This window comes from Onychomys torridus, chromosome 6, assembly GCF_903995425.1.
Source record: "Onychomys torridus chromosome 6, mOncTor1.1, whole genome shotgun sequence".
NCBI lineage: Eukaryota > Metazoa > Chordata > Mammalia > Rodentia > Cricetidae > Onychomys > Onychomys torridus.
The window spans coordinates 42,601,221-42,663,999 of NC_050448.1; the positions used below are offsets into that span (position 1 = coordinate 42,601,221).

A 62,779-nucleotide genomic window follows, 5' to 3' on the forward strand; every position below is an offset into this window, starting at 1 on the left:
CAATAGAAAGTAACCAAGACAGACTTCTATAAGCATTCTAACTGGAGCCAATTCTCTGGGCCTGCTAAGTCTGACTTTTCTTGGTATCACAACTCATTCTTTTTTTAATCCTTCTTAGATGTGCATGATCTCACTTAGGAGGCAGAGGCAAGTGGATCTCTATGAGTGCAAAGCTAGCTTGGAGCCAGGTGGTGGTGGCGCACACCTTTAATCCCAGCACTTGGGAGGCAGAAGCAAGCAGATCTCTGAGTGTTCGAGGCCAGCCTGGGCTACCAAGCAAGTTCCAGGAAAGGCGCAAAGCTACACAGAGAAACCCTGTCTCAAAAAACCAAAAAGAAAAAAAGAAAAAAAAAAAAGAAAGAAAAAGAAAAAAAGAAACTGAGGTCACAGACTCTTGTCCTGTTTTCTTGGAGTTTTCTCACGAGCACTCAGAATTCCTCTTGCGCAACTCCATTCCTGGACCACGTTCCCACAGTTAGCACAACAATTGTTGGCTTCGTGAAAGAGGATTACATTGTAAGGGAGATTTTAGTGTGTACATTAAAGTGGTTTGGGGGCTTTTTTTTGCTTTTGTTGTTTTGTTTTTTATTTTTAGATAAAGTATCATATTAACCCAACTGGTCTTGAATTCCTTATCTTCCAGTCTCTACTTACTGAGAGCTGGGATTACAGGTATGTGCCTCCATGCCCAACTCCAAACTGGCTTTCTACCAGGGCAGCTTACTCTCTAGCTCAGGGTTCTGCCCCAAAGATCTTTTCTTCCTGTGCTCTGTGCTGCTATCCTCATCCTTTGTCTTAAGGGCAACCCTCTCATCTAACAACAGGGAAGCGTCAGCTGTCTTTATTACCAAGAATGGGGTCCACACCTCCTGTGGCACTGGCCCAATCTTACTAGCAGATAGAAAGATGCTGGGAAGAAAAATGTGGCTTCAGAAAGAAAACATTTGAAAAATTCCTTTATTATAAAGCTGATGAAATTGAAAAATAAATATTAAATCTGGCTGCCCAAAATAACTAATTTGACAGTCAACACTTAAATTTTCTCTTGAGATATTAACAATACAGGGCTATCAGTGTAGCTCAGTAGTGGTGTGCTAGGTAGTTCAGAGGGCATGAGGCCCTGAGTTCAATCCCTAGCACTAGGGGGCAGGGAGAGAGAAGGAAAAAGCAAAACATTAGTTATATATATCTTCCTACCAGGTAACTTTCTATAGTGTGTCATTTTTCCTGAAAGTATAGTACATTGATCATAATTCTTTCAAATTGATTTTGATATTAACAGTGTCTTTAATATTTAAGGACAACTAGACTAGAATTTTGGTCACCTGAAGGAATTTCCATTCTGACTTAACAAAAAGTGGTCATATAGTGATGCATATCACTCTTCAGAGATCACCTCTAGACCTGAAGGATGTTTCATCCTTTTCTCCAAAAGTGTAAGCGGCTCACAAGTTCTCTGAGTTTCAGAACTAAAGAGAAGTTGCCAACGTTGTCCTTCCAGCTTCCATAAGCCCTCCGAAACCTGTCAGAATAACTTTCTTTGGTCAAGCTGAAATCTGGTCCGGTTGTTTTTAAACAATTGTCCTTTTTCCATCTTTCTCTCCAGGAATCTTTGAGCTTTTCAAAATAACTTTCTTTTTCAGATTCTTCCTTCCATATCCCTTCTCCTTTCTTTAAGGCTGTCAATTCAGCTGTAAGTAAGTTTCTGTGGACTTCCCAGTGGGTTTTTGAGTCATAATTTAGCCCTTCAACTAGAACAGTTTTGCCCAAGCCTCTTCTCAAAATTTCCTCATTCAGATTCACATTAAAATATCCACCCTGAATAAAAGGAAAGAAACCAATTATTTAATAAATTGTTACTATACCCAAAATACCTTATTTACCTTAAAATTCAGCAATTTTATCATTTTAGAGAACAGCAAAAAAAAAAAAAAAAGTATAACAGAAAGGCCTTCAGGTTGAGTTTAGTGGCACATGCTTGGAATTCAAGCATTTATGAGGCTGAGGCAGGAGGATTACTTTCTTACTCAAGGCCAGACTAAATTACAAAATGGGACACTGTCTCAAACAAAACAGTAACAATAAGAAAGCAGGGGCTTGGAGATCTGCAGCATCCAAACAAAGGCTCATACTCCCAGTGCTGGGGAGGCAGAGACAGGGGAACTCCTGGAGCTCACCGGCCAGCCAGCCTAGCTGAGTAGGTGATCTCTAGGTTCAGAAAGAGAAGATACGATGCATGGGAACTGAGGAAGATACCTGACACGAACCTCTGGCCTCCACACATGCACACACAAGTGTCAACACCTCTATACACATATGAACCACACACACAAAACAAGTAACAAGACAAACCAACAAAACCACAACAGAGGGTTGAAGAACCTAAAACAGCTATTGCTAAATTGAAGGATTTTATTTTTTTGTATAATACACACGCAAGACTTGCTCAAGGTCAACTGACTCTCACTGACCTCTAACCCAAAGAAACACTGAAATGGTAAACTATAAAATGTGCTATTCACACTCTTGGCTATGTAGACACAACATTTGCAGGAGAGTCCACAGCGAAACAAAGAAAACTGTAACTAACAGGTAAACAAGTCACAAGGAACTGTAACAGCATTACATTGTTAAGTTAAAAGCCACAGGGTTTGGGGGGCTCTGGCATGTAGTTTTGTTTGTTTGTTTGTTTTTAATGTGTATGGGTGTTTTGCCCTTATGTGTATGCATGCCTGTGCATCACTCTAATGCCTAGTGCCAGGAAAGGCCAGAAGAGGACACTGGATCTCCTGGAACTAGACATACAGCTGTAAGACACTATTTGAGTGCTGGGTCCTCTGCAAGAGTAGCCATTGCTCTTAACTGTTGAGCAATTTCTCTAAATCCAGGTGTGTACATTTTAAAAACATCTAGTTCAAATAATCGTTGACTACCTTGAGACTTTCATTTCTGGAATATTCCATTTGTAAAGAAATCAATAAATGACCTTCCCTATAGGGTCATTTATTTTGTGTGTGTGGTTAATATGTTCATTTTATCATAGGAATAAAGCAGACACTGTTTTAATCTAACAAAAATAATTAAAAAGTATTGATAGCTTCATTTTGAAGTAAATCACACACACACACACACACACACACACACAATCTCAAGCAGACACATGCACAAACACACATTCACACACATTCATATACACATTTTCAAAAAGTAAATCACAATTAATGTGAAATTAATCTAAAAATGTTAAAATTCCAGGCTTAAATAAGGAAATATTTTCTAAGAGTCTATAAAACAAAATAATCTTTTTTAAAAAAGGCTTTGAAACAAAATTAAAGAGGAAACATTCTTTCTCTGGGTACAGTAAATTTTGGTTCATGAAAGGTTTATTATATTTGTCTTAGTTTAAAACATGTGGGCTGGAGAGATGGCTCAGAGGTTAAGAGCACTGGCTGCTCTTCCAGAGGTCCTGAGTTCAATTCCCAGCAACCACATGGTGGCTCACAAACATCTGTAATGAGATCTGGTGCCCTCTTCTGGCCTGCAGTCATACATGCTGTATACATAATAAATAAATAAATCTTAAAAAAAAAAAAGTTATAAGCTCATTTTCTTGAGCCAAACCAAAACAACTGAATTTCAGTCTCCCACATTAGTAGAATTCAAGCAGGAGAAGTAACTGAATCACACTATGTGCACAGCATAGTTTGTTCACCTAGAAAACAATGTCAGGACAAGGAATAAAGGTGTTTTGAGCCAGGACAAACTCTTCCTGTGGTTAGTCTAGTTAAGGCAATTATTATCCTTTATGGTCCCATCTGTAATGAGAACAGCAAACCCAGGGGATGGTTTTCTGTGTGCATGAAGTATCATGACCATGACATTTACTTTTACAGCTTCTGAGTGTGAACACACAGGATATTGGAGCAGACGGAGCAATATTTATCTTTAGAAAACATCCTTGCTTGTTGTAACCTCCAGTTGCCAAGTCTCATTCCCCAAATGATTTCTAGTAACAATGTGATATAATATATTCATGCATATGTAAATGTATAGGGATAATCCTCTATTTAGTAATAGCCAAAATCATCAATAATTTAAGTTTTTTCCTTTCTCTATAACTTTCTTTTTATATCATTATTATTATTATTATTATTTTGAGACAGGGTTTCTCTATGTAGCCCTGGCTGTCCTGGAACTTACTATGTAGACTAGGCTGGCCTTGAACTCATAGAGATCTACCTGCTTCTGCCTCCCAAGTGCTGGGATTACAGGCATGCACCATCACCTCCTGGCTATTTTTATTATTTTATCAACATTTATTTTTATTTTATGTGTACAAATGTTTGCTTGTATGAATGTACATGATGATCCTCATGTGTGTGGTGCCTTCATAAGCCAGAAGCAGACACTGGATCCCTGGAACTCCAGTGACAGACCTTTGTAAGTTGCCATGTGAGTGCTGGGAACCAAACATAAGTCTTCTACAAGAGCAGTAGGTGTTTTTTACCACCGGGCCATCCCTCCAGACCCATATTTTTATTTATTTAGTTTAAAAAGATGTATTTTTATTACTTCTATTTATGTAAATGTATGCATGTGCCTGTGAATCCTGATCCCCCAGAGCTGGAGTTACAGGTGCTTGTCATCAGCTTGATTTGGGTGCTAAGAATCAAACTCATGTCCTTTGCAAGAACAATATGAGCTCTTAACCACTCAACCATCTCTCCAACCATCTCCAGGCCTTAGGTTTTTATTTTTTAAATTATGTGTATATGTATGTGTCTATGCTCCTAAGTGCAATGCCCAGGGAGGCTAGAAGAGAGGATTGGATCCCCTGGAACTGGAGTTATAGGTGGTTGTGAACTGCCTAAAGCGGGTTCTGGGTCCTCTGGAAGAGCAGTCAAAGCTCTTAATTGCTTGAGCCACATCTCCAACCCCTTTAGAAATCCTATTTAATATAAACATCCACAATTTTACAATGAAACTTAAGTAGTGTCAGTCAGTGGTGGTGCATGCCTTCAATTCCAGCACTTGGGAGGCAGAGGCGGGAGGATCTCCGTAGGTTTGAGGATGGCCTGGTCTACAGAGCAAGTTCCAGGATAGGCAGAGCTACATAGAGAAACCCCATCTTGAAAAAAACAAAAAAAAAAAAAAAAAAAAAGGAAGAAAAAATTTATATATGAAACACCTTGTTCTTTACATATAACCATAATTAGCAGTTTGAAAAGTTCACTATATCTTAAAATGCTAATTAAATAAGTGTTTGCTTATAAGAATACAACATGGTCAGTTATTTCTTCACACTGCTTACCTTGTTCACTAACAGGTAGCAGAAGAGTACCGCATTTTCCTTTCCAAGAAGCTGGAACCACACCATCTGGGAAGGTTTAAGCTCGTTCTGTAACCAGATCTTACCAGTTTCAGTGAGTTCTACTCCAGCCAGCTTAACCAACAAAAGCCCACATGGCTCCTCTAAGAAAGTAATGTAGAAAGCAGTTTAGTTTCAAGGCAGACCACAAAGCAAAGTCCAAAGTCATTTGCCTGGAAGACCCTAACACACATTATTTATAAATACCCAAGCTCTAAATTTAAAACCACTTCTTTTTATTAAATTTTCTTTTAAAATAATACAAGTACAAGCCAGATGTGGTAGCATTTAATTCCAACACTCAGGAAGTAGAGCCAAGTGGATCTCTGTTAGTTTGAGGCCAGCTTGGTCGACATAAGGACCAGCCAGGATTGCCTGTCTTAAAGAAAGAAAGAAAAAAAAACTGTCTTAGTGTTCTATTGCTGTGAAGATACACCATGACCACAGAAACTCTTATAAAGGAAACATTTAATTGGGTCTGGCTTACAGTTTCAGAGGTTTAGTCCATTTTTGTCATGTCAGGAAGCATGGTGGTATACAGGCAGACATGGTGCTGGAGAGGTAGCTAAGAGTTATACATCTGGATTGGCAGGCAGCAGGAAGAGAACTGAGACACACTGAGACCTCAAAGCCCACTTCCTAGTGACACACTTCCTCCAACCAAGTCACACCTACTTCAACAAGGCCACATCTTCTAATAGTATCACTCCCTATGGACCTATGGGGCCCATTTTAATTCAAACCATTGCACAAATAAATACCAACCTGTTTTTGCGTCCTGGGTGCTAAGATTAAAGACATGTGCCACCAGGCCTAGCTTGTAATTTGTTTTTGATTTTACAGGTCACATTTAAAAGATGACAGAAGTTGGGCTGGAGAGATGGCTCAGAGGTTAAGAGCACTGACTGCTCTTCCAGAGGTCCTGAGTTCAATTCCCAGCAACCACATGGTGGCTCACAAACCTCTGTCATGAGATCTGGTGCCCTCTTCTGGCCTGCAGTCATACATGCTGTATACATAATAAATAAATAAATAAATCTTTAAGATGACTGAAGTCTTATAAGACTCCTTGAATTTCCGAACTATTAAAAACTATTGCATCATGAAATGGTCACAAGCCCATGAGGGCCAGTGGTGGAATGCTATGGTTTGAACACGAAATGTCTCCCACAGGCTCATGTGTTTGAAGACTTGATGACAGTTGTGGATGGAGCCTTCAGTGGGCAGAGACTTGCTGGAAGACTGTATAACTAGGGGTGGGCCTTAAGGCTTGTTTGTTTGAGAATCTCTTCTCTCTATGTAGTCCTGACTGTCCTGGAACAAAATGTGTAGACCAGGCTAGCCTCAAACTCACAGAGATCCACCTGCTTCTGCTGCTGAGTGCTGAGATTAAAGGCGTGTGTCACCAAGACCAGTTGGGCCTTGAGGTTTTATAGCTGGGTCTCACTTTTTTTTTGGGGGGGGGGGCGTTTCGAGACAGGGCTTCCCCGTGTAGCTTTGCACCTTTCCTGGAACTCACTTGGTAGCCCAGGCTGGCCTTGAACTCACAGAGATCCAATTGCCTCTGTCTCCCGAGTACTGGGATTAAAGACATGCGCCACCACTGCCCAGCCTCACTTTTTGATAGTTGATACAATGTAACCGGCTAGTGTTATGCCTCGGCTGCCATGCCTTCCCCATCATGATGGACTGTATCCCATTGGAACTGTAAGCCAATATAAACCTTTCTCCTTTAAGTTTGGTGGGTTTTGTTTTGTTTTGGGTTTTTTTGGTTTTTTGAGACAGGGCTTCTCTGTGCAGTTTTGGTGCCTGTCCTGGATCTCACTCTGTAGACCAGGCTTGGCCTCGAATTCACAGATATCCGCCTGCCTCAGCCTCCCTAGTGCTGGGATTAAAGGTGTGCACCACCACCACCCGGCTCTCCTTTATGTTTCTTTGGTCAGGTATTTTTGTCTCAAAAACATGTAAAGCAACCAAGGCAGCAAGGAAAAGTGCTTGTCATGAGTCTGACTACCTGAGTTCTATTTCCAGAACCAGCCATGTGGTGGCAGCACACGCCTTTAATCCCAGCACTAGGGAGACAGAGACAGGTGGCTCTCTAAGAGTTTAAGGCCAGCCTGCTCTACAGAGTGAGTTCCAGGACAGCCAGCACTACACAAAGAAACCCTGTCTCAACAAACAAACAAAGAAAAGAAACAAGCAATAAAGGAAGGAAAAAATAAAAGAGAGATCCACACTCACATGCACACATCACACACACACACACAAACACAAAATTTAAAGTGTAATTTTAAAACATTTTTTCTTTTATAACTTATTTATATTTATTTTATGTGCATTAGTGTTCCGCATGCATGTATGTCTGTGAGGGTATCAGATCTTGGAGTTACAGACAGTTGTGAGCTGCCATGTGGGTCTGCCACGAGCTGTTGGGAATTGAACCCAGATCCCCTGGAAGAGCAGTCAGTGCTCTTTAGCCACTGAGCCATCTCTCCAGCCCCTTAAAAAGATTTTTTAGAAAAGGTTTCACTGTGTAGCTCTGGCCAGCCTAGACCACTCTATGTAGAACAAGCTGGCCTCAAACTTAAAGAGATTCTCCTGCCTCTAGTTCCTGAGTGCTAGATTAAAGGCATGCATCACTACACCTGGCAATGAGGCGTTGTTGTTGTTGTTGTTTTTTATAAAAGTATTCTAAAACTTGGTTAGGCTGATAACAGTAAACATTCTCCTTCAGACTTGGGTTTCTTAAAACCTGTCCCTGAGTTTCAGGCAGAGAAGCATCAGTAAGTAGGAGGATTGTGTCCTTAGTAAAAATTGTGTGATACAGCTAATATGTTATTAGGTTAAGACAGAACATACAATGCAGGTTAGATGATGCTGTGGGGAATGTAGCATAAGCATAATCCCAAAATTCACAAGGCAGAGCCAAGAGTCTCACCAGTTCAAGGCCAGCCTGGGCTATATGCAAGACTTTGTCTCAAAAACCGTAAGTTTTAAGATTAGATGACTGTAAGCCATTGGTATAGCAGTAAATTCTGAGGTCTGTTCTAATGTCTGAATGTTGCCAGTACCAACATCTTCCATAAAAGCTTATCTAGTCTATGAGACCAAAGATGAAGTAACCAATAATTTCAACTGGATAGTCTGAATCTAACTCAACACTATCAACTGTAGTATTAATGTCCCAATTTTTCACAGAATAAAGGCCAATGGGTTGTTTTTTAAATGGGGAAATTTCCTATTAAACACTCAAAGTATGATATGGTCAATAAGAATAAAGTCATTGTCAGGTGGTAGTGGTGGCGCATGCCTTTAATCCCAGTACTCGGGAGGCAGAGCCAGGTGGATCTGGCCAGCCTGGGCTACAGAGTGAGACCCAGGAAGGCACCAAAGCTACACAGAGAAACCCTGTCTCAAAAAACAAACAAACAAACAAAAAGAAACTCAATAAAAAAAAGAATAAAGTCATTATGCTTTAACAAACCATCCATAACAAATGCACGAGTAGGAGAAAATCATAGGTTTTCACCAAAACCTTTGAATATTCTTGGAATACAAATGTTACTTTCAAACTGTGCTACTGTGACTTCTGGCTGGATATGGTGGTCCACTGCCTACAACCCAGTACTGGGGAAGTAGAGGCAGGATTGTCACAAGTTTCAGGCAACCTTGGTGTACATAATTATTTCAAGACCAGCCATGGCTATATAGTAAAAATTTGTCTCAAAACAATAACAAAAAACATATTTCTAAATTTAAAAATGTACTACATGTATTTATAGTGTCTGTGCATGTATATACATTGCCACAGCACACATGTAGACATGGGAGGACATGTGGCAATCAGTTCTTTCCCTCTGTCATGTGATCTCAGGGATGAAAGTCAGGTCTTCAGTCTTGGTGGCAAATACCTTTACATGCTGAGTTAACTCGTCAGCCCTCAACTATCTCTTTGGTTATTATATTTATTTTATTTTTATATATGTGTTTATGTGTGTATATAAACATGGAGTTCATGCACATGGGGGTCAGAGGACAACTTGTGGAGTTGCTTCTTTCCTACTGTGTGGGTCCTTGGTGGCACTCAACTAATCAGTCTTGGTAGCAAGCAACTTAACCTGCTGAGCCATCCTGCCTGCCCATGACTTCAAATCTCTATTTTTAGCTTTGTTTCTGTGATATGAAACTTTTTGTCTTTCTAGTTCTTCAATGTATCTTTAAATCTTTTTAAGATTTTATTTTATATGTATGAATATTTTGCCTGCATGTATGTCTGTGCACCTACCCTTGGAGTTCAGAAGAGGGAACTGGATCCCCTGGAACTGGAGTTATATGTGGTTGTGAACCATCATGACAATTGCTGGGAATAAACCACTAAGTCATCTATCCAGTCCCCTTCTATAAATCTTACATGACATGACATAAAAGTCATGTAACTTTGTTATGACATTTAGGTGTTACAGCTGTGTTCTGACATAGTAGTCATAAAAGCCATTTTATGGCACAAGTCTTGACAGCTGTTATAACTTAATAGTAATGACAGCTGTGTTATAATAACATGATGGCTGTTATGCATAATAGTCATGATAGCTGTTATGCCAATAGTGCTGGGAACTGAAGCCAGGTCTTCCGTAAGAGCAACAAGTGTTCTAAACCACTAGGTCTTCTCTCCAGTCCCCTTCAATAAATCTTGCACAGAAACATTTTTTTCAAGTCCAATCCACATCGAATGGAACAACACAGAGATGCTAGAAGGTAGCAGGAAAGAGTACCATAGCTCTAGTGAGCAGGCTAAGTGTACTCTGTCAGAAAGGTAGCATGTGGGTTTATAGATGAGCACAGAATCAGGAAAAGGAGAGAGTACGTCAAACGAGGTAAAGAATATGGACAGCTGGAAAAATCAGAGAATGACACTAAATGACACTGTCTCGGTGATAAATGCCACCACCAAGGTGTCTGCCTCATCACTGAACTCTTTTTTGTTGTTTGTTTGTTTTGAAATAGCCTCACCCTATGTAGCCCCGGCTGGCCCAGAGACTTGCTCTGCAGATGGAGAAGCTGACCTCAAACTCACAGAAGCCCTCTTCACTCTGTGCCATTGTGCCCACCAGGAATACATAGTTTTAAAGGTTTTAGAAAGCATATGATAAACACACGGATATCTGTGAACAAACTTAGTTGTTACAATAGTTATAATAGCTATGTTACGATATAATAGAATAGTTATAATAGCATATAGCTGAGTTATAATATAATAGTTGCAATAGCCATGCCATGACAAGAAGTCCTGATAGCTGTGCTGTGACATAATAGTTATGATACCCATGTTCTAACATAATAGTCATGAAAACCATGTTCTGACATAACGGTCACAATAGCTAGTACAGCGTAAGTGGTGTGAAAGCTGTTATGACATAATAGTGCACAGCAGTGTGCTTACTGTACTTACACGCTTGCTCCCTGGGGGCTTGTTCACCCTGCTTCTTATAGAACCCAAGACCACCAGCCCAGGGGTGGAACCACCCACAGTGGACTGGGCCCTCCCTCCCCCATCAATTACTAATTAAGAAAATTCCCTACAGCTGGATCTTATGGAGACTTTTTTCAACTGAGATTCCCTCCTTTCAGATGACTCTAGCTTGTGTCAAGTTGGCATGAAACTATCCAGCACATGATGATAGCCATGTCATAGCATAATAGTCATGACAGCTGTGCTCTGATATAATAGGTGTGATAGCTGTGTTATTACATAGTAGTCATAATATCTGTGTTGTAAAATAAAATAATAGTTATGTTCTTTTGTTGTTATTGTTGTTTGTTTTTTTTCTAGACAGGGTTTCTCTGTAGCTTTGGAGGCTGTCCTGGAACTCACTTTGTAGACCAAGACCAGGCTGGCCTCGAACTCACAGAGATCCACCTGCCTCTGCCTCCCAAGTGCTGGGATTACAGGCATGCACCACCACCGCCCAGCAATAGTTATGTTCTTTTATAATAGTTCTAATACTTCAAGGAAATTCAAGCCAATAGACAACATCCTAAGACAGGAAGAACACCTTGGAATATATAATTTGTCAAAAATATTAGTGTTTTAGCATCAGAAGTTTAAAAAAAAAGACTAGGATCATTTCCTTGCAACACTTCAAGTTCTGTGACTATTGCAGGCACATATCTATTTCAATGGCCACTACATGTTATAAGACTATAGCAAAAGAACAGGCAGTCACTAAATCACTTGAAAATGTGAAGGGTTCTAAATATTTCATTTCTGTGTAGCCCTGGCTGCCCTGGAACTTGCTCTGTAGACCAGGCTGGCCTCAAACTCATAGAGATCCACCTGCCTCTGCCTCCGAGTGCTGGGATTAAAGGTGTGCACTACCATGCCCAGCCATTTCATAATTTTTTAAAGTTGTATATGCATATGCATGGGTGTGCTTATACCTTCTCATCTATATACACCAAAAACTATGAGGGGTGTCACAGAAGTCATGAGGAAGAAGTTTTGGAAATTTGCATTCTTTTTTGATATTGGTAAGTACCAGGGATCAGAACCAGAAAGGAAGTGCAGTTCTTCATACTATTATGTCCCACTATACAGGCATCCTCAACTCTGACTGTGGTGGTTTGAATCAGAACGGTCCCCATAGACTCATATTTGAATGCTTGGTCCCCAGTTAGTGGAACTATTTGGGAGGGGCCTTGTCAGAGTGAGTGTGGCCTTGTTGGAGGAAGTGTGTCACTGGGGATGGGCTTCGAGGTTTCAAAAGCCCATGCCAGGTCCAGCCTTGCTCTCTCTGTGTGTCTACAACTTAAGAATCAGATGTGAGCTCTCAACTACTGCTCTAGCATCATGCCTGCCTGCTGCAACTTGACACTCCGTGGCAATAATGGACTAAAGCTCTGAAACTGTAAGCAACCCTCCAATTGAATGCTTCCTTTTATAAGTGGCCTTAGTCATGGTGTCCCCTCACAGCAATAGAACAGTTAACGGACACAATGGCTAACAGTCATTTGAACCAAACTTTTTGGGTAAAGAATAGTCTCAATTTTTTTGGATCTATATACTAGTTCTATAGATACAAAATAGAAAGGTCTACTTGTATTTTACAGACCAGATAGTAAGGGTGGAGAAAGGGACATGAACGGCTGTTTCTACAGAGCTGGGAATGAAATCCAGGGCCTCACGTTCACTGAGCACTCTTCTACTGTGCTATGCCTCCAGCACTGACTTGATAACTACCTTCTTATGTTCTATGTGTTATTACCTCATTGAAAATAGTGCTTAGGGCTGGGCGGTGGTGGTGCACGCCTTTAATCCCAGCACTTGGGAGGCATCGGCAGGCGGGTCTCAGAGAGTTCAAGACCAGCCTGGTCTGCAAAGCCAGTTCCAGGACAGCCAGGGCTGTTACACAGAGAAACCCTGTATGAAAAAAGAACAACAACAACAACAACAACAAAAAAAAAAAAAAAAAAAAAAAAGGAAAGAAAACAGTGCTTAGGTGGTTACTAACTTTCTACTTCCAAACCAATTTTAGGTGGAAGATTTTTGTTGCTGTCGCTGTTTTCTTTTGTTTGTTTATTTTGTTTTGTTTCTTGGGGTTTCTTTGGTTTTTCGAGACAGGGTTTCTCTGTGTACCTTTGCGCCTTTCCTGGACTAGTTCTGTAGACCAGGCTGGCCTCGAACTCATAGAGATCCACCTGCCTCTGCCTCCCGAGTGCTGGGATTACAGGCATGCGCCACCACGGCCCGGCTTGTTTTGTTTTGTTTAGCTTCTGAAAGTATAAAATTATCTCTTTCCCAAGAGCAATTTATGTCAGTCACAACGTATTCGCACCATTATCTCTTCTGTAGTAGCTACCATCTGTTGAGTAACACACATCAGGCTTCTTTCATTTGTACATTTATTCATGGAGTTCCGGACTGAACAGCAAAACAAAACAAAACAAACAGAAAACCAAAGCAAAAACCAAAAACTACTTTCTAACTATGCCCTAGTGGCTCCACTGGATAGGGAAAGAGCTTATAAAACAAAACACACAGAAACCAAAACCAAAAACCAAGCAAACAATAACAACAACAAACTAATGCCGTTCACCCAAACTCTCTTAACTGGTCAGCATTTCTCTATAGACTGTGAGCATCAAGTTTGGGGGAAATGTTCATGTCGATCAGGAGCTTATGCTTTAGTGGAGAAGATCAAAACACAAATATATAATATGCACAGGAAATTAAAAGGAAAACGGACAGCTTATAGCCTTGCAAGATGGACAGCAAACCTTAAAAAGCAGGGTAGAAAAACAATGAATACTATAATTGCAGTGCATTTAAATGCCTATGCGCTTAATTCTTCACAGGAGAGTTAAGGAAGTTTCACAAAAAAGACAATAGAGGTGGATCTCAAAGAATGAATTTAAGTTGTCTGAGCGAAGACCCAGACCCAAGGTTATGAGGTTGTATCTACAAAAGAAAGGTGTGTGTGTCTGGGCTCTTTGATATGAAGCAAAGATAACTGATAATAAGTAGAGAAATGACATGGCTCCTAATACCCCTCTAGTCTCCTTTGGGTCCTCTCAACATTTCCTTCCTGTGTCTCAGCTACAGGAGCCTTCATACAAACTGTCAAAAGATGCAAGCTCACTCCTACCTATGTTGTTCCTGACAGGCCCACCCAAACATTCAGGTCTGATTACATAACAAATCCTCAACAAGACCTTCTCTGACTACTGTATAGGTGTAGATTTCCTTAACCCCACCAGGCCTGAATAGTTATCTGTCCTAGGACTCTCTGTTCCTTGTTTTCATCAATATTAGAACAAATTTTCACATGTATATTGTCTATCTTCCACCAAGATTGTAAGAGTTAGAAGGAGGGCTGGAGAGATGGCTCAGAGGTTAAAAGCACTGCTTGCTCTTCCAAAGGTCCCGAGTTCAATTCCCAGCAACCACATGGTGGCTCACAACCATCTGTCATGAGATCTGGTGCCCTCTTCTGGGATATGTGCAGATAGAACACTGTATACATAATAAATAAATAAATCTTAAAAACAAAAACTAAAACAAAGAAAGGGGCTGGAGAGATGGCTCAGTGGTTAAGAGCACTGACTGCTCTTTCAAAGGTCCTGAGTTCAATTCCCAGCAACCACATGGTGGCTCACAACCATCTGTCATGAGATCTGGTGCCCTCTTCTGGCTTGCAAGGACATATACAGGCAGAACACTGTATATATAATAAATAAATACATCTTTAAACAAAACAAAACTTTAAAAAAAAAAAAAGAGTTAGAAGGACCTTGTTTGTTTCAGTCAGTGTAGTTAGAGTTTCTCTGTCTGGCCCAGTCAGGACAAATCTCTCTTACCCGCCAGTCCCACAGTTGCTCAGACCCAACCAAGAAAGAACATAGAAACTTACATTGTTTAGAAACTGTATGGCCGTGGCAGGCTTTTTGTTATCTGTTTCTTTTATCTTAAATTAACCCATTTTTGCTTATCTATACTTTGCCACATGGCTTGTGGCTTACCAGTGTCTTTACATGTTGCTTTTCATGGCGGCGGCTGGCGGTGTCTCTCTCCAGCCATTTACTTCCCAGAATTCTCTTCTCTCTTGTCCCGCCTATACTTCCTGCCTGGCCACTGGCCAATCAGAACTTTATTTACATAGAGCGATATCCACAGCACTTCCCCTTTTCTTTTTTTTTAAAGGAAGGTTTTAACTTTTATATAGTACAATTACATATAACAAAACAATTATCAAGCAAGAATTACAGTTACAATATTAAAGAAGATATCCTATCTATCTTATATTTGTGAGTCTAAGGTTTTATATCTAACTTATCTTGTATCATAACTGAGGAAATTATAACTATCTAGTCTTCAACCACATCAAAGACCTCAGAAGGATCATATTACCTGAGAACCGGGAGAAGGATGTAAACATGGCGGCGGCTGGCGGTGTCTCCCCCCAGCCTTTTACTTCCCAAAATTCTCTTCTCTCTTGTCCCGCCTATACTTCCTGCCTGGCCACTGGCCAATCAGAACTTTATTTACACAGAGCGATATCCACAACAAGTCAGCATTGTTATCTTAGATCCTAGGCCATAACAGATTGTCATCATTTGTGGCATGAGCAATCAAATGCCCAAATAAAAAACTGGGCAGTCAAAACTGGGTGGTGGTGGCACACACCTTTAATCTCAGCACTTGGCAGGCAGAAGCAGGTAGATCTCAATGAGTTGGAGGCCAGCCTGGTCTACAGAGAAAGTTCCAGGAAAGCAGGGCTGTTACAGAGAGAAACCCTGTCTCGAAAAACCAAAAGACTAGACAGTCAACTAAAAAAAAAGAGAGAAGGAAGATAAAAACTCTAGAGCCAAAGGAATAATTTCTTGTAAATAAGGCCATGGTTCAGACTTTCATAGACTATGGAACGTAATCAGAAATTAGTATATTTTTGCTACTTTATAAAAGAGTATCTAGTTTTACAATTCTTGCATCTTACTTACTTTTCCATGAAGATATAAAAGGCAACGTAATAGGAATATGTTCAATTTCCAGACCACACTCAGTTATCCGGTGTAATCGGCCACGTAGTTTAACTTTCTTTCTTATAAATTCTACTGGAATATCTGAAGAGGTTGTAAATTTTGATGTCTGTTGATTTACAAAGAAAAACATGTATTTTCACTTAAAATGAAAACAAGATGTGAAGATATCTAAGCATTTAGCAAGTAGACATAGCCATTGAAAAGTTTTAACTCCAATACTTTAATATTTAATAAAAGTTTTAACATTAACACTTTAATATTTAATAAAAAGTGTTTGTAGCGTCTGGAGAGATGGCTCAGCAGTGGATGCCCTTGCTGTGGATGTGGGTTCAGTTTCCAGCACCTAGTTCCAGGAGAACTGACATCCTCTTCTGGCATCTGGTATACATAAACTCACATGCACAAACATGTATATATAAAAATAGTAAATAACTTAAACATGTTTATAGGGAGTTAAAGCTTACTACTCATTCATTTCTATTTCAAGCTACTATATAAGAGATGTTAAATGTAAATCCTAAGCAAAGCTGTGTTGAATTAAATTAGACTCCTAACTGGCAAGACTTAAAAAAAAATTTTTTTTTAATGATTTAGGAGACAAAGCAAATCTTTAAAAAGAAGAGAAGGGGGGTAGGGCAACATTGGAAATTTACTTCTGCCCCCAACACCTAGTTAGTGCCCAAGGTTAGCAACTATTTATTCGACAAGCATCACCATGACTAGCTCAGAACCTTACCTAACACTGTCCATCTTTGTTTTATCAGGAAAGAGTATTTCATGCTATGGTATATTTTCTCTGCAAGGGAGAAGAGCTTTATCTAAATGCTGGGGAAATTCCCAGTTACAACTCAACTAGGACTTAATTTTTAAAATTCCTAGTTAGTGTGTGTGTGTTTGTGTATATGCTACATTGTATATGTGGAGGCCAGAGGAAAACTCTGTGGAGTATGTTCTCTCTTTCCACCTTCACAGGAGTTCTGGGGATCAAACTCAGGTCTCCAGGGTTTATGCAAGAGCATTTAACCATGGAGCCATCTCAAAGCCCCAGGACTTACTTTTAACTTGGATTCAGAAAGATCACTCTGGAGTTTTTGTTTGTGTGGGCGTACATAAAGAACTTAGGTAAGTCTGTTTTCAGATATTCATCAAAGTGAAAGCCATAAATGAGAATTAGCATTATTGAGATTCTGTCACTCTGTGCTACCTAAAAAACCTAAAAAACCATCCCAGGTTAAACTGGAAAGTTGTAACCCTTCGAATTAAATAGCTGATTCTATAATCTGACCATTTATGTTCGATAACTAAAAAACAGCCACATCAGAGTTAATATTTCTATTGAAATATAATAGTTTATTTGCAAAACACCTGAGAAACAGTTTTGACTAAAAGACAAGATTTCATCAGTGCCAGCAACTCCCTAGGCAGACAAGGAAAAGACAAATCCTAGCTTGTTTGGTTTTGGTTTTGTTTTGAGACAAGGTCTCCCTCTGTAGTCCAGGCTAGACTGACCGGGAACTCACCAGCAGACCAGGCTGACTATGAACCTCCTAAGCTGCCAGGAATCCTATTTAGTTTACAGAAAATTGAGATCTGCTTACTGAAAGGTTATGGTCTGTGGAACAGCTAAAACAGCTCATGGGATCATAATCATGTGATTAGAGATAACAGCAACTTTAGGACCTGCTGGCATAAATGCATCAATAAAATTTATAAATTACTAACCTGCTTGCTTTTTCTTTACTCCAACTCATTCCTTACATGTAGGCTTGACAATTTTAGCATTTAGGTTAGTGGTTCAATAGAAGTTAGGAAAATAACTCTGAACTATTCAGAATGCTATCCAATTGTTACTGCCTCTTATAAGCAATATTTTCAAAAAGTAAACCAAAAACAATTGAGATATACCACAGTACCTGAAATGCAAGTTTAGTGATTATACTATTTTAACCAACTAAATCTTTTATGGAATCTTTTTTTCCATTCTAAAAATACGATTCTGCCAATAGTCTGTAGAAGTAAGTAAGCCTTGCAGTATGAATGCAAGCTGCCTGAAACGGAAATAACCGAATCTCCTGTTGCTGCTGCCTCTCCCACTTTGACTCACCAGTCGAACACTTCTTATTAGTATCATGATTCCAACTATGGCCATTCCAGTGCTGATGTTCTACAGAAAGAGACTTAGTGATTAGTTCTTCTCATCTGCAATCATGAACGTACAAACTTAAAAAGGAGAAGGAGACTGTTCTCACGATCACTAATAGTTCAAACAATGCCGAGGCCTCAGATGGAAGCTCAATTCGTCCAAGCACTTTGCTGTGTCTCCACTTCTGTAGAGCTGACTACAGTATTCCTTCCTAGTTCTTCCTTAGCAATCTGGCCTTGAGTGGATTTTACCTTGTCTACAAATTCCTTCAGTGCACCTCTGACCTAACATTTCTAACTTTGCATCCATGCATGATGAATTATGTATTTGGTAGAAAACCTTAAAATACAGCACTATGGCAAGTATATTGGGTAAACGGTTGAACATTAACATAGATAGTAATAACACATGCATTTATGTGGCACTCATTAATACTAAATGGCAGATACTGGACTACTCTAAGGATGGAGCTACAGTGGCATCTGAAACAGGCACGGCCTTGGACCTCATGCTGCCTAGCTGCAAATCATTTGCAAAGCTCAATTTCCTCAAATTCTCAGCAGAATTTTGAAAAGTTGTTGTTCCTTCCAAATCCACCCCCCCTCCTGTCTTCCCTAACGGTCTGTCAGTCTTTGTTCCTACCTCCTTCGGCTCCCCAGAGGAACCCGCAGGCGTCATTTCTAGAGCGTCTTCTGTAGCTGTCTGTAGTTTTTCCAAGATGTTGGTGAAGACCAAGGCTTTACCCACTCTGCCAGGTTTATGCAGCTCGCATGTGTCCAGTTCTAACTTCCCTCGAACACTAAACTATGTCCAGGTGCCTCAAACAGCATCTACCTACAACTGTGCTTTGCGGTCTAACGACCACCTTCGAGATCACGGTCTCCACGTTTGCATGTCCAAGAGCTCCACAGCTTTTCCTAATAAATCATTTTCTGCGACTCCTCCAAGACAAGAACCATCACCGCCATCAACCCAGGGGCACCTCGCTCTTGGTCCACATCACCACCAGGACCTTATTGGCAGTGCTTTCTCTAGGATTAGTCTTGGCCGTCTAGGTACCTTTGGTTGAATTTCGGTGACTCCTCTTGTTTCATTTAAAGATAAAACAGGCCTGGGGATATAGTTCAGTAATAAACACTAGAATGCTTACTGTTAGTTCGAATCCCAGCCTGGAAAAAAGGCTCCGTGGGGGCCTAAGGGGCTCCCCTACTCTTCCTGGGTCTCCTGCCTGCGGTACTGAACCAGGAGCTACCCCTGGCCTGACCACTCCGCGCGGTCCCCAGCCCGAGCCGTCCCCAGCCCGTGCCGTCCCCAGCCCCGCGCCGTCCCCAGCCCGAGCCGTCCCCAGCCCCGCGCCGTCCCCAGCCCCGAGCCGTCCCCAGCCCGAGCCGTCCCCAGCCCCGCGCCGTCCCCAGCCCCGTGCCGGCCTCGCAGTAAGGAAGCAGGCCTGGCCGACGTCGCCTCCCTGCCGGTCCTCCTCGTGGCCTGCCGCGAGCACCCGCTCAGGCTAGCCCACCCCGCCGGGCCGTGGCACCTGGACAAAGCGCAGGTGGTTGTCCGCCCACTGCGACACTCGCGTCACCATGTTGGCCTCCCTTCGGTCCCCGTCGGGCGCCGGCGGCCGCGCCATGTTCCCGCGACCAGCCCGCGTGCTCGTGTCTCCCGCGGGCGGCAGGGGGCGCTGCGCTGCGCGTCCCCCGTTCCCCTCCCCTCCCCTCCCCTCCCGGGCGCCTGCAACCTCCTGTGTGCATGAAGTGTGCTACAGTGGTACCACGCCAGGGCAACAGAACACTCAAAACAACAACAAAAATAGGGGAAGATATTAAGACTTAGGAAGTATGGGGGGATATCCATGATCCTTTTATTCCTGCTGCATTTTTCATAAGCTTTTTAAATTTGTTTTTCGAGACAGGGTTTCTCTATGTAGCCCTGGAACTAGCACAGCAGACCAGGCTGGACTCAAACTCAGGATCCACCTGCCATATTTTATGGTGCTGGTGAGCAAACCCAGGACCTTCTACACATCGGGCAGACTCCCCACCCCGTCTATGGAGAGGAGGCTGGCCTCTGAACACTAACCCTCCTTTCTCGGCTTCTCCACTGATGTGTTTCACTGTGCCTGGATTTCTATATATTTTTAATAAAGAAAATAAAGGAAAGGCAGATGGAGATAACCTATTCGCTAAGCCAAAACATGTATTGTGCTAATAAGTTTAACTTTGGCCCAAAGGAAGATCTGGCCTTTCCCCTTGCACCTGGTAATTTCTAAAATACCTTACCTGATAAAACTATCTTTTATCCAGGAGCTTTTGAGCCTGTAAGAGTGTAACATCCACTTACTGTTGAGGCTTTGGGTCTCTGGGTATCAGCTGCTCTTCCAGGACAAGATGTATGCAGTAAGAGCTGTGCACACAGATGTGGGGGCGCTTTCCTGGCTGTACTGCCCCATGCTTTCTCACATGTGGTCGCTGAGTCAGTGTTGTTCATGACTTCATGGGTGGACACTTTTTTTTTTTTTTTTTTTCTGTTTTAAAGCAAATTACTACACCTGAGAGTGTCCTGGACACTCCCAAACTCTACAGTTGGTATTAGTAGTTTTGGAACCTTGGTATTATTGTTTAACTCTGCATGGGTTCAGTGTATTATCATCTCTATTTAAATATATTTAAAACATTACAGTAGAATTTTCCGAACATGTGAAGCCCTGGGCTGGGTCCCTAGCACTGCAAAAATATAAAATAAAAAGATGAAAAAGTCCAATAAACTTACCTTACAGGAATCAAATATATAATGTTGTAAATCAGAGTTTCCCATTTTTATGAATAACATTGACATACTACACTCACTTGTGAATTCTGTGTTACTTGTGCAGATGTGCACACACGGGTACTTGTGTCACAGTACCAAAAAGAACTGAGAAACCTTTCTAAGGAAAGGAAGCTTTTATCCTAAATCCTTGTGAATGGACAACAGGAAAACAGTTCTCTAGAGATTATAAGTATCTAGTGATGCTTTCTCATCTGCGGGACCAAGTCATCATATGTAAGTCTCCCTTGAGTTCCAAGGATTGCGTGGAAGTTAGAACACAAAGAGGGCCAATCTCACCTCAAAAGCACAGCACTCACCACTCACATTAGCTTTCATTGTCAGTGGAATCCCTGCCATCTCTCCCTACCTCAGGCTCTGCCTTTTCAGTCAAATCTTGCTATCCTCACTCCCCTCCCTTCCTTTGTGTTGGGGATCTGTCCCAGGAGCCCTTGCTAGCAAGGTAAGCTTCTCCTACCACTCAACCACACATCCCCATTCCTTTACTTTCAATTAACTTATATCCAAACTCAATATATGACTTTTAAAAATACTTGTAAAATTTTTAGATCATCGTCTGTAGGTGAATGTGTGCCTTAGAGCAGACACATGTGGAGGTCAGGATTCCATCAGAGCTAGTTACAGGTAGCCCTCTGATATGGGCATTGGGAACTGATTGCAGGCTCCCTACAAGTACAGTATGTGTTCTTAACTACTTCACTGCCCAGTTTTGACCTCTTCTCCCCATTAATATTTTATTAAAATTTCTCATACTTTCCAAGTTCAATGCAGAGTTGAACAATAATACCAAGGTTCCAAAACTTCTAATACCAACTGTAGAGTTTGGGAGTGTCCAGGACACTCTCAGGTGTAGTAATTTGCTTAATTAATCAAAAGATGTCTCTTTTAGGTAGAATTCATCCTTGATAAATAATTTGATTTAAAGTTCACTCTTGCGGCTGGAGATGTTAGCTCGGTTAGTAGAGTGTTTGGGCAGCAGGCCCCAAGTGCTAGGTTCACTCTCCAGCACCACATAAACCAGGTATGTACCTGTCTATAATCTTGGCACATGAGAGGTGGGAGTTCACATCCACGGGACTATTTTAGGTACAGGATAAGGTTATGAACCAAAGGATACAAACTGGTATACTAGATTGGTGTACTGGTCTAAGAATGAGAGATGCAATGTGAAGTTTGTCATTGTTTAGGAGTTAATTCAGATGGTGCAAAAGGGCCATCGTGTGGGACAGGTGAGCTGGTAATCAGAGCAACAGCAGCAGCAGCTCAGTAGCTTCACAGTGGGGACCACAGTTGGAACTGACTCTATTGGCAGCAACCTGTCTTTAGGAAAATCACTTATTTACTGCTGGGAGTGGTAATGCACGCCTTCAGTCCCAGGACGCAGGAGGCAGAGGCAGGCGGATCAACATGCATTTGAGGCTAGGTTGGTGTCGAAGTAAGTTTCAGGACAGCTAGGACTACACAGAGAAACCCTGTATTGAAAAAAAAAAATGGGGGGGAAAAAGAAGAAAAGTCACTTACCTTCTCCTGTGCCTCTGTTTTTTGTGTAAAACACCTACCTTTTAAAATAATGGATCCTCTTTATTGATTATATGAGGACTTTTGAATGGTATCTTGAATCAAGTACTATGTTTTGGCTGCTACAACTAGTGGCTTAGGAACCTGTAAGGATGGCCACAGTGGACAGGTGTAGTGCTCCAAGGAAGAACCTTTCTTTGTTTCCTTCTATTTAACGCTTTGCAGTGCTAGGCCAAGGCAGTCATAGAAGTTGTTAATTTTTTAAGGTTTCTTTATTTCCATGTGTCTTGGTGTTTTATCTGAGCACATGGCCATGCACCAAGTGCGTATACTAGCCAGAAGAGAACAACAGATGCCTGAGACTAGAGCCACGGAAGATCATGACCCGCCATGTGGGGATGGGATGGAACTGGAGTCCTCCGGAACAGCAGTCAGTACTCCTCACTACTGAGCCACCCCACTGCGGATATTAAAGGAGAAATACCCATAGGACATTTTCTCTAGTTTAACTTGAGTACACAGCACTTCTTCAACCTGGGATTCTCATAGCTGGTCATAGGCAGAATTATGATGTACAGAATTTGCTGGAATATGTGGCTTAAATAATGGAGAATAATTTCATCACTCAAGAGATACCAATTGTCCTAAAGAAGGAAGTTTTTATTTTCTAATTACACTTTACAAGAAATCTATACTTGTAATGAAGAATATAGATAAAAGATGGAAGGGCTGAGAAAAGGAAGATATGTCAGAGGGCTGTTGCCCAACTCTAGATTGAGGGGCAATTAACAAAATTGCTTTGATACTGATCCTGAAGAAGTAATAATATTTAATTCTTATTTTCATAAAAGACAAAATAATGAAGTTGATCAATTAATTTTTATAATAATAAATATTAAAATATACTATCTTCTTGGAGCTGGAGATTTGGCTCAGTGGTTAAAAGCATTTGCTACTCTTATAGAGGACCTGGGTTCAAGTCCCAAAACCAACATGGCAGCTCACACCTCTCTGTAACTCCAGTCCAGTTACAGTAACTGGGGATATTGGGAATCCAACAACCTCTGTTAGGTTCCCTGGGAACCAGGCATGCATGTAGTATACCTACATATATATATGGAGGCAAAAAACTTATATACATGAAACAATAAATAATCTTAAAAATAAAATATTAAAACTATATATACTATATTCTTTATTCTTCTGTCTCTAGAAGTTTACCCTACAAATTGCTCCCTTTCTCCTGAACATCCTGTGCCTTTATTTCCACTAAATTTAAGACAATGCTCAGTTTCAACTACTTAGAAAAACATTTGTTTGGGAACAAGCCCCTAGTCTCAGTCATACGGGCATCATTCTTGCTTCCTAGAGGTAACAAACTCCTTACAACTCATCTTCACAATTTCTGGACTCCATGTTTCCTTTTCCTTTTCTAATGCTACCTGTGGTTCTGCTTCTTCCTCCAGATCACTGGTGCATTGGTCCATGAGGAAGGAGGGAGCAGAAGCAGGGAACAGGGTTCGAAGGGCTGTCAGGATGACCAGGAGATGACTTCCGTGAATCAGCTAAACTTTATTCCAGAGTATAGGGAATATATAGGATTGGGGTGCCTGGGGACAAACCCTAATTTGCATTAAGTGGCACACTCCTATCATAAGGCTCTGTATGTTGCAGCTGGGTCTATAGCAGAGCTCCTAATACAAGTCTTGATTACCATATGTGCAGCATGGGAAAGGTGTCTAGCAGGGAACTGTGCCAAGGGTCATGCTAAAGACAAATCAGACCATCAGGCTTAGAGACAGCTTTCAGACAATGTCAGACTTCCTGGCCCAGGGCCTTTCTCCAGATAAGGGCAGGTACAGAGCAGGAAGTCTCCCTGCGGGGTAGAGGGTGGGGGAGTCCTGATGTTGCTACCTTTGGAGAGAGCTGCCAGGCCATGATAGACTGCACCCTCTGACCAGCAAGGCCTCCCAACAGCACACCATTCCAGTTTATTTCTTGTCTGCTATTTCTCGTTTAGAGTTTGTAGAGGCACATGCCTGTAATCTCAGTACTTGGGAGATCACAACAGGAGGACTAAGGCAAATTTGAGGCCATCCTGGGCCACATAAAAGACATTATTTAAAAAAAAAAAAACCCAAAAACCCTAAGGGTTGTAGTTTAAGGGTAGAAGGCAACTCCTTGGTCTTTCATCATCAAAAGTTACTAACCTAGGCTGGGACAGTGGTGGCACACGTCTTTAATTCCAGCAGGTGGATCTCTGTGAGTTTGAGGGCAGCATGATCTACAAAGCAAGTTCCAGAACAGCCAGGGCTACACAGAGAAACCCTGTCTTGGGGAGAAAAAAAAAGTTATCACATTCAAATATCACATCATATTTGAAATTTCGCACAGATACTGTGGACCTGATCCAACAGTAATGCTATTTCTTTGGTAGCCACACAGTTGTAAAATGGTTCCCCAAAACAGCATGTGTTGTTTTGTCTTTGTTTTTTTGTTTGTTTGTTTGTTTGTTTTGTTTTTTAAGACAGGGTTTCTCTGTGTAGCTTTGCGCCTTTCCTGGAACTCACTTGGTAGCCCAGACTGGCCTCGAACTCACAGAGATCTGCCTGGCTCTGCCTCCCAAGTGCTGGGATTAAAGGCGTGCACCACCACCACCCGGCAAAAAAGCATGTGTTTTAAGAAACAGAAATACCTGGGTGCTGGAGAGATGGCTCAGAGGTGAAGAGCACTAACTGCTCTTCCAGAGGTCCTAAGTTCAATCCCCAGCAACCATGTGATGGCTCACAACCATCTGTAATGAGATCTGGTGCCCTCTTCGGGCATGCAGGCATACATGCAGACAGAACACTGTATATATAACAAATAAATCTTAAAAAAAAAAAAAGAAACAGAAATACCATTCCTGACTTGGCATAAATTAATAAAGTGCTTAGTTAAGATTAAGAAATCATCTCCCAGGGGCTGGGGATTTAGCTCAGTGGTAAGGTGCTTGCCTAACAAGCGCAAGGCCCTGGGTTCGGTCCTCAGCTCTGAGGGGGGAAAAAAAAGAAGGTGAAGAAATCATCTCCCACAGGGTGATTGTCAAAAGCACAAAATCTCTCTCTTTGAAACAGTAGCTTTAATATTTATGATGTTCACTCATTGAAAGTTTATTTAATTATAAGTTTACATTTTCTTCTCACAGTAATTAAAAAAACTACGGAAGTTTTTATTTTTACAGCTCAGCCACAACCACACACACCACAAACTTGATCCCCTCACTGTTTGTCTGTGGGCCATGACACACTGTGACAGAAATCATACCGTAAACTAGGGCAAGAGTTAACAAGAAATCAAAATAGCTTCCCCAAAAGGGAGGGATAGGGTAATCAATAAATTAAAAACCATAGCTTTCATTTATAAAAAAATAGTTTGAATAATCTTTTTATAAATCTTTCATGCTTACAAAAGCAAAAATTACATTTAAAATAGTTATTTTTAACAGATTCATTTGTACAATGTGGTTACGGTCAGAAAAACAACTCAATGTTTTAATAGTCTACATTTTCTCTGCATCAGATTCCACATAAATTTTTACAAATTTACAATTTAAAGTGAGAATTAACTTCTAATAAAGTCAAACTAGTTAGTACCTGAATATTAAGCTTTGTCCCACTTGATACATTGTACCAAAATGTTAACTACAACTCACTGACAGGTACTAACAACAATACTTGGCAGCATGGTGACCACCCACGACTGTTCCACTGCAGCTTAAAATATGCTTTGGTCAGTAAATTAACAGAAACCAAGTAATACAACCGAAAGTTGTTTCCTGGCCTTAAGTAAACGTTAAATACATTAATAAGGCAAGGAAAATATGATCAAACATACAAAGAAATTTCTATTTTTCACCTATTTGACATTTTAAGTTAAAATTAAACAATATTTTAGACTCCTATATGATTATCATAGCTTTCTCAGTAAAACTAAACTACAATTACCTTCTAAAATGTCCAGTAATGTTGGCATTAATTGTTCCTTTTGCACTTCCATGAAGATGGTCCTTCATCCTGTAACTTTTTAAATTTTGGACCAAGAAAAAACCACCAACTAAATCCAATGAAAACACAGATAATGGATTCCACATAATAACCATCCAGAGCCGTCACACATGAGCCTCCAAGTTTTTTGCAAAGCTATAAAAATAAAAGTATAACAGTATAACAAATATGCTATAACTTTTTCTTTTTCTTGTTTGCTTTATAGAGACAAGGTCTAAAAGAGCTTAGTTTCAATCTATGTACACCTAAGGATAACCTGAAGTTCTGAATCTCTTCCTTACAACTCTCTGGTGCTGGGATTATAGACATATATTACTAAGTTTGGTTTTATGTGTAAAACGCAAAACTCTGCACTAGGCAAGCATTACACCAACTGAGCTATACCTTGGACCCATATTCTGTGATTTCATTATGGAAGTATTCAATAATGTTTCTACTTTGTAACTACGGAGAATAATTAAATACATTTTTGAGAAAAGACTTCAATGTTTCACTTATTTCAAATGGTAAGCTATACTGATGTCTGTTTATTTTGTTTCTTTGGTTTTAGACAAGATCAGGCTTATGTGGAAAACAGATTGGCCTTTAAATTCACAATTCTCCTGCTGTAGGCTCCCAAGTGCCAGAATTATAAGCATATGTCATGTTGTCTGGCTATGTTCATTAAGTTTATTTCTTCAACCCTACTAACAGGATTAAAAACAACTTTGAGCACTTACTGCAAACGATACTGATTTTCAAAATGGAATTTTCATATTTAAAAATGTGAAGAAATTTCCAATGAATTTATTCTAAAAGTAGACAAAATTAATTCAGTATGTTTGAGACAAACAGGGTCTCGTTATGTAGTCCCGGCTGGTCTAGAACTCCTTATGTAGACCAGGCTGGTCTGGAGCTCATGGAGACCTGCCTGCCTCTGCCTCACCATGTCTGGCCCACAAGTAATATTACTTGGGAGTAATTTACCAATGAAGCACTCACCATCCGGCTTTAGCTACAGTTGCGGTGTATAAAGCACCAGTGGATCCCTTTCTCAGCCCTGTAAAAGGCAGTTCAGCAGCCTCAGTATGGGAGAGATGGCTCTCTTGCTGAGAAGCACCTTTACCTGAGCTAGTCTTATTGATACAGATTTGTAATTACTCTCACTTATGATAGAGCTAAAATATGTACATTTTCATACTAAAAGCTACGGGGATATATGATTTTTAGACACAGTAAACACATCTCAAAACGTGTTCCCTGTTATCTGAAATTAAAACACACTTACTTCGATAGCATTGGGTGTTCGACAGTTCTGGTTTGATGCTCCTACACACTCCTTCACTGTGAGAGGGTCTACGAGCCAAAGAGCTACTGTAGAAGGCCAGTTTCCTCCGAGGTTGGACACAGTATTTAAAAGGGTCATGTATGTTCCTCCGATAAGAGGGTCACTGACCTTGGCATTGAAAGCCATTATCGACACATACATGCTGTACAGCGTGACCTGTGAGAAGAAGGGAACATTGGAATGGTGGAAGGAGGTTTTCTTTTTTTTTTTCTTTTTTTCACTTTTCTGCTTTTGTTTTTTGTGTGGAGGGTATTTGGGATTGAGTATGGAGCACCAAGCAGGAAGCATAAACCATGGAGCCCAGTTTTCTGACATCTGTGGTCAGACTTACAAACCATGCCTTAAATTAGGAACATTGAAATCATAAAACACAAAATTAATTTTTCATAATTTTTACTGAATTCAATTCAACAAACATATTACAAGAACATGATGGCATAAAGATGAATTTAAAAATGCTACTATTCCCTTGAATATATTATATGCTGGAGAAACAGGAAATGAAGAATTAAGATAAAACATAGTAGAAGTGCACACACTGTGCTCCTCGGCCAAAGATAAAGACTCATTCTGCCATAAACAGTCAAAGGAGACTGAAGGGAGAGACACAGGCCAGGTGGCACTGAGGCCGCACAAACTTCCCATGTGTACTGTAACCATACACCACAGATGAGTACATACACTTCTATATCTATATAGAGAAGCAGACAACAAAACATGGGTAAGTAGCATACTCCAAAAATAGTGACAGGTGATATCGAGGAATACCATTTTGAAATTTATAAGACAATCTAGAAAGAAAAAAACCTTAGGAGATAAAAACAGAGACAGGAATAGAGACAGACACCTTTAATCCTAACACTTAGGAAGATTTCAAGTGTAAGGCCGGTTCAGACAAACACTGTCTCAAACATAACCAGAAAGGGGCAAAATTAACTAACCCTTCATGATAGAAACTATTTCCAAGACAGTATTCCTCTGAGCAGTGCTCCATGAGAGTTTATAAACAATGGAATTCCAAAGTGAATACAGAGGCGGTGGGGGGCAGCTCAGTGGTGGAGCAAAGCCACACTGGACAGAAGACATTAAACTCCATGACACTGAGGAGGTGCCTTTCATGGTAAACTTCCTGATATGCTTAATACATAAATTCCAGAAAAGACAAAAATTTTGGCTTGACTGACTCAGTCACATTCAGCACTCAGGACAGCTGCTGTCACACAGCACAAGCTCACTTAAAACATCAGAAATGGTGACATTGATGCTAGGCATCATAGATCACACATCATTCCTCATGTCTAAGAGGCCTTGCATCTCTTTCTCCCTTAAGGCCTGTGTGGTTGCCTAAGCTTCTCTGACTACACTTTGAGAAGTCCTCCAAGAAACACAGCCTTTGGACTATGACATAGTTAGTCCATACACTTCTTTTCCTAGGTGGACAGTGAGCCACTGACTGAACCAAATGCTTCCTTTTAATGTCCATTATGTGCCTGGCACTAACTTTGTGTAAAACAGAAGTATGTATTTGACAAACTGGCCCCAACACCTTTACAAGCTTAGATGTGATCCACTAAGGGATTCATTATTGACTGACTGTTTGTGAGACACAGTATCATGTAACCCAGGCTAGCCCCAAATTCACTATGTTGCCAAGACTGTCCTTGATCTTCAGATCTTCCTGCCCCTACCTCTAAAATGCTGACATTACAGGTGTGGAATTACCACATCTGGATCCTAAATTATTTAATAGTACAGAAAAAAAAAAAAAACAGAGCAAAACGAAAAACTGTTGAGACTATGAAGGTTTCAGTCAAAAACCAACAAGTTAGTATTTATCTTACTTTCCAAAGATTTAGACTAGGTTTTATTAAAAAATTCAGTGACTCTTTAATACAGATCAGCGATAATTACAGTTGAATACAAATCTCACTACTTGGCCTCTGCCACTTCCTTGAGTCATTTCTATCCAGAATCAAACCCTCACTCTGAAAGAGCAACTCAAGTGAGGCTAGAACTGAGTGGAGCTCACATCCTTTGGGACTGCAAACACACAGAGGCAGTCTATCATACACTGCCAAAAGCCTCAGAGAAAGTTTGTTAATACAAAATCTAAGTCTAAGCAACTTAAATCCAGTATCTGTTTCTCCAGCTTAATAAAAGGCAACAGAAATTAAAGAAAGAATCCAAAGCTGAGCCAGGTATAGATGATTACACCTGTTACCCCAGCAACTGGAAGACTGAGATGACTAGGAAAATCGATGCGAGTTCCAGTTTCAGACCAGTGTGACCTCATAGTAAGTTTGGTTATCTGGAAAGATCCTGTCTCAAAAATAAACACAAACACCTTCCCCTACATCTAAGAATAAACCAAGGTATACTTACTAAGAGTAAACTTAGCACTGGAATAAATTCTGAAATATAATAAATTCTTCATAAATGAACAATTAAAAAAAATGAATGGATAAACTCCTTTTTCATGACTAATGCTCACTAAGTTAAAAGATATTAGACTTCAATTCACCACCAAATTACTTTATTGTCAGATTCATGTGGAAACCTTCAACTTCATTAAAGTAGCTGTGAAAATTTTCCCTCAGGTACTGGAAGATGATGCAATACGTGAGAAACTTCCTCTGTAACTATGGGGACTAGAGTTCACATGCTCACCCGTGATGAGTGAGTGCCTGTAACTCACTCCAGCTTGTGGAGCAGAAACAGGCAGATCACCAGCCAGCTTAGGCAAAACGGCAGGTTTCCCGTTTAGTGAGAAGCCCTGCTGCAAGACATTACAGAAAGTGATAGAGTAAGACACCTAACAGCCTGCTCTGGCTTTTACATGTGTGTGCAAGGGTCCACATACTTCCATAATCCTGTGCCTATAACGCACGCACACACACACAAACACACACACACATACATACACACACACACACACATACATACACACACACTCACACACACTAACACACACATACATACACACACATACATACACACACACACACTCACACACATACATACACACACACTAACACACACACATACATACACATACACACACACATACATACACATACACACACACTCACACACACTAACACACACACATACAGACACATACACACACACTCACACACACTAACACACACACATACATACACACACACACACTCATTCACACACACATACACTCACACACACACACACCCCACTTCCCTCTCAGCTTACCTGATGTAAGGCATAACTCAACAGCACAATAATATAGTAATAGATGGGGAATCCTCCTTGATGCTCTACTTTAGGAGTCCACCAGACAAGCAGGGCATATTCTAATCCAAGCAATAATCTACAAAAAAAAGAAAGAAACATCAAGTTAGCATCCATTTTATGTTAAAGAATAACCTGTATTAAAAATAGCTAGAGCCAGGGGCTGGAGAGATGGCTCCGAGGTTAAGAGCACTGACTGCTCTTCCAGAGGATCTGAGTTCAGTTCCCAGCATCCACATGGTGGCTCACAACCATCTGTAATGAGATCTGGAGTTCTCTTCTGGCCTGCAGCCATACATACAGACAGAACACTGTATACGTAATAAATAAATAAGTCTTTAAAAAAAATTAGCTAGAGCCAGGCAGAGTGGCACATGTCTTTAATCTCAGACTCAGGAGGAAGAGGCAAATGGATCTCTGAGTTTGTGGTCAGCCTGGTCGACACTGTAAGTTCCAGAACAGCCAAAGAGACACTACATAGTGAGACAACAGTAACAAAACAAAAATACTGCCTGTCCCTAACAACAAAAGGACATGCTAGCAGGCAGAGAAAAGCCACCTAAATGACACTGACATCAAGGCTGCATCATGCCTCCCCCAGTCCCACCCATACGATCTACCCCGAGGTGCACAATCCTGAACACAACCTTTGTTATTTGGCAGGCTCTGTCATTACCTGTAGGGCATAGCTTTGTAAAATATGTTCAGCGGCTGGGGCCCTGCAGTGTACTTGCTGATGATCAGTGGCAGTATTATCTGCAGAGGGACCATTGGAACGGCCAGTAAGGCCAGATGCTCTTTAGGCACTCCCTCTTCGACCAGTTTCAGGCCTGTCACGGCATCTGCTGCTGAAAAGCCAATCTGCAACATACAAACAGAAGTGGTTTAGCTTCTGACACATGCAATGCCTATGTCGAGACACACATAGTCCTATAAAACCTTCAGTGGCATCACTGACCCGGCAGTCACAAGTACACAGTTGTCAAGTTATAGAAGGTATATCTTGCACTATAGTTTACTATCATGTGGTGAAAACAATGGGAAATGCAATATCGGTAGAATTGTAGATAGTTTTAATTACAACTAAATTTCCACTTTGGAAAAGTTCAATCCAGGCCTTTCATCCCAGCCTTTAGGAGGCAGCAGCAGCAGGCAGGCTGCTGTGAGTTCTAAGCCATCCTGGTTTATATAGTCAGTTTCAGGCCAGCCGGGGCTATACAGTGAGACTCTGTCTCAAAAAGTAAAAGCCAGTTGGTTGAAGTGGCACGCCTTTAAGCTTAGCACTCATGAGGCAAAGGCAGGCATTTCTCTGGGAACTCCAGCCAGCCCAGTCTACACAGAGAGTTCCAGGACAGCCAGGGCAATGTAGAGAGCCTCCTCTCAAAACAAACAAACAAACAAACAAACAAACCAAACCAAAAGACAAACACCAGCTCAATCTATTATAAGTTTAAAATCCTACTAACTGCTTCGTGTATCATAAATTTAAAACAAAAGTTTCTGGTTAACTATATATAAATTTGATTCAAATGAAGAAACACTGCCACATATTTTTTGGCAATTTTTCATGAATTAAAATAAAAATTTCCAAGTGCATCTAACATTTCAAAATCAATTCTAAGAAAACAGTATACTGGAAAGGTTGAATAAAATACGATAAAAGAGCCTGGCATGGTGGCATGGTGGCATGGTGGCATAGGCCTTTAGTTGCAGAGGCAGGTAGATCTCTGAGTTCAAGGCCAGCCTGCTCTATAGAGTCAGTTCCAGGACAGTCAGGGCTACAAAGAGAAACTCTGGTTTTTTTTTGGGGGGGGGGAGCGGGGGGGCGTGGAAAAAGAAAACATATACTTAATTAGATTCATTCTTAAAGGCATCAATAAATAGTAAGGATGATAAAAGCAGCAGGCAAAGTTTGAAATAAGACGGCTATATAGTCTCAGGGAGCTCCTTAGGAGTCAGTTTAGGCCAGGCGGTGGTGGCACAGGCCTTTAATCCCAGCACTTGGGAAGCAGAGGCAGGTGGATCTCTGTGAGTTCGAGGCCAGCCTGGTCTATAAAGCGAGTTCCATGACAGCCTCCAAAGCTACAGAGAAACCCTGTCTTGGGAAAAAAAAAAACCCAAAACAAAACAAACAAACAAAAAAGAGTCGGTTTAGTTACAAAAGGAAAAACTAACTTTGCAGTCTTAACAAAATAATTAAAAGTTACAAAACAACAGGAAATAAGAGCATGATAGGGATCCCATGTAATTCCCCAAGACACAGAAACATTACTTCTGTGAGGTTCCTACTAACCTATGGATAACCTGATCCTAACATTATCTAAACTGAAACATAAACAGAAGGTCATTCTATAGAAATCTGGTCTTTTTCTTTTGTTTTCCTTTGAAACAGAGTCTCTCTTGTAGCACAGACTGACTTGGAACTCACTGTGTAACCCAGAATGGCATCAAAGCCATGGAATTTAGAGTAACCACCCTGCCTCAACCTCCAGAACACTGAGATTAGACATGAGAGACACCATACCTCACTCTAAAAAGTTCTGCAATTTTAAAACAGGTGGTGGTGGCGCACGCCTTTAATCCCAGCACTCGGGAGGCAGAGCCAGGAGGATCTCTTGTGAGTTGGAGGCCAGCCTGGGCTACCAAGTGAGTTCCAGGAAAGGCGCAAGGCTACACAGAGAAACCCTGTCTTGAAGAAAAAAAAAATCTCTAAAAAGAAGTAATAAGTTGTAGTCAAACTTTACCCTACAGCATGCTGAAGTAGATCCTGGATTGGATCATGGCCAGGAAACATTGACTGAGAAAGACTGTTATCTGAACAACTGGGAAAACTAAGAGATAAGCTATGGTTAGTTTGGTTGTTTGAATGCAAATAACCCCTACAGGCTCATAAGAAGTGGCACTATTAGGAGGTGTGGCCTTGTAGGAATGGGTGTGGCTTTCCTGGAGGAAGTGTGTCACTGGGGTTGAGGTTTCAAATGCTCAAGCCAGGCCCAGTGTCACCATCTCTTCATTGCTGCCTGTGGATCCAGGTGTTCGTTCTCCAGCCTCATGTCTGCCTGCATGCCACCAGGCTTTCTGCCATGATGATAACAAACTAAACCTCTAACCCTTTAAGTTAGCCCCAGTTAAATGCTTTCCTTTATAAGAGTTGCTGTGATCACAATGTCTCTTCACAGCAATAAATTCTAACTAAGACAGGTAGGTTACTATCTCTATTTAAAAGGTTTTAATTGCTCACTAGACTATACTGAATTTGTTTTGTGCTTTGAAATGGTTTTATGCAGCCAAGGACCTCAACTATAAAGCAGAAGATGATCTTGAACTCTTTCTGATCTCTGTACTGGGATTACAGGTGTTCACCCAACTGTGAGCTACCATTTTTCTTAAGGACGTTTGTTCTCAGGAAATATACACTTAAGTTATTTAGGGGAGCTTGTGATATGCACCAGTTACTCTGAACACACACACACACACACACACACACACACACACACACACACACACACTCTCTCTCTCTCTCTCTCTCTCTCTCTTTCTCTCTCTCTCTCTCATGTGGTAGAGAGATGGCTCAGCTATTAAAAGTGCTTACTGTTCTTCCAAAAGACCCAAGTTCAGTTCCCAGCACCGAGCACCGACATCAGGCAGTTCATAACTGCCTGTAACATCAGCTCTAGGGGATTTGATATCCTCTTTCTGGTCTCTGTGGTACCCACACGCACATATATACCCAAATATATGTAAGTAAAAATAAAAATAAATGTTAAGGAAAGAACAAGTCATCTGGGCATAGTGGCACATGTCTTTAATCCTAGCACTTGGGAAGTAAGGCTGTGAGTTCAAGGACAAACAGGTATACATAGTGAGACCCTATCTCAACAAGCCATTCTCCAACAAAAAGGAAGCCAGAAGTGATAAGACACACCTATAATCCCAGCACTAAGGAGGTGAAGGTGGAGGCAGAAAGTCAGGAGTTCGATGCCAGTCTTAGCTACAAGACATATAAAAAAATAAAAACAATAACAACAAAATCATAATATAGAACAGCAAACCTACAGATCAAAGCAGAGCAGAGTTAAAAGTTATCAATTAAAGAATCTCAAAAAGAGTTATTTAGATTTTACTACTAGTAAATTTTCAGAAAGAAGACAATTATATCACGTGAATTGAGTTTGAGGCCAGTGTAGGATATATGAGACCCTGTGTCGATAAAAAAATTAAAGATTGGGGCTGGAGAGATGGCTCAGTGGTTAAGAGCACTGACTGCTCTTCCAGAGGTTCTGAGTTCAATTCCCAGCAACCACATGGTGGCTTACAACCACCTGTAATAAAATCTGGTGCAAAAAAAAAATTAAAATTAAAATTTAAAAAAAATTAAAGATCGGGGCTGGAGAGATGGCTCAGTGGTTAAGAGTACTTGCTGCTCTTCCAGAGGACCTGGGTGCAATTCCCAGCACCCACATGAGGTTCATAACCACTACTATACCCAGTCCCAAGGCATCCGATGCCCTCTTCTGACCTCCAGTCACTAGGCACACATGTGGTGCACAGACATACATGCAGACAAAACAACAATACACATAAAAGAAGAAAACACAATAGAAAGGTCGAAGATCAAGTTAACTGTAATTAGTGCATGATTTTTCATTTGCATTATATTCACTCTGTATGACAGGTATGTAAAGTAACTAAACATTTACTTTTAAAAGGTTTATGGTATGAATATTTGTAATACATATATCTAACAAAACAATATGCCCAGTGTGTGTGTCACACACACACGCACACACACACACATGCACTTTTTTACAATTTAAAGATAAACACAACTTTGGATAGTCAAATAGCCAGTAACAACATGAAAGACACTCTACTTCCTTAGCCCTCTAGCAAATACAAATTATAAACATAACAAGGTGCTACTGCATACTCAATAGGATTGCAAAAATTAAATTGTATGTTTTCAAGGATGTGAAACAATCAATTCACACTGTTGGAAGTAGGGAAGTTGAAACCTGGGACAGAAAGGGAAAACTAAGAGGATATGGAAAGGGAAAGAAACCCCTTACCCCAGAGTCTGTTCAGAGTCCAGACATCTGGACACAGTGGTTCAAGCCTTCAATCCAGGGGAGGCAGGGGAAGGTGAGTTTGAGGCCAGTTGGTCTACAAAGGGAGTTCTACCTCAGCTAGGACTAAATAGTAAGATCCTGCCAGAAAAACAAAACAAAAAGCAAAAAAACAAAACACTCAGCACAAGAGCTGACCCAGACGCCTCCCTGAGGGCTGGCTCTCAGAGTATCAGACAGTGCCATGCAAACTGCCAAGGAGAGGGACAACTGTTGTCCTACCCCACTGTAAAGCCTATGAACCACAGCAGTAACTGGACTGGCAAGACATCTGCAACAGTGCAATAGTGTCAGAGCCTGCCGATAGTCAGCTTGGTAGCTGGGTAGAGGCGTGCTGATTGAAGAGACAATGAAGAAGACAGAAAAGAGTCGAGAGGTCTGCCGGTCAATGCCAGACAGCCCCGAGTTGATTTCACAGCCAGCTTATGTACAGTCTGGAAGGGCAGAGATAGAACAATGCACAGCACAGGTATTCAGCCACTATCCATCTGTCCTTGAGTCAAGGAGCAGGCAGTTTTATTTTCTATCTCGATGTACCTCCAGCTGGCATCAGCAGCGTATGTCTAGATAGATAGTATGTTCCTTCCCATGGGCTAATCAGGTCTTTCTCACAGCTCCGGAGCAAGCAAGCTTGAACTCTACTGACTCAGAATCAACTTCGGATCCAAACTGGGAAACTTAGTCAGTTGTGGGCTCCCATACAATAACGGGACTTTTAGTTAGCAGGTAATAAACAGCTATCTAATTGGACTTAAGGCTCACTCAACAGTAGGAAATATACACCTGGAACTGTAAACCTAGCCAACTATCTATGAATGGAGAGACCATGGAGCTAAAACCTGAGAGGAAAACCTATTACTGCCATTTTCCTAAATCAATATAATTTCTAACTATATTCTGAATATGGCTCCTTATACCTACAGATAAATGTAGTTCTCACCCCTCATCAACTAAGTTTCTCTTTTCAACAGACTGAGACTAAGAGAGAGATCCACAACTAGTCAAAATGCAGAGAACAACCTCAACTGTTCCTTTACAACACTTTCAGATGTAGCTTCAGAAGCAAAATCATATATGGTTATTATAGAGACCCTTGAGAAGTCTATGTCCCCATTTGAGTATGTACTCTCATTTGCCTAAGGACCTCTGATTTTTCAACTCTGTTTTATATTGACTTACCCTGAAAAAAACAAAAAAAAAATTTTTTTCCAGTTTCATCTGAGTAGACAGGTCTCTGAAAAGAAACTCCTCAGGCTGCTAGAGGTGGAAGCAGAGAGTTCTCTCTGGCCTGACCTCACTATCCTAACAGAGCCACTATTTAAAAAAAAAAAAAAATGCCAAAAGTATATACTATGTAATTCCTATAACCTAGTGATTTAACTCCTCAACATTTACCTATCAGTAATAAGAATAGATGTTCACACACACACAAAAATCACCCACATGAATATTTACAGAAGCAATATTCCCAATAAACCACAACCACCTAAACAAGTCTTGAAAAATAAATACTGGCATATTCATAAAATGGATTTAGGGTAATGAGATGAACAAACTATCGCTATAAATAAAACATAAGTTAGATGTGCTGCACACCATAGTCCTAACACTTGGGAGATGGAAGCAGGGAGCTGAAACATTCAACACCGAGCTTGGGAGAAGGCTAAGCTGTTAAAGGCCCCTGGCTGCTCTTCCAGAGGACATGGGCTCAGTTCCCAGCACCCACATGGCAGCTCACAGTCATCTGTAACTCTAGTTCCAGGGGATCCAATGCCCTTTTCTGGCCACTACAGGCACTGCATACATGCAATACAGACATACATTCAAGCAAAACACCCACATACATAAAATAAAAATAAGTAAATCTTTTAAAAACTATTCAACATCATCATCAGCTACATACTAAGTTTGAAACTAGCCCCTGGGCACATGATATTGTCTCATTAAAAAATCCATAGCAAATTTACATACTATGACTATTAATGTAGCTATTAAAACATAATTAAAAATACTAAATGATACAGAAATATGTCTGGAATAAGACAAAAAGAACTATAAAATTATACATAATATGATTCAATTATACTTTTAAACTGTTGTGTAAACATATACATCAAGTATGTATGTATGTATAGATAGATAGATAGATAGATAGATAGACAGATAGATAGATGCACACATACAACAGAGAAAAGGAACTTAAAAAAGAATAAGCCAGCACTCCAAAGGCAAAGAGGCAGAAAGATCTCTGAGTTCAAGGCCAGCCTGGTCTATATATTGAGTTATTAGGCAAGCAAGGGCTGTAGAGTGAGACCGTATCTCAAAAACAACAGAAAACAAAGGAATATGCCAAAAAATGTTCATTTCTAAATGACGTGACTGAATACAATACAATTCCCTGAACTTTCTTCTAACTACTGCTCCATCATTAAAGAGGAGTAACTCATTATTCAAGTGAAAGCAATGAAGCTACAGCATTTACCCTAGCCTCTTCTAAGACGCTGCAGTGTGGTCATGTAGACGGAGTTAAAAACACTGTAAGTCTAGACTTAGGGAATATGCTACAGCATATTATAGCAAAATACACTTGCTTACCCTGCTTCTAGCACAGTATCTTCAAAAGTCTTAGAGCTACAGAACTGAGACGTGTTTTGTTTTTTGAGACAGGACCTTACACTATAACCGAGGTTGGCCTTGATGTCACATCGATGTCCCTGCCCCAACTTCCGCTGTACTGGGACTAAAGGCATTAGCCACAACATCTGGCTAAGCAAAGACTTTTGGGGTGAGTGAGTGTGGGGGAGGTTTAAGACAGGGTTTCTTTGTATAGCCTTGGCTGTCCTGGAACTAGCTCTGTAGCCCAGGCTGCCCTTGAACTCACAGAGATCCGCCTGCCTCTGCCTCCTGAGTGCTGGATTAAAGGCCTGCGCCCCCACCACCTGGCTAAGCAAAGATATCTTAATGGAGAATGTAAATTACCAGTAATCCCGACTGTTTCACAGTAATTTCCTTTCAGTATTTTCAAAAACAGTTCAATGGATTTTTAAATATTCACACACCTCCTTCTCTGTGCGAACCATATTCTCAGTGAATGGCTTTACTACCCCAGTGTTAGGGCCCGTTCCTTACAAGAGTAGAAAGCTGTCACCTCAAGGTGTACATTCTCATCCCAACCACTACTATCGTTAACAGTATCTGCATATGGCCGTAACCTCAAGATCCCAAGACAAACAGCTCACTTGGAAGTGATATTTGATAACATCACTTAAGAAATATATTTAATAGGCAGGGAATATTGCTTTTCATTGTTAAATCCTATGGTATCGGAAGGGGACTTTCGGAAAGACATTGAACGTATTCCATCATAATGATAAATTTGGTTAAAATCTCTTACCTTTGAAGTTAGAATCAGAAGGCAAAATGCCAGAACTGCTGGCATTTTTATAATTTCAAACAGCAGCTTGTAAGTATCTGTGATCCCTTGTGTTTCTTCTTTTACTAGTGACACTTCCTTGTTTTCCTTTTTCAGAAGGGCTACTAATGTCGTTGTTATTAAAAATACACTTCCCCAGAAAAAAAGAAAATCTGAAATTAAGAATGTTTTAGTCTATAGTTAATTTCTGAAACATAACTTCATTGAAACTAAATAAAATACAACTCTCCTTAACCTCAAAAAAATTTAAACTTTTATGCTATAAACTTTGTTTGAGACATAGCAGATGAATAAAAAAGTCCTGACACATTAAACGTATAGACACAAAATTGACTGACACTTACCTTGCGGGGTGGGTTACAGATGTAATTAAAATTTTTTAGGTAGGGGAAGGAAGTGATTTTCACATCACCTAAGGTTCATTAGTTATACTTATAGACCCAAACATTTCCTGTGCTAAACTATGACAGTCTAGGTGACAAAGAAACGTGTGATTGAACCAAGCACGGCGGTGCACACCTGCACTCCCAGCACTTGGGAGGCTGACCAGAGTGTCTGAGGCTAACTGAGGCTAACAGAGGCTACAAAGTTAATTCAAGGCCAGTCAGAGATACAGAACCAGGGGTGCTGGAGCATTCCTGTAATCTCAGTGCTTGGGATGTAGAGCCAGAAGGATCAACAGTTAAGGTCATCCTTCACTAGACAGGGAGTTTGAAGCCACTATATGTAGCCCTGTTTTTAAATTAAAAAAAAAAAAAAAAAAACTAAACTCCCCAAACCAACCACATGTTTATTTGCTTTAGATTCCCTGCCCTCTGAGTATGAGTGTGTGTGGGGGGGTATGTAATATTGGTGTGTCAGGATGCAGATGCAAGTTTATGTAGAGGTCAAAGGACCCTGGGGAGTCCACTTCCACTGTGGGTTCTAGGGATTGGACTCGGATGGTCAGCTGTGCATGGCAAGTACCCACTGAGCTCTTTTTGCCAGCTCACATTTAAAAGTTCTTATTTCTAAACTTTTTACCAGGGTTAATCTCTTTGAGATAAACCTCTCTGCAGTATCTGTAGATGATAACTGAAGACATGGTGTGCCGTCTGTATTGTCTCATGGAAAGAGCTTTAACAATGTGTTGAGGGGAGAGAGTAATGACCTAGAAGAATCTTCCTAAGAGCCAGAAGGAACAGCAATAATAGAGCACAAACTACAGGATATAAATGTACAAAGCATTTTTACACAAGCCCCTCTGTAAAGTACATTATATGATAAACTGCCAAATGCTGTTTGAGCTAAGAAGCTGGCTTTGGAGCTGTCCCTCAATTCAGACTCAAACACATCTGTCTCAAAGTGTTCCCAGTACTCACACCTAGTGGCGTGTAACTCCAGCTCCAGTGTGGCTCTGGCCTCTATGGATACTTTACTCATATGTATATAACTCACCCACCTCCACATACACAATTAAAAATATTAAAATGAGATGAATGATATTTGTTTAGAGAGTTTCACTTACAGCAGTATTTTCATTAAGAAAGCTTTTATTGGTGGTTTATAAGGGCTGCCAACAGAAATTCCAATTGTAAGGTTTTTGGTTTTGGTTTTTTTTGGTAAGAAACTTGTCTTGAAAAAAAAAAAACACAAAAACAAACGAACAAAAAAGAATTAAATAAAAGTATAGATTCTTCAGTTATTTTAGGTTTAGGAGCTTCATTTCTCAAGGAAAAATAATTTTGCTTAGTACAGCTTAACAATTTTAATGAAAAAATTATCATCTAGAATTTAAATTTCTTTATGCCAATGCCAACAGAAGGATGTTATATGCACAGGTAAGTCTATTTCTGATTTCCCTGTGCTTTGAGGGAATAATAACAGCATGAACCACAGGAAGTAGTCACAATGGGACATTCAGAGCCAGAATTCAGTCTCTGAACCTCACATGTACAGAAGAATGAAAAGCCAAGAACTCAGAAATAAAGGCTTAATCACTGCTTCAGCATAACCATTAAACACAGTGCCCAAGCCTGTTGGCTATTATCACCTCCAGAGTACAGTGTACCAATCACTGTGAAAGTACACATCAGCTTCCAGCATGATGCATATTAACGCACAACCAAGATGACAAAGCTGATGTCCAACCTTCACAAACGTGAGTTTTGACTAAATAGTCTACGTGCCTACAAGAACTTGCGTAATGCACCCATGAATGCAGATATTAAGAGCACACAGCAATTTACTATTAATGAATAAAAACGTAAAGGCTAGCCAGGCAGTGGTGGCACATGCCTTTCATCCCAGCACTCGGGAGGCAGAGGCAAGTGCATCTATGAGTTCCAGGCCAGCCTGGACTAAACAGCAAGTTCCAGTGCTATGCAGAAAAACCCTGTCTTGAAAAAAAAAAAGAAAGAAAGAAAAAATTTATACACAAACACACAATATAAATGCTGGCACACTAATATCCATTATAAGCTCAGGAGAAAAGAGTACCAAGTGCTGGCAAGCATAGAGAGAAAATGGGTTATTCACTGGGGGCTAGTACAGAAATAAAATGGCACAGGTAATACCACCGTATGGTGTGGACTTGAGAGGCTAGCAGAGGAGAGGGGGCATCTCTGGTCTAACAATTATAAAGATCAAAAGTAAGCCCAGCTCACAACTAACACTTATAATCCTAGCATTTGGAAGGCTGAGGCAGGAGGATTACTACAAGTTCAAATTCAGCCAGGGTTATGTAATGACTCTAGGATAGCCAGAGAGTTGGGCTAGAGTGAGGCTCTGTCTTCCCATCAAAACAAACAGACAGACAGACAGACAGACAAAGGCTAAGAGAGACATGATAATAACAGAAAGGAATCTTCAGGTCACTCATGATTGTCATGTTAGTTACAAAAAGATATATATACATGGAGTGAAACTGCATGGAAACACACACACACAATCACATATACACCCACCCACCCTCCCCCACATGGTTAACTAGTGAAACCTGTAATCGGTTACATCCACACCCATTTCTTGGTGTGATAGTTATTCATGTGCATGTATGTGTATGTGTGTGGTGGTAGTCAGAGGACTACTTGTGAGACATAGTTTTCTTTCTCCACCATACGGGTCACAGGAATTGAAACTCGGGTCATCAGGCTTGGCAGCAGGCACCCTAGACACTGAGCCATCTTGTTTGTCTTAATATTTTAACATAAAAGAACACTTTAATATTATCCTAATCCCTAGTAGTACAAAAAAACTTACCACTCCCCAGGGGTCACCTAACTTCTCCCCACACAACTGAATTAAAGGTAATATTCTATTTATTATTGCTCTTATGATTGTGTATGTGCATGTGCCCAGGCTCACATGCCACGGAGTACATGTGAAGGTCAGAGGGCAACTTTTACGAGTCGGTTCTTTCCTTCCACTGTGGGTTCCAGGAATCGAAATCATGTCTTAGGCTTGAGGCGCAAGCATTCCCACCGGCTGAGCTGTCTTCACTGCAGTATCTGAAGCCTAACATGTGTGCTAAGGATGCATTACAGCCAATGTTAGAAAAACAAAAGGAATCGTTTATCTATTTAGTAATGAGCCTATTACGCTTGCTTAAATTCTAAAAAGCATTTCTAATTACACAAAATGTTAATGAGTACTGCAAGACAAATTTATCACTGTCGAGACGCTAGTCTGCTTTCTTCCTGTTTAAAAATGTATGCCTCATACGTAGCACTTTACTAGTACATATTTGATTTAGATCCATTAGTTTTTCTTCAGAGAAACGTATCTCCTTCTCTCTGATTGATTCCTATATATACATACTTATCTTATTTTAAAGCAAATTTAAAAGTCATGTGGGGGCTGAAGATGTGGCTCATCAATAAAAAGCACTAACTGTTCTTCCAGAGAACCCACATTTGGTTCCCTGCACCCACATGGTGGCTCAGCCTAGGTCAGTTAAAAAATAAAAAACGTTAACCCATCACTTCTAATAACCAAGCATTCTAAAAGTGGGTGATCTTTTCAGATAGGTAGAGTCACAATGCTATTTGTCTCAAAAAACAAAAACAAACAAACAAAAACCCAAAAAAGCAAAAAACAAAAAAAAATCAGCCCCATCAGCACATATTTAGATCTTAAGGTTTTTCTTGAGGGTTTTCCTAATTTCCTAGCAATATAGGCAAAATATTAGATTAAAAGCCACAAACACCTAAGTGTAACACGAATTGCTAAATGGTCTTATTAATAGAAAACCCGGAGCCAGACATTGGGGTGAAAGCTGAAAGATCAGAGAAACAGAACAAGCCAGCCATGTTCCTTACCTCTACGAAATTCTCAGCCTCAAGAGAGTGAGTTCCTATTTATTCATGCATTATATACCTTTCTGTGCCCTGCTATCTTCCTTCCTTTCTAGTGTTGGAATTAAAGGTGTGTGCCTCCATGCCTGGCTGTTCCCAGTGTGGCCTTGAACTCTCAGAGATTAGGATGGATCTCTGCCTCCCCAATGCTAGGATTAAAGGCGTGTGCTATCACTGCCTGACCTCTAAGTTTAATATAGTGGCTGGCTTCGTCCTCTGACCCCACACCACACCTAAGCTCTAAGTACGTGTCTCTAGTCACTTGACAGCAGTTTCCTCATCATAAAAACGAAGAAACAAATGCATCCTCTTTTTTCCCTTCTGGATTTCTCATCCTTTGCTACTTAAAGGGTCTCTCTTTGTTCAGGTTCTCAGGAAACAAAGGGTTTAAGAAGAGGAAAGGCCCACTTCTGAGATCAGGACTGTCCTGAAGCTAGGAAAAAGCCAGTCAGTAGAGCCAAGGTTTTGTTTCCTGGAGATTTTTATCTCTTCCCATCATTCATGTCTCCATTTGCTGTCTAGATTACTGCTTTCTAAATGTCCAAACTGTTCTTCCTCGGTATATTCTGTAGTGCCCGTAATTAATCACAAAATTAAAAAAAAAAAAAAAAATTAAAGATTTGTTTACTTCTATGTGTATTAGTGTTTTGCCTGTATGTGCACTTTGTGTTCCTGGTGTCCATGAAGGCTAGAAGGTACTGGATCCCGTGAATCTGGAGTTACAGAGGGTTGTAAGCCACCATATGTGTGCTGAGAACCAAACTCAGGACCCCTGCAAGAGCATCAAGAACTCTTTTTTTTTTTTAAGTTTATTTATTATGTATACAGAAGAAGGTGCCAGATCTCATTATAGATGGTTGTGAGCCACCATGTGGTTGATGGGAATTGAACTCGGGACCTCTGGAAGAGCAGACAGTGCTCTTAACCACTGAGCCATCTCTCCAGACCGCATCAAGAGCTCTTAACCAGAGTCATCTGTCAAGCCCTTGGTTGTTTGGTTTGTTTTTAAGTTACAGATTCTAATACGCAGAGCTTCTAGACAGTGTGCTTATCTCCTCTTTATTTACCCAGGCAATGGTATTTCCTTCATATTATTCCATGTTCTTTAAATTACTCAAAAACACTAGCTAGTTAAACTGGGTATGGAGGTGCATAATTTAAGTATGTGGATCCTGAGAAGAATGGAGGTTTGATACCAGTTTAGCCTCCTTTCAGAAACTAAGGACTAGACAAAGGTCACTAGTAGAACCCTAGCACTGAGAGGGATAATGAAAAACTCCCACTGGTTAATGAGGTTGGGACTTGCACAGTGGAAAACAGTCTGCCCTTTATGCAGGAGTACTGGGTTCATTTCCCAGCACCAGGGACACACAAACTGAAACAGAATCCACAGAATATGGTTTTGTTATTACCAAGTTACTGAAACCTCAAAACTAGTAATATGACATACATTAGCACTAAAATTAAAAACTCCAGGCTGAAGAGATAGCTCAGAGGTTAAGAGCACTGACTGCTCTTCCAGAGGTCCCGAGTTCAATTCCCAGCAACCACATGGTGGCTCACAACCATCTGTAACAAGATCTGGCACCCTCTTCTGTATACATAATAAATAAAAAAATTTCTAAAAAAATTAAAAACTCAAAATGTTTTAAACAAAATCAAAAGTCCACTACAGACAGAAAAGTTAAATTTTAAAGTAAGCTATTTTAGAATCTTCTGGAGAACAAAGTTCACATTCCAGTTATTCAAAGAGCTATTCAGAAAAACAGCATCAACCTAAGGATTCAACCAGGAATAATGTCAACTGTTATCTCTACTACAGTCAATGGCTGGCTCTTCTGGGCCTCTGGAATGTTCATCTCCACTGTTACTGGTTGGCAGGCATTCTTTTTCCAAAAGATTATATTAACCACCCCTGCCATTCAACAGATTGCTAGATAAGGGCTATTCGTGAGACAATAAAGGGGAAAAAGATGAGAAAGCAAGAGACTAGAAATCTCAATCCACCAAAACACCAAAGAAAAATGTGAACCCTGTTTAAAATTGAGTATTTTTAAAATGTGCACTTGTGCATCAAGCAAATGCCCATGGATCTTCCTGGCCTTTAGTGATACTTGAAAGAAGCACATTTTAACAAAAACAGAAAACATACTTAAGTCATCTACTATATAGATTCCTGGTAAATTTAAATAAGTCAGATATAGTGGTACATGCTTGTAATCTCAGCACTCAAGAGGCTGAAGCTGGACTGAGTTTGAGGTTGGCTATGCAGAACCTTAAAAAAAAAAAAAATCCAGTAAACAGAATTCAGAAATAATACAAACCCATATGGGCAAATGTCACATGGTTTCTCTCCTACAAAGAATCTAAAAGGGAAAAAAGTGTGTGTGAACTATTTGAAGGAAGAGGACTAGGAGGGAGGAGAACAAGGGTGTGTTATGGAAGAGAGCATGAACAAAGTACATATATATGTACGAAAATCTCATAATGAAAACCAATATTGTCTGTGTTAATTTCAAAAGAGAAATCAAGTAAAATACCTTGTGCATCATTAAAAAGAATAAATGCAAGCAAGGGAGATGCCATCAAAAGTTTGCCAAAAGCATTCACAAGCCTAAAATAAACTAACAGTATAATAGTTTAAGTATACTACCTGAAAGGGTAACGATTCCTCTGGGTTGAGGCTGAAACCGCAAATATTTGTTACAAAAATCAGCAGATTCAAGAGCCAAAAACAAAACATTGCCCAAAAAATAGCCTGCTGTTTGGCCCACAGAATTGCACGTGGAAGCATAGCCCACATTTTCCCGGGATAACATAGTTAACGCCCAACCATCCACAGCGATGTCCTGTGTGGCGGCCAGGAATTCAAACAAAAAGAATGTCACAGTGAGAGCAACCACATCAGGTGTTCTGCCATCAGTATTTCCGAGCATATGGTCCACTTGAGTGGATAAATATATCATGAAGATTCCTAGTATATACTGAGTAGGGACAAGCCAGGACTTGCGACGACCGAAGTTCTTAAAGTAGACAGCGTCAACTAAGGGCGCCCAGAGCAATTTAAGGCTAAAAGGCCAGAAGACAAAACTGAAGAAAGCCTGGTCTGTATAGCTAACGTTTTTGCTCTGCAAAATGAGTGGGATGCTCCCCGCCAGGCCCAAGGGAATGCCCTGAAGCACGTAAAGAAAGAGCAGTAACAAAATGCTACTTAGTTCGGCTCTGTAGCTCCGCGGAGCTTTTGGGGTGTCACTGGGGCCGGCATTTCCAAGGAGAGCTTCTAGGTCCCCCTCCCCGCCCACCAAGTCCGAGTGACTCTCATCCCAGCCGCCTGGCGGCAGCGGGCCACTCTTCATATCCAGAGCTTGGCTGAACATGCCTGGCCGCCGCTGCCGACTGCTGTCCTTGTGGGAGATGGTCGGTGACATATCAGAGACGACGCAGAGCCCGGTCTGCGGTGGCCTGAGGCTGGCGTTTTTGGATCGGTCTAGTCCCGGGTCCAAGGCAACCGCTCTGGACCAGGGTCTCGGAGGCTCACCGCCGGGAGGGCGGACGCGGGGAGACTAGCTGTTGTTTTGCAGCACGGAGCCAGATCCCCGGCCGATGACCCAGGCGAGCCTGGGTCGCTGTCCAGAGGAGCGACTTCAGAGAGCTTGCAGGAGCACCGCCGGCGGCCGCGCCGGGCTCGAGGCTGGCGGAGTGGGCCGTGGCGCTGCGATGGTGGCGGGTCGCAAGAGCGGCGGGACCCGAAAGCCTGCCTGCCTACCCGCTGCCAGGAGGTCTCCGCGGCCACGGCAGCCGGCAGCCCGCTCGGCCCACACCAGACGCACAGGATGACTTCCTGCCTCGCGCTTCGGGAAGTGGTTCCCTTCCCGAGTAAGTCCCCTGCCCGCCTCCAGACCACGGCAACCAATCAGGACAAGCTCCGGTGGTGGCGTCGGCAAACAACGTTTGCTAGGAACCATTAATTCCCTCGTTTCTGACGCCAAGGGAGGAATAATCCCTGCGTACCGTGCGTCCTGGATGAAGCGACGCAAATGCCTGGGTTCTGTCTGCGCATGCGCTTGCGTGGACCTCGTGGGCCTAGGCCATTGGGCCCTCGTCGCCACGTGAGCACTTTTTTTTTTTTTTTTCCCGGGACTTACCCATTCCTTGGTAATAATATTGTGCAGGGCGGAGGCTGCAGTGACTGTAGCAGAGTTTGTCTTTGTATTTATTGAATTCAGTGCATAACTTCCCGCTGGCACTTGCGTAATGCTCCCCGCTTTGTGGGCCCGCCAGAGCGGTTACGCAGCTTTAGTATCACGAAGCAGGTCGCTTTGTGCCCGACTAAATGGAAACCCCTGTGCCTTCTACACAGAACGAATGAGGCGGTCCAGTTTCCCAAATGTGATGTAGGGGACCGCTAGGTACACAGGGTGACTGAGATAAATTTCAGTCTGCTGCAGCACACTTTTATGGCACTGGAAACTTCTAGAAGCCACCATTCTTGGCATCCAGGGTTATGCATTTCAGGTGGCCTTCCTTTCTTGGTTTTTGTTTTTGTTTTTGACAAATCCTTGGAAGCTCTTGGAGGTGGAAATGTTGAGATAATAGACTTAGTATTTTCAGTGATGCCAAAGAAATAGGTTTTCCAAAAATTTTATGAATCCATAATTGGCCAGTTTTCAAACATCACTGCAAACATGATAATACATGCATTTTTTTTTAGTTTAAAGTGCTTTAAATTATGCATTTCTGCCTTTACATTTTCTCTTCTTCCCACAGCTTATTAACCACTCAGCCGATTCCTCATACTGTCTCCCTCCCTCCTCCTTCCTTTCCCCGTTCTTCCCCCAACTCCCTTCTGCCTTCCCTGTGTGTGTGTGTGTGTGTGTGTGTGTGTGTGTGTGTGTGTGTGTGTGAGAGAGAGAGAGAGAGAGAGAGAGAGAGAGACAGAGAGACAGAGAGAGAGACAGAGAGACAGAGAGAGAGACAGAGAGAGACAGAGAGAAAGGGGAAAGAAGAGAGGGAGGGAGGGAGAGAGAGGGAGAGAGAGAGAGAAAGCTAAGAGTACTTTGGGGGTGGCGTTAAGTTGGGGAGCACGCAGTAAGCATTCACCTACTGAGCCATCTCTCCAGCCCCTGCACCTGCACAGGAATTTGACATTATTATTATTATTATTATTATTATTATTATTATTATTATTATCTTTTTTGTTGTTTTGAGAGTAGGTCCTCAGTCACACTGTAGCTCAAAGTGGCCCGTATAACTCAGGCTGCTCTCAAATTTATGGCCATCTTCCTGCCTGAATCTCCGGAATCCTGGGTTTGTATAAATGAGCCACCACACCTTGTTTAATATATTTAAATAACAGAAAATGGCAACCGTGAAGTCTTCTAATCTTTGTTAAAGAGAAGAATAGAGCTGGATGTGATGGTGTGTGCTTGTAATCCAGACTAGTCTATAAACGAAGTTCCTGGCCATCCATGGCTACATAGCAAAACCTTGTCTCAAAAATTGGAAGAATGGGGGAAGCTGGCTGAGCGGCCTTGGCACACACCTTTAATCCCAGCACTCAGGAGGTAGAGCAGGCTGTATCTCTGAATTTAAAGTCAGAGCGAGTTCCAGGACAGCAAGAAACCCTGTCTCAAAAATCAAACAAAAAAATAAGAAGAAAAAAGTTTACAGTGTTATTATCTAAGTAAGACCAAAGGTCTCAATTTATTTATTTTTGTTTATTTTTGCAACAAGGTCTTACTGTGTAAGACTGGCCTGAAACTCACCTTATAGACCAAGCTGGACTTGTACTCAACAGAGATTCACCTGCCTCTGACCTGAGGGGCTGGGATTAAAACATGGGCCATCCTGTCTGGCCCTCCTTTTTTTTTTTTTTTTTTTTTTTGAGAAGAGATCTCATGTAGCCCATGCCAGCATTGAGCTTGATATGTACCTGTTAGGATGGTTTTGACCTCCTGATGCTTCTGCTTCCACTTCCCAGGTTCTAACATTACTGGCATGTGCTGTCATTCCTGTAAACGTCTCAATTTCAATGAATACAGAATAAGGTTTATCACATCCACTTGCAAGGGTTTCAGGAAGTAGCCTACAAGTCTGTGGTGGTTTGAATGGAATGGCCCCCACAGGCTCATAGATTTGAATACTAAGTCATCAATAAGTGGCACTGCTGAGGATTAGGAGGTGTGCCTTTGTTGAAGTGTTGCCTTCCTGGAGGAAGTGTGTCACTGGGGTGGACTTTGAGGTTTCAGAAGTCCAAGCCAGGCCTAGTGCCTCTCTCTCTTCCTGCTGCCTATAAATCTGGATGTAGAGAACTCTCAGCTCTTTCTCTATCCCCTGTGTGCTGTGTTCCTGTGTGTCACCATGCTATCTGCCATACTGATAATGGACTAAAGTTCTGAAACTGTAAGCCAGCCCCAATTAAGTGCTTTTCTTTAGAAGAGTTGCTGTGGTCATGATGACTCTTCACAGCAATAGAACTGATTAAGACAAAGGCTGTGCATTGATCAGGTTTTTTATTTCTTTGAAGAAAAAATAATAAGTTTGCATTTCTATTTGTTTTTTTTTTCCTTTTACTTTGAGATTGAACCTTGAACCCTACACATACTAGTCAAGAATTTTATAGCACTGAGCTAATCCCAGACCTTTTATGTGTGTGTTCCTGTGTTGGGGGTATACTTGTATGTGAATGTGCAAATGAGTGCATGAACAAATAAAGACTAGAAGACAACCTAGGGTGTTGTTCCTCAGGAGCCATCCACTTCTCTCCCCCTACCCCATTTTGAGACAGAGTCATATTGGCCTAATATTCACCAAGTAGGCAAGGCAATTTCATTGAGTTTTGTAAGATAATACATTAATACTAAAAACATAGGAAGTAGATGCCTGTAAGTAGCTTCTAGACTAATAGCTAGTCTTATTTAGATCTCACTTTTTTACATGTACTAGCGTGTGTGAGTGTGAGTATGTGTGTGTGTGTGTGTGTGTGTGTGTGTACTGTGTTTACTTTTAAGTGCTGTTCCTGTCTGATGTACATTTACAGTTGCACCGACTCTCTCTCCTCCTCATTCTCTGGAGTTCCTAATGTTTTTCTGACTATATTGATGTTATTTGAAAAATTGTTGAGTAGAATCATATAATATGTGACCTTTGGGATCAGGTTCCCCACCCCCAGCATTATTATTGTTGAAACTCACATAAGATGTTTATATATCAATATCATCTGTAGATATTGTATTTTTTCTTTTTTAATTGTAATAGTCATTCTTTTTTGTTTTGTTTTGTTTCGTTTTTTCAAGACAGTGTGTCTCTGTGTAGTTTTGGTACCTGTCCTGGATCTCGCTCTGTAGACCAGCCTGGCTTTGAACTCACAGAAATCTGTCTGGCTTGCCTCCCAAGTGCTGGGATTAAAGGTGTGTGCCACCACTGCCTGGCCAATAGTCATTCATTTTATGGGTGCCACATCAGTGGAGTTTTTGTTTGAATTGTTTTGAGACAGAGTTTCACTGTGTAGCCCAGACTGACCTCCAAAATGGTAGTGTCAAATGAACAAGAGAATTTATTCTAATGTTTTTTATTCTTTAACAATACTTCACATGTATACAATGTATATTGATGATATCCAATCCTCACACTTTCTCCACTGGAACTCCCTCCCACCTTTATATCTTCCTTTTTTTAGAGCTCACTGATTCCAGCTAGTGTTGTTAACTGCATGTACGTGGCTTTGGGGCTAACCACTGGACATGGGCAATCTACCAGCAGCCATACTCTGGAGGAAAAGTGACTCTTCTCCCAGCAGCCGACAACTGTCAACAGCTCCTAAGTTAGAGGTGGAACCTTCTGAATCTCTCTCCCATCCATGCTGTAACGTTGACTGGATTGATCTGGTTCAGGTAACCATAGCTCCCGTGAATTCATGACTACAATGGTGGCATGTTCAGAAGACAGTGTTTCTACCATCCTCCAGCTCTTACATGGATCCTTGAGTCTTACTGGGGTGGCAGGCAATGGTTAATATAAATGTCTCAGTTAGGGCTGAGCACTCAACAATCACTTATTTTCAGCACTTTGATCAGTTGGGTCTGTGTATGGACTGCTATCCACTGTAGAAAGAAGGTTCTGGGACAAAGATTGAGAGCAGCACTAATCTATGGGGATAATCATAAATATTAAGAAAGCAGTTTGACATGTCCATTGAACAAAACAACAATAATGAGTTTCCCCACCCAAGACCTCTGATCTCTCCAATGATGGGCTTTTGACTAGGCTTACAATAGTAGGCACAAATTTCCTTTTATGGAGCAGACAGCAAATGTAATCAGAAAGTAGCTGGTTAGCCTATTTATTTATTTAATGTTTTGTTGTTTAGACAAGACCTTATTTCTTTTAGAAAAGGCCTCATATAGCCCTCAAACTCACTGTGTAGTCGAGGATGGCCTTCAACTACCAAGTTATGGGATAACAGATGTGCCATTATGCCTGGCTTTTATCAGCGTCTTAAATAATTTCTTCCAAATTGTAACTGGAGTTTTCTCTAGTCCTGCCTAGGCCTGCAGCCGCTCAGACCTACATAAACACAGACACTTATATTAATTAAAACTGTTTGGCCTAATGGCTCAGGCTTCTTGCTATCTAGATCTTATACTTAAATTAACCCATAATTCTTATTTATGTTTTGCCATGTGGCTTGCTACCTTTTCCCAGTTCTGCCTTCACATCTTGCTTCCTCTGTGTCTGGCTGGTGACTCCTGACTCAGCCTTCCTCTTCCCAGCATTCTCCTCTCTGCTTATCCACCTATACTATACTTCCTGCCTGGCTACTGGCCAATGAGCATCTTATCTATCAACCAAATCAGAGTAACATATTCACAGCATACAAGGTGATATACACAGCACCAAAAATTATTCTTTAGCTATAGTACTGATTTCTCTTTAGTGGTTATGTTGTGGGAATCTCTCTTGAATAAGTACTCGGACACCAGTAAGAGTGGAAAAAAGATGTCACCAAAGCCAGGACAGTTTCTGAAAGCCCTTGGTATGGGGTTCGCATACCAAGTTCGCATTTTCATTTTATACTCTAAAACCACAAGGTGAAGTGAGCAAGCAATCGAGATTTTACAGGAGCCTGCTTGGCGCTCAGCTTTTTGTTTCCTAAAGACATATATTTTAGTTGACAGGTGTAAGCTTTTATAGTCAGGTTGTTAAAGGTAATGACCTATTATGTTTTAGCTATTTCTCCAGGTCTTTCTGTTCCAGGTGTCAAAGTGAAGTCACACTTGGAAATGAGCATGACAAGTAGTGCTAATAATTGGCCTTTTCTGCCTTATTCTACTTCAGTTAAATTATCATTCTATTTAATGTTAATTTTCTGTACCCAACTAAACAAAAATACAAACAACAGGGGAAAATTACTAGTGCAATATTTTAGGAAAAAGTTTTGTATTTATCTAATTCCATTTTGTATGCATAATGTTTTGTATATAATTTTGCTTTTCAATGGACAGTGATAATATAAAACAAACAAAACAAAAAACAACATTCCAATTAAAAAAGCCTACAGCCAGATGTGGTGACACATATGTTGTAATCACAGCACTGAAGAGACTAAAGCAAGAGGTTCATAAGTTGCAGGCTAGCCTGAGCTACATAGTGGGTTCTGAGATTACAGGCCTGCATCACCATATCCAACTCATAGCCTTTCCTATAAAGGTATTAATTCCTTTCATGGAAGCTCCATTTCATGACCTAGTCACTTCCCAAAGGCTCCACATTCAAAGATGAGGGGTTAAGTTTAAGAGTATTAATAAGGGCTATCATAATCATTCTATGTCTGCTTCCTCAGTTCTTTTCCTTCTCACATGCAAAATATACTCATTACATCCCAGTTACCCCTCCCCATCCTACTTTTTATGGCATCAACTGTAAATACAAAACCTCATCTAAATATCATCTAAATCAGTATGGGTAATGTGGTAAATATTGATTGTCAACTTGGCAGAATCTAGAGTCACCAAAGAGGCAAGCCTTTGAGCACACGTTAAGGGATTCTCTTATAAAGCTAGTATCTCCTCGGCATGCCTGTGAAGGATTATTGATTAGGTTTCTTGAAGTAGAAAGCTGGGTGAGCACCAGCATGCATCTCTTTCTGCTTCCTGACTGTAGATGCAACGTCACACCTGCTTCAAGTTTCTAACACAAGGACTCCCCTGTTACGATTGATGCACCCTTGAACTGTGACCCAAAACGAGTCCTCTCTCCCTTAAGTTGCTTTTGTCAGGGTATTTTATCACAGCAACAGGTGATAAAGTTATAAAGTTATATATATATATATATATAGTTTTGTGGAAAATTGTTCCTCAGTTGTGAACCGGTGAGATACATGCTATAGATTTTCAAAATTCAGTTATGGAGCCCAACATGATGACTCATGGCTGTTGTCCCATAACTTGAGTTCCAGGACAGCCTTGATTACTGAGTAAGATCTAGTCTCAAAAAAAAAAAAAAAAAAGAGTACAGTTATAGAGCAGGCATAGAGGAAATATCTCATATATCTATAGAAATAGGAAATGGCATGAAACATGGCAGCATGTAGGCAGACACGGTGCTGGAGAGGAGCTGAAAGTTGTACATCAAATGCGGGCAACACAGGAAGACTCTGGGTTTGCAATGGGCTTCTGAAATCTCAAAGCCCACCCCCAGTGACACACTTCCTACAAGGTCACACCTCCTAATCCTTTCAAATAGGGCCTCTCCCTGGTGACCAATCCTTCAAATCTGTGAGCCTATGGGAACTGTTCTCATGCAGACCACCACACTCCTCTTGGCCTTTGGATTGTCTGTGGTGGAGTTCCTGCTCCTGCAGATCTACCTAGCAGAGACTTTCCCCCAGTGCTGTGCCAGGCAGCCTGGCCCTGCAACTTTGTGCAGAGGCTGTTTGTAGTCCAGGCTGGCCCTCAACATACTATTTGCTATGTAACTGAGGATAACCTTGAACTTCTTATCCTCCTGTCTTGTGTCCCATCGGCTAGGATTACAGGCATGCACCACCTCACCTAGTTTAGGTAGTGCTAGGTATCAAACCCAGGGCTCTGTTCATGTTAAGCAAGTATTTTTCAACTGGGCTATAGCCCTAGCCATATTTGGTCTTTTAAAAGAAAGATAAAGCCAGGTGTGGTGGTTTAAGCAAAATATTCCTAAGGTCATAATTCATAAATATCCTGTTTTGTTGTTGTTGGTAGTGATAGCATATTTGTTTTGTTTCAAAACAGTATCTCTATGTAGACTTTTTGTATAGACCAGGCTGGTCTCAAAGTACAGCACTTCTCCTGCCTCTGCCTTCTGAGTGCATACATTACAGGCATATACTATCATGCCTGGCTCATAAATATCCAATTGTATTGCTGCTCACAATTTCCACCTTTTGCAGAACACTACACCTGATTGCTCTTTGCCAGTTTACTGCAAGGTTTGCCTCTTCTGGTAGTAATGTTTTTCATTTCTGTCAGAGACTTGCTCAGAATGCCCTTTACTATCTATATTTACACTCATATTTCTTCAGAATCACTTAAGTATTCCATGGAAAGACTGACCTACTCTCTATAGCTCTTCTTCCTTTTTTAAAAATTATTTTTCATTTATGTGTATGTTTGTGTGTGTTTGCTTGTCTGGGTGTGTACCACATGTGTGCAGGTGTCCTCAGAGGCCAGAAGGTGGTATTAGCTCCCCAAAACAGGAATTACAGGCCATTGAGCTAATGTGGGAGTGAAAACAGGCCCTATCTGTAAGGGCAGCATATGCTCTTATGCCCAGCTATCTCCCTGGCCCATCTGTGAGTGACAGATGGATGGCTGTCCTATAGAATTTGTGTATCCACTGACCTCTCACCCAAGACTGTCATTTTCTAGGGAATTCTTGGTGGATGGGACCTGTTACCACTGAGAGTGACAGCATCTCTCCACGTGCACCTCTCAGCCTGAGCCGCCCTGAGCCGCCCTGAGCCAGCCTCCTGATGCCTGCACTCTTCTTGTCAGTGCTGGCCTTCCTGCTGGCCACAGCTGCCTCTCTAGGCCTTCCCTTACTCAGAGGTCAAACTGAGGCTCCCAAACTTATGAATGTGCCCTCATCTCAGGACTCAGACAGCTCAGCTTTTAAAGAATACATCTCTTAAGTGAAATAACACGACAAGATGCCATTTCCCTCCACTGCTGACCTGTCTATAGGAGGGATCACTGTCTCACCAAATCTACAACTGAATTTGAGACTTTATGAGGGCTGTGTGGCTTCTCCTGAGGGGAGAGCTGCAGGTCTTTCATTTGGCTAGCCTCTTGGCTGCTTTGGGAAGCAGCTCCCCAGTCTCCTTTTCTGTCCAGGGGGCTGTCTGGTTGTGTTTAGCTTACTACTCTGCTTGTGCAATGTTACTTTTACTCTTAACGGTATTTTCTCACTTCTTTTGTGGCTTTCTAAAGCTTTTCCTCTCTGGTATAAAATATACTTTTTTCTTATTCTGATCCTCAAAAAAGAAAGGTCACCAACTAACACAGGCAGCTTCTAGTCTACCATCTTAACAGAAGTCTGTTTGGGAAGGGGACATTAAAATGCAGTCTCACCAGGTAGCCCTGGCTGGCCTGAAAACCACTGTGTTGACCAGGATGTTTGGAATGTTGAAACGATTCCCCTACCTCCATTTTCTACATACCAGGATTGCAGGCATGTAGAAGTATGCTTGGCTTTGAAAATGTATATATAATTTCTGAAGTAGCCTGGTATAGCCTGTGCTCTGCTCACATATTTATTGCTTATTTCTTGTTTGGTTGGTTGGCTCAGTCATCAACTGATAGACTTTTTTTTTTTTTTTAACTATTGTTGTTTATTTTGAGGCAGGGTCTCATAGTGTGGCCCAGATTTGTCTAGACCTCACTATGTAGCCCGGGCTGATCTGGAACTCATGGCAACCTTCTCAGTTTCTTTCCCAAGTGCTGGGAATCTAGGCATGAGTCACCATGCTCAAACACTGGACATTATCCTGTATTTTTCTAGTCATCCTTTGTCTAACCAGAATAAACCTCAAGGATCAGTTTGGTCAGCTTAATTAACCAAGTGGCTTTTACCAAAATATTGATTAGTCCACTTTTTTTTGATCACTGACATGTTTGATATGATACAGACTCCCTGGGACAGCCTATAAATAACCAAAGGCTATTGATTATTTTGGACTATTTTAAAGAGCACATTGGGATGTATTAACTTCTTTTGTTATTTTTCTTGTAGTCAGGGTGATTATGTTTCAGTTTAAAAAGTTCCTAATTTTTCTTGAATCTAGAGGGAAATGTTAAAAAACAATGTTTGTTTTTTCCCCTTTATTAGCTACTAGAAATCCCAATAAGCTTTTATTTAGTTTACTGGAGAATTTTAACAGAAATATATAATATATATGTGGCTTCCTATGGTTTCTGAAAGGCTAGGGCACTTGGCTTAGAGAAACAAAGGTCATTGAAATTCTAAATAGCAAGAAGTTGCAGCTGTGGTTTGCAGAATATTTTTCAAAAGCACAGGGTGTTTTACTGCCAGGCTTGTGGCCTCTGGTTTCTTTTTTCTGGGCTCCATTTCAAAAATTAATTCCACCATCTAGTGGCATGTTTCTGTAATTTCCTGTTTGTGGATTTCTTCTCAGCAGTTTGCTATCATGTGAACTATAACTCAATATAGTATTTGGAATTTTAAAACTTAGTTTAGCAGGGTAGTATCAATTATTGAGGGTACCTCAGATAAAGGGGAAGGAGGCTTGGGATGATGGCATTTCCATTTGGGAAAAGCATCTAAGCCAATAGCAGTCCTTAGAGAAAGCAGGATCATAATCCTCCCTTCTAGGCAACTCTTTGTATGTTCTGGATATTAAACCTCTGTCAGATGAATAGCTAGCAAAAGTTCTGTCTCACTCTGTGTGCTTTCTGTTTAGATTGTTTTTGTTTTGTTTTGTTGTCTTTGTTTTTGTTTTTTCAAGACAGGGTTTCTCTGTGCCTTTCCTGGAACTCACTCTGTAGTCCAGGCTGGCCTTGAACTCACAGAGATCCACCTGCCTCTGCCTCCCGAGTGCTGAGATCAAAGGCATGCACCACCACCACCCAGCTTTAGTTGGTTGTTTCTTTAGCTTCATTTCAAGAAGTCCCACTTGTCAGCCTGGCGGTGGTTGCAAACACCTTTAATTCCAGCAGTCAGGAGCCAGATGGATCTCTATGAATTCGAGGACAGCCTGGTCTACAGAACAAGATCCAGGAAAGGCACCAAAACAACACAGGAAACCCTGTCTCGAAGAAAGAAGCTCCACCTGTCAATTGTTGGCCTTAATTTTTGGACAAATGAGGTCCTATCAGGAAGTCCTTTCCTACACCTATATCTTGTATGGTTCTTCCTGTGTTTTCTTCTAGCAGTTTTGGTGTTTCAGGTTCAAGTTTAGGTCTTTCATCCATTTGGAATTAGTTTTTGTGCAAGGTAATAGGTAGGGGTCTAATTTCATTTTTCTTACATATGAACATCTGGTTTTCCTAGCACCATTTGTGGAAGATGCTGTCTTTTCTCCAGTATGTTTTTGGCATCTTTGTTAAATATCAGATGGCTGTAGTTATGTGTACTCATGTTTGGGTCCTTGATTTTGTTCCATTGTCTAGATGTCTATGTTAGTGCCAGTACCATACTGTTTTTTATCACTGTGACTCTAAAATATTTCTTGAGGTCTGGGATGGCAATCCCTCCAGCATTGGTATTTTTGCTCAGGATTGTTTTGGCTGCCTACGGTCTTACATGGTTCCATAAACCATGTAGTTTTTAAAGTACTGAGAAATTAATCTGGGTTAAGATTATGAGTCATCCAATGAGTAAATGGCAGAGAAATAATTCTATGTGCAATCTAAGGCTAGATTGGAAAAGGCCATATAGGGGCTGGGCATGTGTCTCAGTGTAGTGTTTGCTTACAAAGCCCCAGATTCCATCTTTGGTATGTCAACAGAGAAGGAAATCAGACAAGACTATGCTGCTTCTATCAAGAGTAATCTCCTGGGATTCTGACCTAGTGTGGAGGAAGTCCAGCTACCCTTAAGCAGTTTGACAGAGAGGCCACAGAGGGGTGGCAATGCCCTGAGGGTCAAAGTGTTCCAGCCCCCAGGGGATATTTCCAGAGCACAGGAGTCAAAGCAGGGTGTGAGGAAGCCTTAGAATAGATTAGTCTAAGCCCTAGCCCTTGGGCCCCTCTATCTCAGGCCTAGTAGACCAGCCTTTAGACTGCTCTGATTGATACAATAAAGCAGAGAAAAGCTATTCATGATGAATAAACTCTGCCCTAATTGCAGAAAAAAAATTCCTTTAGTGACCAGGTTGAGGGGTATTGTTTTCATAAAGAAATAAGTACCTGGATACAATCTCAGGCCAGTTATTTTGTGGAATGTGCCTGCATTTGATTCCCATTTCTTTTGGGCATTTTAGGCAGAACATCACTATTGTCACATTGTGCTCATCTTACTCAGACCATCCAGTGACACGTGATCCTGATTTATTGTTATTGGTGATATTCATGTTAGTCACTCAAATAAGGTGGTGTCTTGTGGCTTACAGTTGCTAATTTTTGTTAGATGTGGTAGCATACACACTTGGGAGGTGGATGAGGTTGGATCATGTCTAGTTCATGGCTAGCAAGAGTTAACAGTAAAACCCTATCTCAAAAACAAACAAAGACAGTAAAATTTGCTATTTTACCTTGCATAATTAATGATTGTTATGTGGGGAGAGACTCTGAGACAGTATAAGTCTGCTTCCCATCTTTTCCTCACTAATTTTAGCATTCATTGGTATTTCGTGTCTGAATTCATTATTATTACGGTGGTTGAAAGATGTTTCTGTAGTATTTCCAGCTTTTGTTACTTGACAGCCTGTTGTAAAGCCTGTCTGTAAAGCACCTCTCTCCTGCTGCGGTTTCTCTGTTGTCTCAGACAGTGTCTCACAATGTACTCCAGGCTGGCCAGCTTGGTCTACATAGACTGTTCCCGGGCAGTCAGGGCAACACAGTGAGAAAGATACTCTTGTGCACAAGGCCGGGGACAAGAAAGAACATGTCCTAGTTGAGGGACTGCAGCTGTCTACATGTGTGGAGAGGAGTGCAGAGGAAGGAGTAGTGTGAGGCTGCAACACCACGAGGCTAGTGGGAGCCTGATCTATACACACCTGACGGACAAGTCAGCAGTTTGCTCTTCAGTTGAAGCTGGTGGTGCACGACTGAAACAAAAGCTATTTAGGAGGCTGAAGAAGGGTCACAAGGTCAAGGCCAGCATGGGCTATAAAGTAAGTTCAATGCCTGTCCGGGCAATGTAGTGAGACCCAAGTAAAAATAAAAAATAATGCCAGGCGGTGGTGGCGCACACCTTTAATCCCAGCACTTGGGAGGCAAAGGCAGGTGGATCTTTGTGAGTTCGAGGCCAGCCTGGGCTACAGAGCGAGATCCAGGAAAGGCGCAAAGCTACACAGAGAAACCCTGTCTTGAAAAACAAAAAACAAAAAAAATAAAAAATACAATAAAATAAAAAATAAAAAATAAGATTGCTAGGCATATAGGTCAGTGGCAAAGAGCTGGCCTAGTGTGTGTGAGGCCCTATGTCCAGTCCAGTTCTACATAGTGTATTAGGCAGGGCTCCCTAGTAGACTAGAACTGAGAATGGACATACAGTAAAGGGATTTACTAGACTGCCTTACTGATGTAGTCTGGCTCATTGAGCAGTGGCTGTCTACATCCTGGGGAGCCAGAGAACCTAGTAGCTGTTCAGATACTTCTGCTAGTCTTAGACTGAGGACACATTAGAAGGCTGAAAACCTGGCTCCATTAGTAAAGAAGAACGGGAGCAGCAGAGAGGAGGTAAATGAACTCACAGCAAGATAGGAAGCAGACTTTTCTCCTTTTTATCTGGGTATTATGGGAACATGACGCTAACATGTAAATGGAACTTCCCTTTTCATGTAACCTGATCAAGCAAATCTATTACACTTACGCCCAGTGGCTGATCTCTTAGTTGATTCCAGATGCAGTTAAATTGACAGCCAAGCTTAACCATCAGCCTATAACAGGCATCTAGAGCTCAGAAGAGATGTCAGAGCCTCTGAATTTTTTTCTTTTACTTACTTCCTTTCCTTATATATATTATATATATACATACACACACACATATATGTATATATATACATACATACACACACACACACACACACACATATATATATATATATATATATTTATTTATTTATTTATTTTTTGTAGCTCAGACTAACTTGGAACTCACTGTGTAGGCAAGGCTGGCCTCCAACTCCCAGGGATGCCTCAGAAAGTGCTAGGACGTCATAACATATGACTTCTGCATGTCATTCATTCTTTTTTTTCTTTTCTTTTTTCTTTTTTTGTTTTTTGGAGATGGTGTTTCTCTGTAGATTTGGAGGCTGTCCTGGAACTCGCTTTGTAGACCAGGCTGGCCTCGAACTCACAGAGATCCACCTGGCTCTGCCTCCCAAGTGCTGGGATTACAGGCGTGCGCCACCACTGCCTGGCTTTTCCTTGTTTTTAAAAGCTTTTATTTCATTGTGTGTGTGTGTGTGTGTGTGTGTGTGTGTGGTATATGTGCACAAGTGTTTATGGGCACAGAGGCCATGGAGGATGCTGAGTGTTCTTCTCTATCAACCTCCATTTTGCTCTCTTGAGACAGGTTCTCTCACTAAGCCTGGGGTTAAAGCTGGTGGCCAGCAAGCCCACGTGACTCTCTTATCTCTGACTTCTGAATTTCTGGGTTTATAGGTAAATGTAGCCACACCTGGATTTTATGTGGATGCTGGGACTTGAACTCCAGTCCTTATGCTTATGTTTGGGTAGTTCTTATCTGCTGATCCCCCCCCCCCTCAACTTAGATGTGCCTGCCTCAGAATCCTGAGTGTTGGGATCAAAAGTGGTGGCCAACTACCATCCATTTTTGAAAAACAACAACTAGGCAAGCGAGTAAATTAATTAAAGTAATTTCTTCTACAAGGTAGGCTCTGTGAGAAATCTATAGCTTTTTAAAACTGAGTCAGCAAGTTCCAGAACAACCAGGAATACACAGAGAAACCTTGTTTCTAAAAAACAAATAAAACAAAACAAAACAAAAATAACTGAGCCACCCCCCCTCCCCCGTGACCTCACAAATCCATTATTGAAATGTATCTTGCAGCTTATAAAGATTTGAGGTTGAAATGGTAGGTAGCCAGTCCTCAATGCCAGTTATCACATCATTCTACTGCACTGCCTAGGGGTGGGGGTGGTGGGTGGATATTTATACAAGTTGAAACTGTTCTATCGTTAACTACACTCTGGATTGTTCATACAGACCCACCAAGAAAACCCAGTATCATGGCATTGGAAAATTCAACTGTTCATTTTTCCAACTAAAAACAAAAACAAAAAAACAAAAGGTAAGTGAAACAGGGCTACTTGAGTGGCAAATTATTTACCGCGTCTTAGTTTTCTGGTTTGTAAAAGATGTGACAAGAACAATCCTTCTCTATTCCCAAGACAGCGACCGTTAGAATAAGTTCTGGTGGTTCCAGTTTGCTCGATGCTACTCCGCAGTACCTGAATAGAGCCTGACAGCAGAGCGTGGCAATGTTAGTGTCTTATAATAGATGGAGAGTTGTTGAAAGGCTTTACTAGAAGTGATCATTCCAAGTTGTTGTTTTTTTGAGACAAGGTGTTGGGGCCGCAAACTCCTGGTGATTCTCTTGTCTCAGCTTCCCTGGTGCTGCGATTCAGGAGTGAGCCAGGACACTTTGCTATAGCTTGTTATTGTTTTCCTCAAC

At 41.1% G+C, this 62,779-nt stretch overlaps 2 protein-coding genes across 5 annotated transcripts; both read right to left on the bottom strand.

Moving 5' to 3' along the window:
• Positions 1-960: 960 nt before the first annotated feature.
• Positions 961-19,705, bottom strand: C6H3orf33 (chromosome 6 C3orf33 homolog). 3 transcript variants are annotated; one of them, XM_036191262.1, is made up of 6 exons: positions 19,582-19,643; positions 18,690-19,158; positions 18,009-18,068; positions 15,863-16,010; positions 5,312-5,472; positions 961-1,818 (listed from the first exon to the last, which is right to left on the bottom strand). In XM_036191262.1, exons 2-6 carry the CDS (start codon positions 18,723-18,725, stop codon positions 1,417-1,419), a joined length of 807 nt encoding a protein of 268 aa, XP_036047155.1. In that variant the 5' UTR covers positions 18,726-19,158; positions 19,582-19,643; the 3' UTR covers positions 961-1,416. The 3 variants fall into 3 exon arrangements, with proteins under 3 accessions (XP_036047155.1, XP_036047153.1, XP_036047154.1); XM_036191260.1 differs by lacking the exon at positions 18,690-19,158 and having other exon boundaries at positions 19,582-19,705; XM_036191261.1 differs by lacking the exon at positions 19,582-19,643 and having other exon boundaries at positions 18,690-19,335.
• Positions 19,706-25,511: 5,806 nt separating this feature from the next.
• Slc33a1 (solute carrier family 33 member 1) lies at positions 25,512-47,906 on the bottom strand. Of its 2 annotated transcripts, XM_036191098.1 has the most exons (6): positions 46,578-47,906; positions 39,552-39,742; positions 31,708-31,892; positions 30,993-31,110; positions 27,705-27,920; positions 25,512-26,572 (listed from the first exon to the last, which is right to left on the bottom strand). In XM_036191098.1, the coding sequence occupies exons 1-6, from the start codon at positions 47,350-47,352 to the stop codon at positions 26,405-26,407; spliced, it is 1,653 nt and encodes a 550-aa protein (XP_036046991.1). In that variant the 5' UTR covers positions 47,353-47,906; the 3' UTR covers positions 25,512-26,404. The 2 variants fall into 2 exon arrangements, with proteins under 2 accessions (XP_036046991.1, XP_036046992.1); XM_036191099.1 differs by lacking the exon at positions 39,552-39,742 and having other exon boundaries at positions 46,578-46,783.
• Positions 47,907-62,779: the final 14,873 nt, after the last annotated feature.

Coding starts and splice junctions, on each gene's coding strand:
- C6H3orf33 (XM_036191260.1), bottom strand. CDS start 19,677: ATGGCGCGGCCGCCGGCGCCCGACGGGGACCGAAGGGAGGCCAACATG. Junction 18,069..19,581: donor ACCACCTGCGCTTTGTCCAG/GTGCCACGGCCC, acceptor CTCTTTCTGTAG/AACATCAGCACTGGAATGGC. Junction 1,819..5,311: donor GCTACCTGTTAGTGAACAAG/GTAAGCAGTGTG, acceptor CCTTTTATTCAG/GGTGGATATTTTAATGTGAA.
- Slc33a1 (XM_036191098.1), bottom strand. CDS start 47,352: ATGTCACCGACCATCTCCCACAAGGACAGCAGTCGGCAGCGGCGGCCA. Junction 39,743..46,577: donor AGGAATCGTTACCCTTTCAG/GTAGTATACTTA, acceptor TCTTAATTTCAG/ATTTTCTTTTTTTCTGGGGA. Junction 31,111..31,707: donor TACAAAGCTATGCCCTACAG/GTAATGACAGAG, acceptor TTTTTTTTGTAG/ATTATTGCTTGGATTAGAAT.